Below are 72089 nucleotides of genomic sequence, written 5' to 3'. Positions count from 1 at the left end.
CAGATGACAAGAGTCAGAATATCCTCAAAAGGGAACACGACCTATTTGGGCATTAATAATGTTTGTCTTCCGATTTCTCTCCATGCCGTCACGGCCCAAACCATCATAAGAAATAGGGCAATAAGTTTTATTAACCAGGGAAATAATAGTACGCATTACATACATTTGGCGAATTATCACACGAATTGTCGACTTTATAAAAACGATAATACATTTAATTGACAACTTAGGCCCTACTATATCTCCAGAGATGAACTTTAAACAGCAAGTCACATACCAGGGAAAGAAAGTTATGATTATTTGAATGAATTCATTAATGAGGCCAATTAAAAACCGTTGTAAAAGTACACACTCGCATAAAGAGGTTTCAAGTTCGATATATGATCATTGTATTGGCTCATAGATAAAGTATCATAAATTTTGCGTGATCGTTCGATGGAATTATTTTATTCAGCGCGATTTGTGCGTCACATCAATCACCACTTCATGAAATGGAGGGCATGTATAAAACGAAACTCGCTGGTCATGCAATCGATAGCCTTGGTCAGCTCACTATTATTGCGTAATATTCTAAAGCCCTCGCCGCTTGGCCGCCGACGCCGCCGCGCGCATCATGCTTTGTTTTGTCTTCAATGGGGTCAAGAGCAATGCCTCATTAGCATACACCCTAGCAACGGAGGCGGAGTCTCGATCGGGCAAGAACAATAGATGCGAAACGCAACGCAAAGGCGAGCGTTCGAAAAAAAATGTAACCGAAAAAAATTGTCTCAGAAAAACTGTGATTTGGGACACTTGTACTCATTCTTACACGCTGAAATTTTCTGTACAAACAGATAAAACATCAAGGAATCAAAATCCGTAATAAAAAAATTCGACCAGAGCAGTGCTTCCCCTTCATTTTCGGCTCATTACGGGAAAACTCCCCGTGCGACTTATGACTCATTTCGTCGGAGCGCCACACAAATAGGCTTCAGACACCACGTACTGTAACTAAGTGCACTTTTAGTCTAACATGTCTTGCAGTATTGAATTGAGCCAAAAACGTGATATTTTCATGACTCCATATATTTATGAAATTGTTATATTTAGCAAATGGGTACACCTGCCTCTTTTTTATAGATAAATAAAATTTGACCCTGAATAGACTTCAGATTGGCCGTGAAGATGAGTGGCGATCCAGCAATCTTTGTTGCTTCAAGAACACTGAGCCTCGAGTTATTCTCAAATTCGAATTACTTTTTTTTTCATAATGCAAAGTAATATACATAGCGCTTACTACATGAGTACATGATATTCCAAGGAATTTTGAATCACATATAAGCTTCAAAAAAGCATGGATACAATTTTAGTAATATCAACTTTGTATTTCGATAAATAAGAATGTTAGCAAATTTCATGTTTAACTCTATATGGCAAAGATAAATGCACAAGAGAAGTATAGCTCGTAAATGTTGTCAAGTACTCTCGGAGATTTGGGCATCTCAAGGTCCGCCAAGGACTCCATTGTATGAAAATTTTGATATCATGACGTCAGGCGAAACAGACAGAAAGAAAGGACCATGACAAGAACGAAACAAGGACGAAACAAGCAGGAGAATAAACTAAAGAGTTGCATAACAAAGATTTCTTGACGAGAAAACCGTATTAAAAAAAAAAGATGTAGGACTACACACAATTGTTAGGTGGCTTTATAGGGCTAAAAAAAAAAAAGTATATATGCAGTGTAGTTCCTTGAACAATAATGCCCAACATCTGTTTTGGGTTGCCCCGGGCCACCAACACTGTCATATATGAATGTATAATAGTAAGATAATGATTATAAGGAAAAGCAAAATTGACTAACATATATGACGCATGATATTAATCAAGTATCATAAAACTACTGATTTTTTTTTTCAATATAAGGGGATAGGTTTAACAAAAAAAAAACATGAAACGTCAAGTAATGAAATAAAATACCGTGTGGAGCAGGTTTTGAAATTAAAAAAAAGTAAATATACTGAACTTTTACTCAAATTTACACGTTTTGTCATATGTTCAGACTTATTTCTATAAAGTCTTTTAAAATAGTCCAGTTCGGTTTCACTTCATTTCATACTTGTCATATCAGGTACACTGAAAGTAAGCACAAATTCTTGTACTTTGTCAATAAAAGATACCAAAGAACATACATACACGTGTATAACGGGTGGAAATCGAATTAAGTTTTACAGTAGTACAAAGAGGTATAAGACCGGACCTACATAAAACCTCATTTGGCTGTAAGCCCCGAGCAATCAGTATCTGTGAATAAGAATTGGAGAGGGAACAAATATATTAGTTCGAACGGGATGAAATACAAATACAAATAGGATTTACGTACATAACTAATTTAAATGCGAACCATATTCAGAATAAAACGTTGTTTCTGTTTATCATGTACTTCGGCATGTACGAGAGTGTTATTGCATTGATTGGAACTGCTATACTAGTACATTGTACTGTATGATTAAGCATAAATACAACAAAAAAGTGGAATGTACAATCATTGAGCTATCAGACGGCCGAGGGCGAGATCTCAGTAAAGGAATAAAAGAAATACCTGCGGAATCCAAATTGCACATGATGAATTCTCCGAGAGCGTGACGACAAGGACCATATTGCGCTGATCAGCCTGTTGACAATTCCGTGAAATCATGAGTAGGAAAATGATATACGACAATATATCATTACATGAGACGTTGCAAATCTATTCAGTTGTTAGGTTCACACGCTGTTCCTATAAACTGTAAGTACAGGTCGAAAACTTAACTCTCGATGAAAGGCTTGTAGTTTAGTGCTGTGTACACGCACTATTATAGCAACTTATAGTTTTAAAAAGGGTAGTATAGCCAGATATATAGCATTGGTGGGGATAAGGATTGAGCTTTCAACTTTTTGCAAGATACTGAGATCCTACACCACCTATATGGAATGATACAGGGCATACCATTGTAAGAGGAATTCAAAGTTTATTTGCAGAAAATCGGTTTTGAAATGGCTGAGATGTCCAAAAACAAAGTAAAACATAGACATCCTAATAAAAGTTGGGTCCCACCTTTTATTGGTTTCACTTGTTTTGGATATCTCATCAATTTAAAAACAAATTTTCATCAAATAAACGTCGAATTTCTCTCGGAATTTTATTTCATATTTCATTAGAGGTTTCTCGTTATCTCACACACACAAAAAAAAATAGAAACCTGAAGCCAGGTCTCAACCAGAGAATATACCATCCCTTTAAAGAACGGAACTGGTTTTCGACCTAAACTTCAAGTTTGGCAATTACTGTGTGTAATGTCTATTATACAGGGTGGCCCAAAAAGAACGGAACGCCCTTTTGTGTTTTCTTTTTTTTTGTAATACTGTATATGGTCGGACCCCTGTGAAAAACAGCTCTTAGCTGACCAGGGCTATCCGTCCCATAAATGGAGAATAAATGAATGAATGAATGAATCTTTAATTTCAGCAATATCGTTACAAATATGTCATCATGTTGCATACTATTAGAAAGGCAATTCTTTTTCCAATGGAATGACACCAAGCTCTTTAATTTCAGTTAATGCGTTACGATTTTAGGCCCATTTTTGTCAACTCTTGCAATTTTCAAAATGTGATCATTTTGCACTTTCAGAGATACAGAAACCAGTGAGAATTCGGCTTACCGTAGAGCCAGTAGCGTTCGCAATGTGCGGAATGTGGAGCGGACAGTGTTATTGTCGTCAGGTCGCCTCATTCACAATGGTAACGGACAATGACAGCCACATTCCACACATTGTGAACGTTACTGCTTCTACGGCAAGCCGAATTCTCGCTGATTTCGGTGTCTCTGAGAGTGCAAAATGATCACATTTTGAAAATTGCAAGGGTTAACAAAAGTGGTCCTAAAACCATATGCATTAACCAAAATTAAAGAACTTGGTGTCATTCTTTTGGAAAAAGAATGGCCTTTCAAATAGTATACAAAATAATGACATATTAGGAACAATATTGCTGGAATTAAAAATCTTAGGTGTTCCGTTCTTTTTGGGCCACCCTGTATACAAGCTATACATTTAGTAAAAACTCTTTAATTTGCATTTAAAGGAATGTAAGGACGAACAGCTTGTTATTTTAGGGGAGAGATCATTACAGTATTATCTAGGCCCCATTCATAAAAAGTTGATGTCATGGCAACTATTGCTGGAATGGCAATTGTCGTGGTAACGACAAGAATCCAGCTTCCTGATTGGCTGTTGCTTAGGGAAGTTGCCATTTTAGCAAGATTGCTGTCATACCACCTTTTATAAGATGGGGCCCTAATAGCTATATGTATTATTGATTGTTGTTGCTTTTCGCGAAATATTGTACGTTTACGGTGAAATGCGTCACTTTGGCGCGTAGGAGTGAATTAAACTATTTTTGTCTGAACTTAAACTCCCAAAAACTGGAACACAATTTTGCCGACACTATATAGCTAAACATTTTTTTATTTATTTTTTTTTTTTTGGGGGGGGGTGTCTTGTTTTGAAGAATCTATGTTACTAGTATGAGTCACTATTATCTGGCATGGTTGATATTTTCATGGCACGTTGTTTTGTGGTTGTTGTTGTTTTTTAGATCGTTGATATACAAAATACACAACATATAGGGCTTAACAAGGACCGTGTGGGACGCCACGGGATTGGAGTAGGAGTGTAGTATGAAATATGAATCTAAAACCAATCTGTTTTCTGGCATTTTTAAAGAAATAATTGACGTGAAAAAAGGGTGGAAAGTACATTCTAAATCTAGGAATAGAGCTCGCGATAATTAGCTGTCGTCGATATTTTTTACAATCGATATTTGGTATCAAACAACCATGTACATCCAATAGTCACTGTAGTTTGGCAAGGTAGAAAACAAGATTGTGTGTCATTGTATTGGCTTTGCTCTAAGAATGCACGCATCTGCTTGTGGACCACTCTTTTAAGGAACTTCTTTCGTAATGAGCTGTCCACTGGTCAGGCCTGTTCATTCCTAGAGCAATTCAATTATACTGAGTGATATACAATCTGTTTTTTGACCAGTTGACCTCACCAATCACCAGATATACTAACAGTAGCCCCGCTATTTGTAGTGATACAGCTGATGTACTAGACATTCATTTTATTGAAATATTTTTCGACGAATGCATTTTTCTCATTAAAATTCATAATGTTGTTATTCTATGCAACTGCATAAACACTTGTCTTCATTCTTTTTTTTTCATTCAGCAGAAAAAAAGAAGTCCAGTTTTCAATCTCTTCTTTCTTTTGAAGTGAACTTCTTGCTGCTACGCACGATAACACTATGCAATTTTGAAATGACAATGTTTTTTTGAACAGACAATGCATCCAATGTATATTCGATACTTTCTCGATAGATTCCTTTCGGCAGTATATTTTAGATGGAATGTCATTTTGACACCATTTCTATGCCTGATTGGTAATCATGTTTTGGTCAAAGCAAGATTTATTTCCGTTGATTGATGATGCGTAAACCGGTGAACAATGATTGTAATGACACTGTGATTATTTTCAATAATTTCATGGAATTTCACCTTGTAGATAGCATTTCAGGCGTGCAAAGATATAGGCATGCTTGCACATCCAAATTGAAAGAAAGACGAAAAGAAAAGGAGAAACAGAGAAAAAAGAACTTGTAGGGCGAGGAAATCACTAACGAACAGTAAAGACCACCCCTCCCCGTGTTGATGACGAGGTGAACCAAGAATTGTAACTCTGTTCATAAAAAGGGTTAATCACTGGTATTGAAATAGGTTAATAGAGCCTGATAATGCACATTGTTATTAATGACTCAATATTTTTGAAGTGTCAATCACAACCTCCATGATAGCATTAAGTAGATGTCGAATTCAGTTAACACACTAACCCACAAAAACCGCTTTAGATTGATTTTGTTTTTGTGCCCACATAACATCGATACAGCAGGGCGGATCCATGGAATTCCGTGAAAGGGAGGCGCCTTTTAAAAAAAATTAAAGAGGGATGCAAAAAGTGTTCGCCCTTTTTTTCTTTTGTTTTAATAGAATAAAAAGGGGCGCGCGCCAGGTGCGCCCCCTCCCCCCCCCCCCCCCCCACCACCCCCTTCACCCTGATTCGCCACTGTACGGAGACATCTTTAACTGACGCACTCCGGTTCACATTTACCGAATGGTAAAGATAATAGGATCACGGAATAACAATATATACAATTGTATCTTTACTTAATCATATCTTTCAGGTATCTACCATTGACAGCTTAGACATGGCTACCACTGAAAATGTGATAACGAAAGCTGAAGCTTTCTCCTTCCTTCGTAACGTCCTGGATATTGCTTACCCCGAGAGCAAAATGGCAACTGATTCGACAGCTCTTCTCAGTGACATAGTGTCATCTTGGCAGAGCTACATCCCATTCCAGAACCTTGGGATGATAGCTTGTCCTCAGGAAGAACGCCATCTCCCTACCCTTCATGAGATCAAGAAGAATGTATTCACCAAAATGGGGGGATGTTGTTACCATAACAACATCGGTTGCTACCTGATTCTTTGTGCTGTCGGCTTTGATGTATTCTTGGTTGCCAGTGATGTCGGAATGAGAAATAATCACCCTATTTCTATTGTCTATAATCTCTCGTATTCTGGAAGCCGCCACGTTGTAGATGTGGGAACCGGCGGATATCCAACTTTCCTTCCAATCCCTCTAGATTTCAAGAAGGAGTCATCCGAGTACCACCAGTCCTATCTGAGATACAAATTTATCCTGGAAGGGGACACCATCACTCGCATGCACAATGCCGACTCCAACCCGTCAGCTGGGGCGTGGTTTGAGGACACGACAGTAGATAGCTGGTATCCATACACCATCATTCACCATGATACACCAGTTGAAATATCTCACTTCGACGAAACGATGAAGAAACTCTTCACGCATGTTTTGCCGTCGGTACCACTCCTGTCCAGTCCTATGGCCACATATTTTCCGAATGGCCGCTTTGTTTCTATAAAGAACACCACTCTCCTGGTCGAGAATGATCAAGGAAAGGTGGAAAAGCTCTACCTGAAATCACGTGCCGACATTCTTGCAGCATATGCACGTTTCTTCCCACAGTTGCCTCCAGAGTTGATTCTAACAGCCCTGGCAGATGGTAATGTGAAGTTGAATTTTGATAAGTAGGAGTATTCACGAATTCCAAGAGGAGGGAGTTGATAATTTCTTTTTATTTTTTATTTTTTAAAGATGGGATTTTATTGATTTTCAGTGTTACTCAGAACAACGGGCGAGCCATGAGGCGAATTCTTTCTTTGCGGGTTTATATCATGTTCGATAAACCCGATATCCCTTTCTCTCGTAAGATAGTGTACTTTGGGGAAAAAGTTTACTGTCTTGGTTACTAATAAACCTCTGGGATTTCACCCTGTTAGAATCAAGTCGTCTATACAGTAGGCCTACATCTTTGCAGGCACAAACATTATGAGGTTTCCTTTTAAATTATACAGTGTCAAGTCATTGTCATGTGGATATTTATTATTTAAATCCCTCACGCCAATAGATATATATCTTGGGGGATTCTATTGTTTCCATCAATGATTAATTTTGTGATAGTCTCACTTTTTGCACTGAACAATAATTTTGAATGTTTTATCGCAAAGGTTTTATCTATGTTGACTGTAGGTCTTATAATTTGTTTGTTGATAATGAATAATCACTTGATTATATGATCTTTTAGTCATCACATTATCATTGTTAACACTTCTTCTGAAATGATTGCAGAAATGTATTTGCAAATAAACAAAGTCTTTCCCTTAAACAGGTTAAGATTCAAAATGTTTGTCTATATCTGTCGACCTCTGGTATAACCTTATACTACAATGCGAGATCAAGTGTACTAATGAGGTAGCCTACTATATGTTTACACTTACATGACTGGCATTCTAAGTTCTATTCGTCTATATGTTTGGTCGCCAGTATTCTTTGGTCTATCGCATAGTGGTTAATGTATCACCTTGACTGAACCAAGCACACTGTACTCATTGAGATTTTGAGCTAGAATCTCATTTAATAATCAGTCTGTGTTTGTTATCTTAACGACGTATAGCGCATGGGGCAGCTCCATGTATCACATTTTCGTTATATCTCTGCAAAATAATAGGCCTAATATAGCGATTTACGATGAGAATTCAAAAATCATATGCCCTAAACTGTGCTCGCAACCTCACGTTAGCTGTAGATATTAGTAAACATTAATTTAACGGACTTATCAAGATCATGGACTCTATCAAGGCTTTTGCGGTGTTTGGACAGATTTGAATTTTTTGCCTTAATGTCAAAGTGATTTAAAGGAACTATATAATACATAACAGTGGCGGATCCAGAGGGGGGCGCTTCGGGTGCACGCCCATTCTTTATTTTTTGTTAAAACAAAAGAAATAAAAAGAGAAAATGAGGGGGGCGTGCGCCTACCTTTAATTTTGTAAAGGCGCCTCCCCTTTACGGCATTTCTGGATCCGTCCCTGCATTATTCCCTGCATATTGGCGTGCTGTCTTTTGAAGAGCAATCATGCACACAGACAATGGTTAGTGATTTCCATCTATTCATGCAGAATCGAGCAGAAGCTTTTCAAGCAATTCTTTATTTCAAGAGGTATCATGTCGCTATGAGCAAATGATTGGCTACAAGGCCGCCGCAATACAGTCTCACGTTTTCCAGCAACAAACCAAATTTGATCACACATTCCATATTTATTCATGATGGAGAGCGAAAAATAGGAGACAAAAAAATGCATGATTAACGCGTTTCTGACATGACAATACAATGGAGCTGAATCCATACTATAGTTTATATAATGTAGTTTGCTTTCCTGCTTTTTTTCCATAGGCCCTATCATTACACACAGTGTTGCTTCATGCAGTGAAAATGTTGCAAATGCTTTAAAAAATACCCTTTTAATGATCTATTATTACCTCTTGCACTATATACTGGAATTGAAGAGAGCTCAGAAAATTGATAAATCGGATGTAAAATTTTAGGTTCTGTGCATGGATTTATCTATATTCTGATTTTACACGGCTTTGACGACTTTCATACAATTTTCAATACGTTGTACTTTATAGAAAACAAGAGACTAGACGTACTCTATACAAGGTTACATCAATTTGTACTTTTATTTTTGTTCATTAATATTGGTTTTCCCGTCCAATTTCATCAGATTTGCATTCGATTTAACGATGCAATCATTCAAGTCTGATTGAATTTGAATGATCACCGAGATCAACAAAAAAGTAACTAGTTCATTCAATCCAATTTCATCAGCATGCAATTTTCTCAAATAAACGTGCAAAAAGGGCGTCCAAATTTAATATGCCCGAGCAGCGCATTCAAATTCCCATCATCGCCGTGAAGAACGTTGAGGATTCAAATTCACGATGAGGCAAACGTTTATAACATATTATGGGCAGTGTTTATCGTTGTTTCTTTAAATTGATATATTCTTTATAATTACTCATCTATTTGAACAATATGCAAACTTAGTGTAAGGTGAAATGAGACGTTTTCCTTATCTACCTCGTGGTATATAACTCCACATTAAAACACATACATGTACATTTCTCCATACACGACTTTAACCATGTTAACGCTGCTAGAGAAGAGTATACTAGTAGTACATGAATATCTCGGATAGATCCTATATACTGACAGAATTGGTGGGCAAAAGCATTGACAACCAGCAAGACAATGTCACTGGCAAAACCCTTGGGTTAAACTGGACCAGTCTACAGCTGAGTTGCTTGCGCAACTTATAACTTGATGTATATGTACAGGGAGAAGGTATAGGAATAGAATTTTTTAAAAATGTAAATATGAACGTAGACAAAATTCTGATTAATGCAGCCATTCCCTTATGTCAAGTTACAACGATAAACTGTAAAAGGATAAATTGAAGGTGGAAGAAAGATCGACAAGCAAGAATACACACGATACAAATTCAGACTGAACTGAATATATCAAACTTTAAAATGAAAATGAAAGTATACACAACCAAATACTTCACAGTGAAAAAAGACACGTAAAACGCATGGGAACTTTTTTAAGTTGATTGAATTTGAATGTTCAAATTGTGAAGTTGTTTTCCTATATATGAAATTGAAATTGATATTTGGGACGAAATTGAACGTCTATTCAGCTGGCGTGAAATTGAATGTCAACCTTGAGTTGTTAAATTGAATGAATTTCTCTCTAAATTGAAAGAAATAGAGTTTGAAAAGAATGACATGAAATGTCAAAATGTTCAAAATAATTGAAATGAACTGTGAGAATAGAGCATGACCAAAATCGCTTGAATTTGAACGCCATTTTAGTCTAGTCGGAGAAAGGGGTTCCCATGCACCCCAAACATATATTTTTTTAATCTACTTCATCTAGACCAGTTTTGCACGTAGATTTCAAAAATGCAATGTTAACAGGTCAAAGCGTGTCCCATAGTGGTCAAAAATCCGTTTCCATGGTAACGCATGGTGAAAATGTCAGTATCTCATAAAAATACATGTAACCTTTGATAAAAGTGTTCAATTATCATGGCTTTGGTATCAAATTAAAGAAAATTAAATTATCTATATGATGATACCAATTATGTAGGGGGTTATACCAATCTTCATATTAATTTTGAGGCCAGAATACAATTTTTTCAAATTTTTTAGCAAAAATGCAATTTTACCATAAAACTTATCTATCTCTAAATCATACCAAAACATATTCAATGTGTTTGAATATTCTTCAAAATTATACTAAATATGTATGCAATACAATGTGAAAATTTCATAGATATTGCTCAAATAATAAGAAAGTTACGGCCATCCAAAGTTGACATTCAAGCATGTCAAGAATGTGCAGGTGGAGTGTGATGTACGCCCTCTATTGTTGAATAATCTCATTTAAACATTTCAGTCATCATAATTTGGTTCCAAAAGCATGAGAATGAAGTTGGATGTGATAAAGTGGGTCATCTAGACCAGTTTTGTGGGTAGAATTTAAAAAAAAAATGCATTGACAGGTCAAAGAGTGTCCCATGGTGGTAAAAAAATCTGTTACCAAGGCAACGCATGATGGAAATGTCAGAATCTCTTTAAAATGTAATATTTGATACAATTGTTCACTTATCATGATTTAAATGTCAAATTTAAATGAAGAGTATTAAATTCTTTGAATGATATACCAATCATCACACAGAATTTATACTAATCTTCATATCAATTTTGAGGTCAGGGTAGTAGTTTTTGCAGCGCGCTGATGAGGGGGGGGGGGGGCGAGTAGAAAAAAAAATCATTGGTTCACATAGGAGTACAGTGCAGTACTAGTATACTATTATTCGGGTATACGGTGCACTTTTTCGATCGAGGGCATGCGAATAGCTTGAATCGAACAATAGGATTTCGTAATACCGGGGCCCTGTTTAAAATTGATTAAATTGATTAAATACCAGATGATATTCGTAAAGTTACCTCTTTTAATGTATTCAAACGTAAACTTAAGGAGAATTTTATACAAAATTATAATTCCTAAGTTTTTGACATGCTTGGCTGGCAATACATGTATTCTATCTAATGATCGTAACTCACTTTATTCGTATTGTCTTTGTAATGTAAATGTAGTGTATTGTATATCATGCTGTATTGCTTTATGTCTTGTCTTGCAACGGTATATCTGTTCATCTCATTTTTTTTTTATAAATATGAAAAATTTACCACCAATGCATTTTTTAAAATGGATTTTCTGGGTCGGCCAGATTTTAAGGAAACTTAATTCCTCGTTGGCTGCTTCCCTTCAGCTTTATGTATTCCAAAGTTATGTTTTTTTCTCTGTGTCTGTCATGATTGCTCATCAATGTCTTTCTCTGTTGTTTTTATGCTGAATAAACTCAATTCAATTCAATTCAATTCAATTCAATTCAATATACTAGTAGTTGATTTCATCTGTAAGTCTATAGGCCAGGGAATTGAGGCTAAATTTTGGGGTTAACTGGCAACTATCGTATAACAAACAAATTTTGTATTTGAAAGTATGTCTTAACAAACTTACAAGTAAAATTTACCCAGAAGTTCTGCTTCGGAACATGCCGAAATGACATCATCAACATGGCCACCCCACAAACCAGATAAATGAATGGGAATTTTAGGATATCTCAAGTGTTCATTATACATGTACAACTGACATTAAAGAGTGTGTACAGTTCTGGTCGAGGTGAAGATTTAGCTTTTAACGTTTGGCGAGATATTCAGAAACCATTCTATAAGATGTCAAAGAGCATGCAGTTCTAAGGGGTATCAAAAGTTTATTAGATGAAAATCGGTTTTGAAATGGCTGAGATATCCAAAGGCAAGGTGAAACAAAGAGATCCTAATAAAGTTGTGGCATGTGGCCTTTTATCAATAGCACTTTTTTTCGGATATCTCAGCCATTTGAAAACCAATTTTCATCAAATAAACGTTGAATCCTTCTTAAAATTCCGTGCTCTTTTATATTTCATAAGAGGCTTTTCATTACCTCACTTAGGAATGTTCAAAACATGAATCCCTACCTCAACCAGTACTGTACAGTCCCTTTAATCATTAGATAAGTTTCTAGTGTATGTATTTCTTATTTCCTGCCTTTCTTCAAACAAAATTGGGCATATTTGTGACCTCTTTTTCAAAAAATCTGAGCCCAAATTAGGTCATTTGTATGGACACTTTATGCTAAAAACAATGTTTTTCTCAAACAAAAAAATGCAACACCTTCTCAACGTTAAACACCATTCTAAATTTACATAAGTATGCAAATTCATAGCTATTTAATTGACTGGAGTTGAGACCTATGCCTGTTAGAGACCATAGCTACCATGGTTACACTCAAACTTGCCTGTAGCCATTATAACACAGCTGTCTAGAAATAACAATTTTCATTATGAGTGAGTGTATTATATTATATATTCCATCCCAGTAGCTGGATTTTTTGTTTGTTTTTTGTTTTGCATTTGGCACAAGCTGACATTTCGTTCAAGTCAATTAGGTACAGAACATAGATTAAGTCAATTTCTCATAAAATGAGACCCTCTACCTCCGCCACCAATCCCAATAAAAATGGTTAGTTCATGCCTTTTCCTTTCTTGCAGTCCTGTAGGGTGTTTCAACAAACTTTTCATTGGTTTCAGTTTCACTTCACTGGTTTCAGTCTCGCTATCTCACTTTTCTGATTGGTATGTTTCAGTCATGAGGACTTGCTAAGTGAAACTGAAAACACGAAGTGGCACTGATCTCACTGAAATCAATGTTGGTGAAACGGGTCCTGCATGAACTTCTGTACGATATCAGAGGAAGCTCATTATACTTGATGGACTACTACAACAAATACTGTACTTCTGAAAGAAATGACACACTGTTAACAGACACCGGATACACATTTTGTCGTAGATCATATTAGTCCAGTCAAAATAGGGTTTCACCCAACACTAACTGCAACAGTAGGAATTCCACTGCAGTGCTATACTTGTTATGGGCTCCTAAACACCATACTAAAAGCCCCAATAAATCCAGTGGGGCAAAGTGGCTAAATTTCCATAATATGCAAATTAGCTCCCATTATGATAAAAATACAGTGTTTCCATGAAAACTAGGTTTCTAGTTTTCAGATTGGAACACCGAAAGTGTTGAAACTTCTGTTTACAATGTCACTAGTGCGATGCAAACATTTCACCATGTACATAGTCTGGGCCTCATTTGCATTATATGCAAAGGCTTCCGAGCCAACGGAATATTCTGATGCATCAAAGTGCCCGCTATGAGCATATCAAGAGTGTTCAAATATAATATTTCAGTTTTCTCTTCACCAAAAACAAACTTTAAAGCATTAGTAAACTAGCATGAATTATTATTATAAGATTAGAGTTTGTTATCAGACAGATAATGATAGCTTATCCATTAATATTATGTAGAATCAAAGTATGAAAATTTTGTAATGAATGAACTCTATTTGGAGGGTGATTTGTTCGAATCTTGATGATTAAGCTCTTGCATCCTTGAGGGTTTTGAGATATTGAAGATGGCACAGTCAAAGGAAACCCTGTGGGTAGTGCCCAAAGTTACCCCAGTCGAGCATATTATCCCACGACCATTAATTTACAAAACATGCATCAACCAACACGATTTCCGTTGTTCTAAGCGTACAAGATTTTATTCTAAAGTCGTTTCGCCGTCTAGCAAAGACTTTGTTATTTCCATGAAATACAATTGGCATTGACAGCGGAGACATTTTTCTACAATGTGTACATCTTTAAAAAGTGTTGCACAGTCAAAGTGGCTCGCATGCAGGGAGGTACCCGAATTTATCCCTATACCCTCACGGTCCGGTACAAAACATTATACACACGTGAATACAGCTGTTTGAAGTGAAAAAAAAAAACCAAAAACCTCTGTACGTAACGTCCTATTCATTTCATTTCCATTAAAATTCAGTGGAAGTTCTAGAAGAATTGTTGTTCTACAACGTCTTGGTATAAGGTGAAAATGGTTCACATACGAAGACAACCACGTGGAGGGTGCCCAAAATTACCCCACCCAAAGACAGTCTAAGACATGCAATAATCATGTACCAGCGCAAATACATGAATATGTTCTATGGATGGTCCTCTAGTCCAGAAACTTGTATTTAATGAAATTCAATGGAGTCAACAGACGATGTATTGCTCTGTAATTTTTACTTTTACACTGACATATATATAGTTAAAGTGGTTATCATTCGAAGGGAGCCTACTGTACGGGAAGTGCACACATTAATTGCCTCTATACATGACCTTTGTAACGCAAACCCACAACGCAATTATAGTATATACAGTCATTCCAAAAGTGCATGTCTCAAGAAAAAAGGTCGTTCCTTGAGTTTTAGGACTATCACTTGAGTTTTGTGATTACGTATAATCATCGTATGGTGCTATAATCATTGTACATTCCTCTCATTCGACATAATTTTACGCACCTCATTTTCTGTTACAAAGAAAGTGATGTCTATCTGTTCTTGTCGAAAAATGAAATAGAAATTGAATTGAATTCTATTGAATTGGATTCCTGCCATATGAAGACACTTTTTTTTTTCTATAAAAACTGCCGGGGTAGAGATAAAATAACAACATTGATCCATAATATCTATGCAGTCCAAAGGGTTCACTTGCAGAGACCACCTTGTGGGAGGTGCTCAAACTAATCCTAAAGGCAATGAAAAACATGCAGTATACACTGTACACCCGCGAAAAATGTTCCATGGTTACATGCCTCTGAAAAGCTCTTCCGCCTGTGTAGCACATACGCTTTCGTAAAATGCAATTAAGGTGATATAGGAGACGTTGCTTTACAATATCTATTTTGTCAAGCCCTTGGGAAGTGCCCAGATCACCCCAGCCCTGACCGTCGTGGTCCCAAAACAGATTAACAAAACATACATTATATGCCACAGTAAACTCACGTGTACATGCATGTAAAGTCATTGCCGAGTGGTAAATAAAGACACTTTACTTTTCATGATTTTAAAATGGTATAGAGACACTGCTTTACAATCACCATAGTCAAAGGGGTGCACATTCAAAGGCAACCAAGTGGGATTTGTTCAAAACCATCCAACCCCCAGGGCAATATAGGAAGCATGCACCAGTATATAGCACAAATATGTTTCAATTTACCATGCCTTCACATTGTCGTTACGGTTGTACAGCGATTGCCCTTTTGTTTGTATGAAATGCAATATAATTATAAAAAGTAAAAATGCTCTACATTAACTATATTGTTAAAAGGGTCAACATTCAAAAGCAATCCCCTGGAAAGTGTCCAAAATAAACACCGCCGCTAAGCCCCGTAATTACATCACACGGATACTATGAACGCAAATACCGACGTTCTTTCGTGCATGGTTTTAGAAGTAGTTCCAGCAATACAGCTACACACTTTTATATCACTAAATGTCGTGGAAATGATAGAAGCATTGCTTCAAAATATCTATTTAGTGAGAGGATGTACAGTAAATGCCAATCCTGTTGGATGTGCCCCAATCCCCCCCCCCCCCCTCGATCCGCCACCTTCAGTGCAGAGGCATGAAAATATACCTCATGAAATATTGCAAATTTAGGTAAAATTTGGGTGCTTCTGTTTACTTTTAGTTTTCACCATCAATTAATCACATAGAACTAGACTCTAACATTACAGATCTAGTGTAATGAATACAAAATTATGTGCAGTTTACAGACCTAAGGTCTACACCAAAACTAGTATTATGTTACAGACAGTATCATTCCATCAAACTAATCTTGTAATCTGTTACTTTCACACTCAGCAAAGTAACTATACAAATAACAATCTATTCATAGGTGTTCCCTTTAATATTAGTAAATTCAACTCAATTCAACACAGCACATCAACAAGTTCTGATTTCATGTCATACCTAAATCCTAACACATTTTTAAACATGTGAGACTGAAGTTCACTGAACATAAACTTGTAGTGGAAAAGCTTTAATAGATGAAGTTTTTTTGGTACTTTGCTTTCAGGCAAAAATAGATGTATGTTGCAGAATGGTTTTAAAAACAATAATATGACACAAAATGCAATCAGATACAAGGGTCAGAGGTTTGGTTTATGGCAGATTTCTTTGACTGATCCCGGTCTGATCAGGCCCCATGTCACAATGGAAATTGACAAAAGTTGCCAAAAATTGACAAAATTGACAAAGATTGCGCAACATTATGCAAAGTTGACATGCAAGTTTAGGCAACTTTGCATTTGCTTGCGCAACTTTGCGCCATTTCCGGCAATTTTGCGCCCATTTCTGGCAATTTTCCGCAACTTCCGGCAATTTTGCGCAACCTTGCACCATTTCCGGCAATTTTGCGCAACCTTGCGCCATTTCCGGCAATTTTGCGCAACCTTGCGCCATTTCCGGCAATTTTGCGCAACCTTGCGCCATTTCCGGCAATTTTGCGCCCATTTCTGGCAATTTTCCGCAACTTCCGGCAATTTTGTGCCCATTTCTGACAATTTTCCGCAACTTCCGGCAATTTTGCGCAACTTTGCGCCATGTCCAGCAATTTTACGCAACTTCGTGCCATTTTCCGGCATTTCTGTGCAATTTTGCGCCATTTCGGGCAATTTTGCGCAACTTTGCACCATTTCAGGCAATTTTGTACAACTTTGCGCCATTTTAGGCAATTTTGCCCAACTTTGCGCCATTTCCAGCAATTTTGTGCAACTTAGCACATTTTCAGGAAACTTTGGAAAAGTTTGCACAATTTAAGGGAACTTTGCACAATATCAAACATTTTTTAGCAATTTTTAGCACCTGCACACAATACAATGCCACTTTGAGCAGGTTTTCAAAATATATTGACTTTTGGTGCCTGCTCTCTTTCATTCGTCTCAAAATCTTATCTTGTATATGATTTCAAATATCAGGACTTTATAATAATACTATTGCATCTTTCCTGTGGTCATGCACTTCTGCCAAACAATCACATAGTTGAACATCATCTTTGAAACTCTGTATTCATACATGTACTTCAGTCACAGAGTATGAGGACACCAAGAATGGTGCAATGTCAGATGTGCATGTATATAAAAGATTTCTTTATTAATTTTTTAATCCTCTAGCCCTCTATAATATTTTGTTCATATCTAAAGGGATCATGGAGAAAATATTAACATTCATGTGGTTCCAAAATCTCCATATATGCAATACGGTAAAGTGGGGGATGATGCTGTGGAACGGATCACCCACCTTTTAAATTCTTTGGGAGATAATTACATGGAACTCTAGCATTAACTAATTAAATATACTATCGCAAATCAAACGATGACATGCAATGCCTGGAGTATTTTATGTGGTACTAGTGAACAAAATAAAAAGACCTGCTTGCAAAAATATTTTGTAATGGAAGAAACAATTTATTATACTTAAAAATGTGATACATGTGATATGACTGCTGGATTTTGTTTACCACCCTTCCTCTAACTGTATTGAACAGTTCGTCGGCATTGTCTCTTAATGACATAAACCAGTTTTGGCAAAATTGATCATGAAGTATAGTAGGGGGGGGGTCAGGAAAAAGCATTTATTATAGTGAGATATAACTTCCATAATTACACACATTAAGAAGATTTTTGTGGCACTGAAAATGGAGAATTAAATATTGCTGACTTAGAAGGAACTTTTGTCCTGTGGCCATTTTCACCATTAACACTTGTGTAATAAAACACTCGCCATGAGTCCCTTAAACTATGTGCTTCCTTTAACTTAATCATGGTTAAGAGATTCCCTTAACCCTATGTCCACTGGGGGGGTCAAATTGACCCCCCCCCCCCCCGTACAAAAATTTTCTGCTGCCGCGCGACCGCCGCTGATCGCGTGATAATTTTTGGTGACTTTTTTTTTCTTTTGAAATAAATTTTGCGAAAATCCGACCACCGGTCGCGAGGTCACGTGACATTTCGTAAGTGCATGTCTGCCCAAAATTTGGCAAAAACCTGCTTTTCCCATACGTTTGTGTGCAAAGCAGCATATTTCATAAATTGCTCTAAAACACAGCTTTTTCAATCTTCTAGGCCATTTAAAAGATGTTATGTGACTTCACATCAACTAATTTTAGATTAGAAAACAAAAAAAAATCTTAAAAACAAGGAAATACATAAGAAATAAAAACAATAGAATACATAAGAAATTCGGAAAACAATACAATACAAAGAAAATGTTTTGAAATTTGAAAATATTACCATATAATCTTGTTGACAATGCTTCTGGGATACTTTCTGCAAAGAATTAGAATCCAATTATAATTTTTGAAGGAAATATTGATATATTTGTGAATTTTATGAAATTTGATGCACCTCATTTGCATAAATTATAATAATTAAAAAAATTAAGAACTTTTGCGAAAAAAATAATGCAGCGACGTTCTTTTCACGTGTCTTCAGGCTTACTTGAATACTTCCAAACTGAAGTTAAATTACATTCAATTAAAACAGAAAACTAAACATTTCAGGTAATAAAGGAAACATTAAACACAATGATAATGTATACATGTACGTAGACTCCATTTGCTTATGAAGAGAGACATTTGTTTAGCCCTTTTGATTGGGGTGCAATAGGTATACATATACAAATCATCAGAAATCTGCAGTTTTGACAGAAACAAAATGCTTCCTACATGTAGTCAGCTCTACTGTCCCAAACTGGATACATCCTTGAGATCTTTGAAGCATCAGCAACAGATATGGAATACATTATTGCATTTGATTGTAATGTTACTTTAGTTTGAAAGTATTCATTTATAATGGAGTCTTGTACACACATTACCAACAAAATATCAGTATGTGGGGGTAACAGTAACTTTGTAAATTGCATTAAAAAGAGTTTTTAAAGGTGAAGAAATAAAATATCATCCTAGATATTTACATGTTATGTTAATACTATACTGACAATTAACATACATAAAAATCAAGTAAAAATATTATTCGTCTGGGGGGCAAAAGCAAGGTTAAAGGAAAGGTCAAAGGTCATAGCACTTTAACTTTCTCCAATAATATGTTTGATACCATTTTTGAATTCCTCTTTGAATTTCATTTTGAATGGTACCAGTTTCACAAAAATTGGTCAACCAGTTCAGACGCATTGTGCCGTTGAAATGGAAGGTCACAACCATTTTTGCCAAAACGAATCAAATAGGGCGGGCCATAGCTCGGAATGGCTTTTTTTTTTGTTTCATGGGAAGGTAATGTTAAACTTTATGTGTACCAAATTTGAGCAAATTCTGAGACGGAAGGGTGCAAAATTGCACTTTCATTGGGTGAATTGGCATGGAATGACCCTAGAGCTCCATTATAGATAATTGTATCATACCTTTCTTTGATTTACAGTCCATCACTGGACACCAGAACATAACTGGATTTATTGTCAGTACTTCATAGGTCTTATCGCCATAAACTTTGCCAGTCATGCTCCTGAATCGGTCAAACTCATAAAGGAGAAACGAAGCATCTGTGCTGCAGAGGAGCTTGTTACAATTTTCTGACCATTTTCCATCAGACTTAAGTTCTCTTACTAGTTCTTGGTGGATTTTAGAAGCTGTCACAAGAAAATAAAAATTAGATAAAGGAGTAAGTGAACAGGCTTTGAGCCAGTTTTGTCATTTCGATATCTTTAAAAAATAAACAAAACAAACAAACAAACAAAAAGAAACTAAGGAATATAGGGATTCTTAAATATAAGAAATATACTTTTACACAATACACACACCACTGCTTGTGATACATGTACAGCAGGGACATTGTTTATAAACAGTTTTCCAAATGTAAATCCAGGGGACAATAATTTGATTTGGGCTGGTGTAACTGGGAATTCTGACTCACTTTCATTTGCAAATGCAATAGACCCTATGCATAGAATTTCTGCCCCTACAAGATGCCAGAAAACAATGGTTATATTGAAATGTTGCCTGGTCAACCGATTCCCGGTATCAATGGGTTGTCAACTCTGATGCAAACCAGCGAAATGGTGTACATGACAAGCCATGTCCTCCACGATGGCGGCAATTTCAATTGTAATGCTGTTCCGCATGGTGGAATGCATATAGGGTCTGTAGCGGATACTCCCATAAAAAAAGTCCAATAAAAATTCTGTTAAAAATGAATGGGTCGGCTCATATGGCCTAATATAAATAACAATAGTGGTATATCTATGTGCAATGGCTACCTGATACTGATTTTGGTTGACATGCACAAGCACACTTTACATAGTAGTAAAAACACATGAAATACTGTGGTTACCAGTAGTTTTCTCAAGCCATCACTTCATATGCAAAGGAAGACCCTATGAACAAATCTACTAGACCTTCGTTATCTCATTAAGGCATCAGCATATTTGTGACCATCCACCACAAATCGCTTGTAAAGTCGGCACCGACTTGAGACTAGTTTCTGTTTGTTTTCAGTAGAAGAATTGATTAGGTGTTCTGTACCATAGTGCAATCCCTGGGCATTGTTGATTACGAAGAACGATAAAAGGCAATGGGTGGTAACTGGGTCGGTCATGTATAACATACTTCATTCAATCAATGCAAACAAACGCCCATGGATCACATTATCGTAGAGAACACCTGTTCAATTCTTCCACTGGAAACGAACAGAACCCAGAAACCAGACTCACCTTGGTACCAACTTAACGAGTGATTCGTTGTGGACGGTCACATTTTTGCCATGATCCTCAATAAGGGGCTTTCCCCCTGGAACCCCTGCCAAGTAGCTTTGCCTCCTGGAATGCATAACATTGGACAGAAATTTCATTGCATCTCAGTCCCAACCCCCCCCCCCCCCCACCAATCAAAATCATCATGTCCTAAGCCTATGTACTTCTCATCATGACTAACACTTTTCACAGTTTATATGAAGCGTGTAATTCTAACAATGTTTTATAAAGGTGAAATATTTGTCTCACAAACATTATCACTAAACTTTATCAACCATTCTTAAACACTTTAGTCAGTTCTTGAAATTTCATTGGTTCCTGGCCGTGTTACATACACATGGCTGCAGCATGTGCACGTCTACGCAATGCGCACACGCGCTGCTCGAACCAATTGGAGCCGCATAGTAATAACGGGACTGATCGATTCTAAAGCCCAGGTAATATTTTGTGTAAAAAATGTAAAAATTGCCTAGTCTAAAAGTTAGTCTATTTTTAAAATTAAAACCAATCTTGAATTGAAGTGTTTAAGAATGAGAATAAAGGTATTGTTTTTAGCTGCTGACTTGCATCTATATATCATATAACAAGCGATCGGATTCCATTATTTTTAGCATAGAACAGAGACTCCAACTCTCCCGTTTTCGACGGGAGATCTCCCGCCGAAAGCCCATTTTTGCACAATCTCCCGTTCTCCCGTTTGAGATTTGATTTCTCCCGCCCTGGCTCTGTGTCTCCCGGTGGAAAGGATTTCTCACTTATTTCTATCGTATGTTGAAAAAACAAGCCTTTGATAGCACCAGAGAACATCTAGAATCCTAGGAACTTCGCGCTTCTCACACATCAACTTGGAGTCTCCCGTTTGCTAGGGGTTTCAGGCGGGAGAATCTCCAGATCAGAAGGCGCTTGGGTTGGAGTCTCTGATAGAACCGTTCGGCTACGCCTCACAGTTCTTGATATCGCCTGTGTTATATGAGACGACAGATGCACGTCAGCAACTAAAAACAATACCTTCATTCTCTAATTGACAATAAGCAGCAACAGTTTTTCAGAAGTAACATTATTAGGCCTACTATTTGGATGTCATTACTCATTAGCAACACCTCTTTTGGCACCTACTATTTAGAGCAAACATGATGCAAACTTAACCCGTTTGAAATCTAAACTAATAAAATCAGAGACTCTCTCTTTGTCTGTTCACGAATAGGCTCCTAAACGATGTACTTTCATACTGAACTGACCCCGTACAATGATAGAACAGGTATCTAAGATGTGCAATGGGTAGGTTAGAGTAGGGGGTCAATCGTTTACTATGCAAATAACAAAAAAAAAAATGAATAATAAACAGCTTGGTTGCTATGGCTTGTGCCGAAAGGGTGGGTTGGGTGGTGGCGCGTCGCGTTAATGGGAACACCACCCTTCGTCCAAAGCCCCCCCGGTTTTGCCGAAAGGGTGCGTTGGGAGCGTTGGGTCGCGTCGCGTTGACTGGAACCCCACCCTTCGTCCAAAGCCCCCCCCCCCCCCCCCCCCCCGGTTTTGCCGAAAGGGTGCGTTGGTACTTTTTCTTACGTAATATCAAAAGAATTGAATTTATATTTAACCTTCAAACAACCATTTCAAAGAGGCTATCGTCCGGATCGGTTTACACTCTATTACAACTTGGTCTACAGCCAGTTGGTCTAATAGACTGTTTAATATCAGTTGGTCTAATATATACCAGTTGGTCTAGTCATCATTTCGTCCAATTACTGTTTGGTCTAATTGCTATTTGTTGTTTAATATCAGTTGGTTAGATATGAATTCAAAACTCGTCTTTTAACCCTATAAAGCCCAAGGGGGGGGGGGCACATTGTGCCCCCTACCCGATTTTCATTCGCCACTCCTTCGCCCTTAATTCAGTTTTAACCAAATTTGGTGACTTTTCTAAAAATCTTATTCCAAACATTTTGACATATGATTAAGCTATATTTGATATTGCTGGTTGCCATGGCAACAATAAAACTGACAACCATGTCAGTCAGATTTTGCATATTTTTCTGTTCCAATTCCAATTACCCATATTATAATGTATAAAATGGGCGTTTCTTGGCTGAAATTTGCTGAAGGAGCAAAATGTGAAGTAATTATGGCCCTGAAATGTTCTTCCTATTATTTCCTTTGTTTTTCTGTGACAATGCCATAAAACAGTAGATATAATAGAGGTACTTGAAAATAACAGTATTTTCCAAAGATTGCCATTCTATTTTGTGTCATTTTGATTCCTCCACCCAAGTTATACCTCTAATATCATTTGTTTATCACATTATCAATCTGCAAACTTAAAATTCCGATATTATTGGTATATGAAATATGATAACTATATGCATGTACCTATTCCTAACAATACATCACAGGTCTCATAATGTATTTCTTTATTTTGTTATGAATAGCGCCCCCATGTAGTGACCTTGAGAAATTTCGACCATAAAAAATAATGAGCTTTGACTTGCAAATCATTTGTGGCAAATATGAAAAATATTGGTCTATGATAACACATAGTGGGGATAAAGAAATTATACAGAAAAATCATGTTTTTAGCATATTTCCTATGTATTTCTTTATATTTTGGTGAATAGCGCCCTCTATGTGTCACCATGAAAAAAAAAAATCAAGTATGCGGTCATGTAGACTATGAGTTGCTCTACCCATGTGCCGAATGTGACGATGAAACATCAAACAATAACATCAAGATAGCTTGGGCTTTATAGGGTTACATGAGAAAAAGAGAAAAAGTACCAACGCACCCTTTCGGCAAAACCGGGGGGGGGGGGGGGTTGACGCGCCACCACCCAACCCACCCTTTCGGCACAAGCCGGTTGCTATGCGGTCCTACACATGGATTACGCGTTGCAACATCAGGGTCATGTTATACGCGCGATGACGGTGATGCTCGCGTCAGACGCGAATGCACGGTAACTGCGGCGACGCGTTCACTGTGCACAGTGGCCATGGCCACTGCGAAGCACGGGTACCCGCTAGTTATAATAAAATTGTACATCATGACTTGTTATGTGGAGCAACACTACGGATAATATTTCTTGTTAGGAACGCAAACTAGAGCAACTGTTCTCCAAGCAGAAGTGTCTGAGCATTGAACCAGATAGCCACGAGTGTATATGTTTATGCAGCTGTCATTTGTATGACGCACCTCTTGACCCCCGGGAAAAGTGCGTCATGGTCGCGTCAAGTACCACCAATTTGATGATGCGTGGTACCGTCACGGGAGCAAAATGTCCGTCACATACTGACCCATTATGTGCGTCATAGTCGGTCATTTTGAGAAGACGATTTTACAGTTTAAAGACGAGTTCCCACTGTTATCTGGTTTTTAACAGAGTGTTTACAAAGACTACCTTGTGTTTTGTTTCACACTGTGAACTGATGATTCACAATGTCTCCAAGATGTTAAAACGATCGAATTTAAATGTGGATCGAAAATTCCACACTGTTTCACACTGTTTTTGACATTGTGGAATACTGTGTTTGTTCTAGCAGGTATCTTACGTTGATAAAGAGGAGGTGTTCTCAGCATCCCCTGTAGAGTTTATGAAAAAAAAAACAAGCAAGCAGAACATTGCCCAACCGAGCAAATGCTAAAACGAAAAAGAAACGAACGAAACCACCATTATTTTGCTTGCTAGTTTATGCTGGTTTCCTCTTTTTTTTCTTGTTATTATTGTTATTATTATCATTATTATCATTAGTATCATTATTATAATTTTCATTACTGTTATTATCATTATTATCTTCTTCTATTTTAATGCTGGAACATGCATTGGCAGATGAGGGCGCGTGAGATAATCAGCAGTTCCATTTCTACTTTAGATCCCCTGACCCTTTCATAAATGGCATATTTTTTTGGGAATTGCTTTGGTTTGTTGTGCAATAAGCAAGATATGATGCGGTATATGAGGACGGTGTCTAAAAGCTTGTGGTAGATACGACGAAATAACTGCCCAATCTAGATACGTGACCTCGTGTTACATTATGAAAGATAAATTAGTATATCTTTACTATTTTCCTTGTTTGGCTTATTCTCCCCACCTGTAGATGTGAAGTCTGCCCTTATAAACATTATATATCAAAATATAATCGGTGCACAATGTGCCTCGAGTGCTCAGAATGTGGAATGAATGAACAAGTCAGGGCTATCTGCAACGCGACATCAGATACTGTTTGTGAAAGCATCCTTCCAGAACCGGAAACGACGTCACGTGGACCAACTACAGCATCTCCAACTGCCTCATCTTTGTCCTACGATGCCAATCCAACATCTCATGAAGGCGTTGCCATGACAACTTGCGAGAACTGTAAGACTACAGGGAGCAGCAACAAGATGACAGTTCCATCTGAGCAAGAAATGAATTCCGAAATCCCAGGGTCTGAAAATGTGCGGTCTTCTAAAAAAGGTTGGTATTTGCATCAAAGTGCTTCCGTGTACGCATGGTCTTTTCGTTATCGATATGTTTGAAATTCGAATAAATTGACTAATGAATTTACAGTATGTTATCAAAAGTCAAGCTGGTCGTCTGTAGAAAATGACAACGAAAATACAAGAATATCAGAATATGTGGTAACGAAAGAGAAGGAGGAAGGTGTATTCGTGAGTCTGCGTACATAGCATAATAATCATGCGTAATGTGCGAAGATGGATGATGATTTTTATCAAGAGAAACCATCAGTTTTAAATAGTTTGTAACCACAAGAGACAGTACAACAAACTGTTATTTTGGTACTTGTACGAAGGGGCATGAGAACTCTATCGCGTTATGGATATACATTGTGTACTGCAGTAATGGTATAGTATTCATAGCGATCCTGATTTAACATTATTAATACAAGTAAGGAGGAAACAAAAATCAAATACCAGGATAACAATATCATGCCACATAAAGTGGTGAAAGCAACAACGACATTGCTGAAAACAAAATGATATAGGCCTACCGTAGTTGACGTCTTATTCGACTAAATCGAAGGCGTTTTAATTAACTCTTATTTGCCTTTACCTCTTTTAAAAACATCCTACAGAGACCAATGGATATCCACCCCTTACATATTGGATGATTGCACTGTGGCTGATATTTTTGGTCTTCACTGTGGTCCTCCTCGTCGTGATCTTTAAAATGAGAAAGAAATTGAAAGGTACTGTATACTTCGCTATTCTGAGTCTGTACGAATCCCGCCATATTTTTTTTTATCATTATTTTTTTTTACATGTCGCCACTTAGATTCATACGGATTACTTTATCTTATATATCTTAAAGGGGATGGCTAGTAACTGATCAGTGGGAATCAGTGGGAATGCTAGGGGATGATTGTTCGAATTCTTGTTAGTGGGGTGGCTTAGTGACAAATATACTGATAATCGTGACACACCGGACAAAAGTGTAATTTTTTCCTCATACATTTGTATATATATGAGGATCAAAATTAGGGGGTGCTCCAAGAAATCCGCTAACAGAAAAAATGAGAAAATGCCCTTAATTTGTACATAACAATAATGTCTGAATTCAAAGACTATACACAGGGCATTCGCCAGGTTTCTGTACAATGCAATGCAATGTACATGGTTGCTAGTCTTAAAATTCAGACCCATAATACGACATATTATGTGCATGTTTACAGTTATACACCATTTTTACTGGTTTTCCTGTGGTAACAGGTGGTTAGTCTGTGTTGAAGACCTGAGGGAGGTGTGTTGGAATAGTCCAGTTTTCTTAAGCACCTTTTCATTAAATAATTTGATATAATTTCTAGTAAAGGATTTTTTTAGTACTGTCTACCTCCTGTAGAGAAATGGCAAAGAGTGACATGTGACTCTGGCTCAGATACTTTAAATCTTGGGCAATGACTTAGCCAGGTGTAGGACTATGTCACAGCTCATTTTTTCTCCCAGAACTACTAGTTTACCAGTAGAAGAGCTGCATAGTCCATTGAGAACTTAAGGTTTTGGGTATTGCCCTACATATTTCCTAACAAATTTAACCCGTTTCCTCCAAGATTGTGTGAATTCCATAGGTTTAGCGCAGGGATTACCTGGTTCCCGTAAGCAACTTTTATAGTCTGCACTTCCCCTCTTTATATGGTTCTTATTTCTTATGGGGGTTATGCAAATGTTTAAAAAGGTTAAAAGTTTGTTTTCATAGATGAAGTTGAATTTAGACAATTTGAATATTTTTGAAAATATATTGATATTTGTAATTTCACTCATAAAGACTTAAAGCGGTTTGAATATTTTTGGTCTGATAGCTATGTATAGACATGTTATTAAAAAGTAAAAGCAATGTTTGATTGGTTCACATTATCCAAAGAGGGTGGGATGTAGTTGGCTGGTGAACAAAGTCTATGGGGAGTTTAAAACGTTGATAGAAATAAAACAAAATCGGCATAGAGCAGAATCTAAATCACAATATGATATGACAAAATTCCCGACCCCAAAGGCGGTTGATTCTATATATGATGCTTTATGTGAAAATACATTCCGCCCAAAATACATGTGATTGATAGGAGGGATAAGTATAGGACATTAAAAACAATATAGTTCAACTATTAACCCCATTAGTCCAGCAGCATAATGAAATGATTGTTAAGTTTTATCGCCTTGTCAATTGAAGATGATGTTACATAATGACAATTATCAAAGTCAGCTAGATCTACTAGTATATCAAGAAACCAAAAAGAAGGGGTGGGATGGGGTGGGGAGAGAAGAATGAAGTAAGTTATTAGTATAATCTGTAGTTTCGGTTTTCAGTATATTCATTTTAATTTCCTTAATTTCCGTTAGGTCATCATGGATTGGAGCATTTGTGTACTAGTAATCTGCCAGGAACAAACACAAGAAAAACTCAAAGGTCCTATATATACACTTTTGGGAGAGTGACTTGAAAAAAATGTTCAGGATATCACATTTTATGCATAATATGTGTAGGTCTGGGGGCATTTCATGAAGCATTTTGTCCGACAAGTTGTCGGACAAATTTGCTCTCTGCCAATCAGATGCAAGGATTTCTGTAGTTTGTAACAGTTTGTCAGAAAAATATCTGACCAAACTGCTTCATGAAATGCCCCCCCCCCCTGTTGTATCACAAGACATCCTACCATATACAGTTTTTGCAATCAAAGCAAACATATAAAGAGATATCAGTATTTTTCTCATTAAAGCATAAATGCAGACGGTTTAGTCTGGAAACATGTTATCATAGAAATATTGTTCACATTTTGTGTTATTAACAATACTTAACATTGATTATACAGATTCAATTTTACAGAGGTTCTTTCTATCCGTAACTCACACTTAAGAATAATTTTCAAGCACTAATTTTGGGTTTTTGCCTTTAACTTCACAAAAAGGAGGACTCAATGCATAAAAGGTGTATGCTTTATTTTTGGAAAATGTTGAGGAGATCAGGAAAATTATATATATTGATGTAGATTTTGGACCTGTAGGAGCAGTTGAAGCATTTTTAAGAAACAATGCCTTGTGGCATCGTTCTTATCATCAAAAATTAATAATGACAAACTCAAATGAAAATTGGAGGGGGGAAGAAAAGACGAACATATTAACATGAGACAGCTTGGTAAAGATTAAACGCTAAAATAGACAATGCAGCCTCTTTTCTCAGTTCATACTTATCCAGAGTGTGTGCTTTCTTTCCAGTACCGGTATTATCATTTAGATAGGTTAGGGGAATCCCTTTGAATTGTGTGATACATTATTTTAAAGCTTACAGTCTGCTCTTTCAGAATCTGTCCTTAAAGGACAAGTCCACCTTCATGCACACATGGATTCAGTGAATACAACAATATTAGTAGGACACATCACAGAAAGCTTGGAAAAAATCGTACAATCCGTTCAAAAGTTATGATTTTTTAAGGTATCTGCACAGTCGCGGCTGGATGAAAAGACTACCACAGTGTATGATGTCACATGCACACATTCTAAGGAAAATAAAATGAGAATTTCACAAAACCATACTTTTTGAATAAAGTTCACATAGTTTCTTTGACTTGCTACGGACGTATGTCAAGGGTAATATTATTCCCCCTGCCTTCTGAAAGAGAAGTCGAGTATCCTTTTGTAAGCGAAAATAATTGATGTTGAATTTTCTTTATTCATTCTTTATATCGTTGTACACATGTGACATTACAAGGTATAGTAGTCTTCTCATCCAGCCTCGACTGCATGAGCAGAAAGTTCAAAAATTCATAACTTTAGAACGGATTGTCCAATTTTCCTCAAACTCTCACTGATGTGTTCTACTATTGTTGCTGCATTCACTCAACCCACATGCTATAAAGGTGACAAATCTTTGTCTGGCGACTTTTTTGTTGATCAATTATACCAACCCTGATGGAAATCTCTTCAAATTCATAAGTTCTGAAGTCTCCTTTAAGTTTAACCAAAATCTATATATGTAGTTGCCATGGCAACATACCACTTAACACTAATGAAAAGTATTTCAATCCTCTATACATCCCGTCGATCAGTTGTACCTATTCAAATGGAATCTCTTCCAAACTGGAAAATAGCCTCCTGTAACTTACTTCAATTAAAAGCCCTAGTTTTGGGTTGCCATGGCAATGCACAAATCAACAATTATATTTGACCCCTGGTTTATACTCTTGGTACCTTCTATACAACGTTCATATCAAATTTTGTGAAAATTGAATCTTCCTACCTGGAGAAATAAACAAAAACATGATTTTTAGAAAAAGTTAATTGACCTTTGACCTTTGACCTTTGGAAAATTCACTCCAAATTCAATCAAAATATTTTACTTGTTTTCAATATTCTTCCTGCCAAGTTTCATCCAGATTGGATATTCCTGACCTGAGAAATAGCCAAAAAACCTATTTCACAAATAAAGGTCATTGACCTTTGACCTCTGACCTCCTTCCCAGCATCAATTTTCTTGGAGCACCCTATTTTTTGAGAAGGTACATCATGAAGTACCTTTGGTGAAAAAATCATGCTTTTGTCCGCCGTGTCACGATAATTTCACTAAGCCACCCCACTATGTGGGATTCATTTAAGAGTACATTATACTTGTATATCTATTGTTGTGTGAAAATTGTTTGCTTCAGAACGGTCTCATAGTCAAGTAATGTGCACGCTAATGCCCCGTCACCTGGAAACATTAAACTGCATTTATTTTTCTGTAGAATACTGTGATTAGTTGTGTCTTACAGAGTCCCCCTTTCATTTCTTAAAAACCCTGTCCATACACTGCAAAAAGTCCGGTGTTAAAAAGTGAACACCGAGCTGGTGTCAAATTTTCGGTGCTCATTTATGGTGTTAAATTAACACCTCCGGGTGTCATTTCCACATTTTAAACTGTTTTTTGAAGAGTTTCTTAGTAACTGCACTTCTTGTTGATTTTTAATTTAAACAAGACGATCAAGAATTTTACATTAAAATACTAGATTTTTGAAAAAATGTGAAAATAAATTTACACCAAAGTAACACCAGCTGGTGTGGTCTCTTATTGAAGCTGGACGGGTGTTAAACCATTGATATTAACACCAACAAATATCAAATCAACACCATGTGGTGTCATTTTTGAATTAACACCAGTACAGTGTCACAATAAAACCAGGTACAGTGTCAAATTAACACCACGAAGTGTCAGGTGAACACTTTTCAACACCATCACATTGCATTTTCAACACCTGTGGGTGTGGTCCTTTATTGAAGTTTGATCGGTGTTAGATTTAACACCCGTGGTGTTAAATCTAACACCGATGTTTTTACAGTGTAGTCTTCACTCACAACTGTAATAACCTAAGAAAGGAACTATGAAAGTTGGCATTGATCATCTATAGAATGCATTAATAAAATATGCTCAATTTCAGCTTAATCTGATAATCTCTTCATTGTTGTTGTTCCAGTATATAGTTTACGTCCTGTTTTTTTTTTTTGTTCCATTCATTGCATAGATAGCATGGCTTGGTCTAAACGCTTGAATAACCTCTTTTCTTATCCATTCACATTTTCCAGAGTGTGTGTTTTCTTTCCAATATTAGGATAGGTTAGGAGAGTCCATTTAAACTAAGTTATGCATCATCTTAAAGCTGAAGGTCTGCTCTTTCAGAATGTGCTCTTCACTAAAAATCGATTTCTGGAAACTTTTTGTCGGTTTGTGAAACAGGATCACATAAAAACACTGCTATAGCCGTCTGTGAAATGAGTTTGATTTTATTTCCAGTTCATTCTATTTTCTCTCATTTAGTGAATGTTTAAGAAAAATCAGTTCGGCAGCTTGATTTATATTCACCTTGTGATCTTTCTTTCTTTTTCATAATTGAAGGGCTCCAAGAAAACAACAACAACAACAATATCCCATTGCAAAGAGGTAATCATTATTCTGTGACAGATGTGAATTTCAAACAAGATGACAGTCTTATATATAAAAGTAACTTTCTGTTCACCAATTATTATGCAACGTCATGCTGAAAATACCATTCTGAAAATTGAATAACTCTCACAACGTGATGAAAGTTCTTATCAAGGATAAGGGCACTCTTGCCAGACGTTCATTTGCATAATCCATATAAACTACTAGTATTTATCTAATTATATCGGAGGAGACAATCGCCCTGCGTCGTTGAAGAAGTAATGGGATAATAGATTATACTAGCTGTAATACGTACTTTTTGGTGGTAAACCCTAGGGTTTGAGAGGATTTGTCATAATTTCCTTTAAGGACAAGTTCACCTTATGTGGATAGAGTGATTTCAGCAACATCAGCAGAGCAAAATCATCAGTAAAATTGGACAATCCGTTTAAAAGTTATGAATTATGGTGGTACTTATTGAGCGCTAGAACATCATTAAGATTGTCGAATTCGTCGAAAATTCATCTCGCCATGTTTAAAACTAAGCATTTTATTAAATTGGCTGAGAGTAGATAATTCTAAGAATTTTCCTTACCAGCTGTGGATGCGCAGATAACCGTATCGTGTCGGATTGAACCTGTCTATACTGTATCAGATATACTGACAAATGTAATGCCTTTAGTATACAGTGAACATAAAGTGATGGAAATTGATGTTGTGTACATAGTCACAAATTATTTTTTTAAAATTACCAATTGCCGATGACTAACTTTTACATTGAGTACTACATGCACAAAATTGACATGTGTTATGAAATTGCATACCAGTATCACTGTTGTCAATTCAGACATTTAAAAGAAAAGAAGAAATGTTTCAATCCCTCAATAGGCACATAACACTTCCTCTTTAGTATTTTGCAGAGATGAAAATATTTGTATGGTATAAATGAAATGCTCGCTCTCTTAACACGTCTACCTGTAGATTAGAAAATGTTCCCATTTTTCCCCCTACAGTTGATGGAGCACCGGACGATCAAAACCCAAATGAGCAAGATCAGTTACTGGATGGGAATGCACATCACAATCAAGATTTGCCACCCGAAGGTGCAGCACAATAGTAAAAAGGAAGTAAGTCAAATAAAATGCTTTTTTCATATTGTCTTTCATTATACATTTTAGGGTAAATTTTTTACTTGAGTGCCTGGCCAGAAATGAAATCGACCTTGTCATCCTCTCGCAATCATGCGGGAAACGCATTGATCATTCCTATAGGAGGGGGCAGAGTTACGTACCTTTAATTAAGGTACAAAATGTTGATCCACTACTGAGGGCCAGAACATCATCTAGATTCTCACGAAATCCATAATGTACTGTTGCAAACTGTAGGCATCTTTAGTATTTTTCCTTCCAGCTCTGGATACTATACTTGTACCTTTTTGAGTGGCCCCGTATTTTCACCGAAGATACCGTCTCTATTAGAGTGTGATTTGTATTCGACTGACAAAGGAAACATAAGTCCTATTTCCACTTTTCCTTTATACTGGCCATTCAAACTGGGTCCATTGGCCCACGATGCCATTAGTACAATGATCACAAATTAATGATGCAAAATAATTTTGCATGCATCCATCTGCGACTTTAAAGACTGGTAACTATTGTTCACAATTATCAAAGTGAAGATTCCTTATTGGTTGTCAATTTAGCTGTTTTAATAGTGTCGATCTGAGCTTGCACACATAAAACTTTCTTTTATCTGTTCAATTGATATGCATCCCCATAGGCGGTTAATTTCATAAATACTACAGAGTCTCTTTCCAATGAAAATTTATGCTCTGTCCCAAACAAATTGAGTGTTAGAGCTGTACTCTTTGTATCAAAAAGATGTGTTCACCATACAAGCCAATGGTAGTAAAGCGAAAGAAGTTACATTCTTTTTTTTTGTACAGTCAATGGAGCATAGCGTGACCATGACAACAACCCGAACGACGCGGACGGAAACCATGTAAAAAAGAACAGTCGATGAACAGGAATTGAAATGGAAGTGGAGAGGACAGGAAAAGCAATACACTCAATGGTGCAACACGTGAACCAAGAGTAACCGAGGACACACTTCTGTGAGAGACAAGAATGTGATTTATAGAACCTGATGGACGTTATCAAGGTTGCACGTAAACGAGTTCGATACCAACGAGTCATACAGCTCACGAGTCTACTTATCAAAAGTTACACAGCCTCCGAGCTAGACACTATTAAATTCAAGGCCCATGAGCTTTACATTAACTGTAATAGACCCACGAGCTACCACGGGACATGCATACTATTTAAATAAAATGTATAGAATATTATTTGGGGCTTAATGTATACACAGTGTTGGTCTTGTTGACTTTTTATCTTTATGTCTTACTCGATCGTAGGCCATGCTTTTTAAAAAATATTATACTATTATTTGCCCATGCAGTGTCGACCTTGTAGGCTGTGTCTCGTGGGATATATGACATGTTGGCTATATTACTCGTGGTATACGATGTATCAGGCGCGCCGGAAGCAGTTTTGGATTGGGGGGGGGGGGGGCAAACATTGGAGGGGGCTCAAGATTAGACCATGCATATGTTACACAATAGACACATACACACACACACACACACACACACGCACACGCACACACATCTATTATATATATATATATATATATATATATATATATATATATGTAAAGTGGCGTACGGTGGGTCGAAACATGATGGGGGGAACCATAAAGTAATTTTGACGGGTCTGTATGCTTGTGCGTGTGTGCGTGAGCAATAATGGGACTACAATACATTACGGAATGTGATACATTCAACAACGCAGTCATTGAGGAACATTGTAAGTTTTCCTTACATGGATTATGGAATGACGGTGTGAAACGATCGACAAATTATATACTGTCAGCAACATAAGGTGAATGGCATAACAATAAAATGCGAGCGAGCGAAGCGAACGAGCTTGTAAATTTTGATATTCTATATACAGTTCCAAAACTGGAGTTTTAATTGTAGCTATATATTTCGCTTTGGAAATAAATGGGGGCGCATCGGGCGCAACTGCTGGCAATTATTGGCAGCAACATTAGGAGAATGGTATAACGATTCAATGCGAGCGAGCGAAGCGAGCAAGCTTGAAAATTTTGACATTCTACAGTCCCAAAACTGGGGTTTGTAGCTATATCTTTCACTTTGGAAATTAATGGGGCGGCGCATCGGGCGCAACTGCTGGCAATTACTGGCAGCAACATTAGGAGAATGGCATAACGATTCAATGCGAGCGAGCAAAGCGAGCGAGCTTGAAAATTTTGACATTCTAGAGTCCAGCAACGCCGTCGTAGCTATATGTTTTTCGCTTTAGAAATTAAGGGGGAGGCGCACCGGGCTCAACTGCTGGTTGCGAGCGAGCGAAGCGAGCGAGCTTGAAAATTTTGACATTTTACAGTCCAAAAGCTGCCGTTTGTAGCCATATTTTTTCCTTTTTATTCATATATATACATATTTATTTTCTTTTCTTTGTTTATTCATTTATTTTTATTATTATTATTATTATATATATATATTTTTTTTTTTTTGGGGGGGGTGCTTTTTTTTGGGGGGGGGGGGCAAAAATGCGTTTTGCCCCCCCCCCCCCCACTTTTTGGATGGGGGGGGGGGGGGCGGCCGCCCCCCCCCCCCCCTGCCCCCCCCCCACTTCCGGCGCCTATGCGATGTATGACTCGTGGACCTTTTTTTTTTCATGTCAAGCTCGTGGGCCGTATGACTCGTGGGTGTCGAGTTCGTGTGATCCACCCAATTTGACCTTTGTTGCTAGCTAGTGGGTCTGTTACACATGATGACCGTGCTTGTGGGCTGTACGACTCGTGTACGTGTATGACTAACGGACGTTTTCAATGCTAGCCTGTGGGCCGTCTGACTCTTTGGTGTCGAGCTCGTCGGATGACCCCGTGATAAGCCAGCCATCCTGCAGTGGTTCGAGGATTACCGGTACGGGGTGCTTTTCGTTATTCCCAAGGTTCGCAATCCCTAAGGTTCGTTATTCCGATGGTTCGTTAATCCGAAAATGAAAAAGGGTTCGTTAATCCTAACATTTGTGGCGTTATTCCGAAGGTTCGTTATTCCGGAGATTCGTTAATCCGAAAATGAATTTCGGAAAAACTAACCTTTGGAATAACGAATCTTCGGATTAAAGAGCCTTTGGAATAACGAACCTTCAGAATAACGAGCTGTTACCCCGGTACGAGTGTACAAAGTACATATAAATGAGAGTGATCAACACGATGCTTGAGTGAATTACATGAATATGACTTGTAGAGTGTAGAGTGATATTGTATATATATATATATATATATATATATATGTATATATTGTATATATAATATACACACATATAGGGCCTATATAGGCCTACATATACATATTTATATTTTTTGAGGGGGAGGGGACAAATTAAAGGTGCATTTTTCTAATGCTTTGACGCGGACGACTATAGTCGAATCAGCCTAAAGAGAGTGAGGTAGTAACAGATGATATGGTGGCAGCTACATTTGTATAGGCTATTTTTGGTAATCCTATGGAGACCAAGTGTGTGAAACCATGTGTGTGATTTCAGTAAAACCTTGTCACTTTTAACAGTTTACAGAGAGAAACAGAGGGAGAGAGAGAGAGAGCAAAAAGAATAATAATAGTTTCTATCAGTATCTTGTAAATGTTTAGATTTGTTGATTTGAGTGCAAAAAAAACAACAACACACTAATGGTTGGGGTACCACTTAGCATGTATTTTAACTTCAAAGTGGTCATTTAGTCAAGTCATAATAATAGGGGGAAAAACGTACTAGGGTGTTTCAATATTTTTGGGCCAGGTATCCTGCGAATCCAAAATGACATATAACATAATCATGACGAAAGCTGCTTAAAAAAAGAAAATAATAAGAAAAATAAAGGATTTTTGTTCTTTTTTAAATCATAACTTGTAGAATATTTCTTGTTATTTTACAAGTGAGAGTGGAAAGGTTTAATTTCGCTCTATCTGATGATGGAATTATCTTTTGAAACGTTCAAAATGACGCTTAGTTCATTTAGCAATAACAATCTTTATTTATTAACACCATTTTTTATAATCAATTTTCATATCTTACATGACACAAAATAAACCACTGAAGTAATGCGAATAACTGGTTTCGCAGTTATCTGCCGAAACATTTGCAATATACCAAATATAATTATTGTCTGATTCATCGGATTGGAAATTGTTTGCGGTCTTGAACAAGGATGCTTACCGAGAACCTCTCCGTTCAAGGACTTTAGTAATGGCACCAATAGGCATATACTTTCCTGCTGGAAAGAGTGCAGTGTCTAACAGTGTGGTCACAATGTATTAACAGAGTCGACTGTGTGAAAACGCTCGAATGTAACAGTGTGAAGATGATCTAATACAGCAGTGTTTTTTTTTTTCGGGGAAATTTACATAGTAATTTTTTACTTAACACTGTGAATTCATGATTCACACAGTTAATAGGAATGATGATTCACACTTTCTTCTCGATGTTACAACGCTCGAATTTAACAGCGTGAAGAGATTTCATACTGTGTTCACAGTGTTTTCACGTCGTGGTTCACACTTTGGGACACTGTTTTTTTTTTCCGCAGAGTTTCTTACATGTTTTATGAAATTAGACACAAACGTCCTCTATTCTGAGGATGATTTCCTCTCATTATATGATAAAGTAAACCACAATTCAGCTTCAGTTAATAAGCGGCTCTCTCTCCCTCTCGCTCTTTACGTAAGTATATCCTCTTTCCCTCTGTTAATTACATATAAATCAGTAATTTCATGTAAATCAGCAATCGCTTAAAATCTGCTTACGAATTTAATATTACACTCTCAATGATGTTAACATTCTAAGTACTGAATCTTGACGTATATATATATATATATTTTAATGTAGATTATAGTGGAAGCATTTATCATAAAAGTGTGATTTCCAATGACTCTACGTGGTGTTGAATTGCATTGATGGTGTTTATTTTAATAATGATATAACACCCGCGTAGTGTCAATAGGAGACCACTGACACCAACTGATGTTACTGCGGTGTATAGGTTCACATGTTCACCCTAACAAATCAAGTACTGTATCAGGAAGCTCTTGGTCGTCTAGTTTCAGTTTGGCATCAAGAAGATGAAGAAGAGGAACTCATTACCTTGTTACGAATTTGCCCATGTAATCACTTAACAATGTGGTTTCATGTTTTATGATCATGTGTATGCGATCACACGTGCACGATCGCAAATGTTTGTAAACACCACCGGTTACGTAATCTCCTTCCGAGTCATTCGTTTTGAAACGCAGCCTTACACACTTCGCCCAGGTTGAGTTTAATGTTGTGAATATATTAAGCTTGGCGTGCCTGACGGAATTTTCTATGTATGCAATAATGCTCATGTTAAAAATCCATTGCTCGCGTCAGTCGACAATCAGACTCCGGTTAGAGAGGACCGTTATAACTTTCTCAACGTCCCGTCCATGGTCTTGGGAGAAATTGCTCTCCCTGAGACAAGTATCCTGCGGACTGAGTTAAAGTGCTAAATAGCAGGGTAATCCAGGAGATGTCAACCTGCTTCTAGCCCCTTTCCCTTCGATGACGACGGCGTCGATAAGTTTTCGTTGACTTGGCCAGGCGAACCACCAGGCGGTCTGGAGCCAACGCCCACCTGTGATTATGCTACACGGCAACTAGTGGGAGCCACGCCGAGGTCGATACAGGGCGTCGAGACTGTGTGAGTGGCAACGCGCACCTGGCGGCCAACGCCCTTTTACCCGGCGTAGTCGCGGAGCGGCAAGCTGTGCCGAGATAGCGTCGCCCGCTGGTTCGACGACGTCCCCGTGCATCGACGCGATCTCGACGTGATAGCGTCTTGCGTCGCCTCCCCGTCACGTCGCAGATGAGTTGGGCCCCGACGTTGGTTCTGTTAGGGTAGAACCCTGGCCAGGTATCACATAATCTGTCTTTGAGTTATCTTTTGTTGAAACGATCCGATCTAACATTCAATTGTTATGGTTAATTTCGCTGTAATGTTTTGAACAATTATTATCATTCCGGTTGGGGACTGATTGTTAAGTAAATTCCTAATAAAGCTCCGGAAGATTTGTTCATTTCAATTCACTGTGACCGCCTTGCATTCATTTGTGTGAACTTGACCGTAACAACCTGTTTTAAAATAAATGTTTTTCTTTGTTTTATAAAAGGTGACACCCACGTTAATTCATCAACACAAAAAAATAATGAGCATCAGATATTTAACACCAGCTCGGTGTTTCATAAGTACCTAATACCCGCATTTTTGCAGTGCCCTTTAGTTGAACAAGGACATACAGATACTCTTATCCGGAAGACAATCTAAAAAAAAAAAAAAAAATCATTCATATAAACCTACGACGATATGATGGCTCTGAAATCTTTCAGACATACCGGAACCGATATGATTCAGCTCTCTTCGTTGTCATATTCGAAATATAAAGTCTCTGTATTCTTTTAAGAAAGTCTTAAAAGCAATGTTTAAGACATCAATGATATTGTACTAACAATATGTCGATGCATTGTGCTGTACATACACTTTCTTCCTGTAAATATTACCGCACTTGATTTCTTACGTAAATATGACCGACCATAATTATGAACTACAATACAAAACTGTTTATATACCTGGATGAAAGCAGACAGACAGACAGACAAACAATCAAAACATCCAGCAAATTATATATCACGGTATATGTTAAGCAGGAATGCAAAAGATAACTAGTTAATAAACAAACAAGCAAACGTTTTCTGAAATCAGGTCATTTTGAAGTCACTCTCTCATCTTATACATACATATATTTTTCTAATGTCTCCGCCAAGCGTCGCAGGAGACGTTTTCGGGTTGCCTATATCAGTTCGTTCGTCGATCCGTCCGTCGGTCCGTATTCAATTTTATGGACTCTGCATGACTTTAAAGGTCCTCTTTACCTTTGGGAGCAGTGATTTGACAAAAAATATTCAAGATATCACAAATGATGCATCTATTTGCACGTCTGTTGTACATCACAAAACAGCCCGGGTAGCCTACCATATATATATATATATATATATATATATATATATATATATGAAGAGTTTGTTCGCAAAAACCGATAAGTCCATTTTTGAAGATTTTGAAGTACGGTCTCTGCCATAAAGTACAAAATAATACCTTTTAAATGATATATTGGTTACTACATTATAAAGGTACATTTTTGAAGTTATGGTCAGAAGAAGCAAAAATTTTCTTATTATTCTCTTTATTTTTCTTGACCTTTAATTGCAAATTTCTCCATTTGGCAAATATGGACTTATCGGTTTTTGCGAACAAACTCTTCATATATTTCTTGCAATATCAGTATTTTCTCATTAAACCGTAACTGAAGACGGTTTAGTTAGGAAACATTTTCATTATAGCCGTTCTTCACGGTTTGTGTATTAACATAATAATTGATTAAACGGATTCAATTTTTTTTTCACATTAGTTCTTTCTATCCCTATATATAGGAACTCACATTTTAGACCTAATTTGAAGCATCAATGCTGGACTTTTATTTCATCTCAAATGATAAATTATGCCTTTAAATGGCATGACACAGCTATGCAGTTTCCCACCTTTTCACTCGATCATCACTGACACTTGTCGATAGGCTTCGTAGTGTCCTGGAAAAGTTGTATGGTTCAACTCAACCAAGCTCAGACATGAATATTCGCGTTTCAGATACTTGTATGTTATCTACCAGAATTTCTGACAATTTTCACGTTACTAATCCAACAGTTCTAATAAAATCACCGCTCACATTCCCTATTATATAAATAGGCCCACAGGCCAGGCGGAATATACCAGATCACATCAAACCGGCAGTCTATCGGTCAGAACATTTAAGACAAAGCTTATAAGAACTACCTAATTTTGTCGTATACTAGGGCCTATTGATATTAGTGAATAATCTCCAAAACACACTGAAGGCCTCTCCACTTTCAAGCACTCACCATTCTGCACATGCAGTTCACCTCGCATGCAATCCCCCTCCCCCTCGTCCCCACGTTCCAAATCTAAATACTCATCCTGGATAAACATGGGCTGCTTCCGCTCTCAAGCGTAAGCTTATAGGATACAGCCTTTTTCTGCAATTGTTCCCCTTAGATTGTACCTTTGAATTATTTTTCTGTATCTCTAATGTACCGTGTATAATTATATCAAACAAAAATGTATCAGTGTTTTGTATCCATCAAGTTTATCAATTCTTTTTTCAAAAATCTTATGGTTTGCACAAAAGAAGAAGTGTATTTGTTTGTATATTACGCTTGTCATGGAATTCCAGGAGTAAATAAATGAGAAATAAATATCAAATGAATAAATCTTTATACTAAACAATTGCATGTGTTTTAAGTTATGTTGACAAGCTCATCATGCCAGATAGATCTATTGTTTTGTACTACATTAAACTGTTACTAGCTGTAATGATTGGTCATGCAGGACACTCATCAAATTACTAAAAGCAACTGTGTGCCCTGCATGTCAGTTACTTTTGAGTTGCTAGAAAGATTTAAAAAATAGCGAGCCCAACATTCGCAACTACATGATGATGAACCTTAAAAATCAAAACAGTGCAATTCCGTATGGGAAGGGCAAAAACAGCAAAATTCAAAGTAAAGTGAATGCTCATAAATTTTTCTCATAAAAGTTTCTCATACAGACGGATTGTTGTATTTACGGAAACAATAAAAAAACCTTTTTCAATAACTTTCTTCATTTTTGTTGTACGCACTTTTAAAGTTGGAAGACTATTTAATTGTAGTTATCTAAAATTTTACAATATCAAATGAAAATTCAAAATGAAACAACCTAAATATCTCTCTGCTTTGTCCATACTTCCACATTTTTCTTCTTATGCTCCAACAATCACATTTTATGAAGCATTCAGTCACTCTCATTATGATTTTGGAAAAAGTTTCAAAATCTACTGACATATTGACGTAATTCCGTTACTATGAAATTGAAAAAAAGTATTCTCCTGAACAAACTAATCACTGATTTTTTCTCCCCTTATAAATTTTTTCTCTATATATGTGACTCCCTGAAAACTCACAAAACATTTTGTGAAATATCTCCTTTAGTTCTGCTGTAATTATGGTAACGGAATTACATGGTAGAATTACATGCACATCTAATATGGAAAAGAATGACATAACTGCTTTCATGCCAATATGTAAACTGTTCATGAAATAGCTTCAGGGCATTATCCTTGAGCTTAACCGTGTTAGTGATTGGCAGTAAAGGAGTGAAAGTTGAATTTATGATGCACTGACATGACAGCATAGCTGGATGCCTCTGACAGTGAGTCCTGACATCAGGGTACCTGCCAGACAAGACTACTTTTGCTGGAAGTCTCCTCCCTTCTTTCACCTTTTCTCATGTACACTTGCTCAAAAGTCGATTAGACATCACGGTCCGGATACATGGAACACTCTTCCTGAGGAGTTGAAACAGTGTGCCCCCTCGTTTTCATTCAAAGCAAACTTAAAGAAGTATATTTTATCACAGTATACTTCAAATACGAATTAAGGACGAATAATTTATATGACATATGTTGGTCTCCCGATAGTAGCAACATCGTAAGTCATTCCCTCTTCCAGCAAACCAATTTTATCATTCCAAATCCCAGCCTATCTGCCCCTGTGCACTCTCAAGCACTCGCACGCACATTCACCACCATCACACATCAGAGTTGATTTTCCCCTGCTATCTTCGCAGCAGAATTTGTATTGTTTACCAATTTACCTACCTACCTTTTCCTCGGGCCGGCCATCTTTTCAAGCAATGCTTACAATGGCGGCCCTCTGCATATATTGTTATTGTAATCCCAGCTGCATAGACATGCATACTGTAATATCATTAATTTCCTTTTATATCGTTGTTTATGCAAGTCAAACGACTCTGTTTCAAATATACTTTGTATGTTTCCCATGTTCACGATTATTCAATCTATGTATATATTGATTTGCAGAAAATAAAGTATCTACCAAAAAAAAAAAAAAAAAAAACTACGCATGGAGACGGTGCTGATAACTTAGGTTTGCTAAAGATACTCATTCTCAAATGTTAAAAATCATACTGAATTCTGAGATATTAGTGTATATTTTCTTGCTAAAAGGTCTCTTGGTTTCATACGTACAAAATCTAAGTATACATTCTGTAGTGCTGAGGGGCTATTGAATGGATGTGATGCAGCATAAAAATTGAACACAGGTTAGAAAGAAGAGGAAGAATACAAAATTTCTTTAAAAGGAAAAGACAGCACTGCTACTATAACAGAGAGAAATGAACAGGATAATTTTTGTGAGGAAAGATCAAGAATCTATGAGAAGGATCATATACACAATGTGATAGAAGTCATCATTTGACATGGGATGCCCGCTGAATGTAGCACCTTTGATCTTTCTGTATGCTAAAGACTTTATTAAGACCATTGAACATGTCCTGTTTTCATCGTCACGTCCTTTATTTTTAATGGTAGGTGCATGACTATGACCTTTTTTCATCTGTTTCTTAGATCGTTCGTCCACAGAGATTTTCATGCCCCTTTGATACAGAGCATACCCTTTGAAATTTGTTCTTTATCCTTTCTTTTTAAAATAAAGACCAAAATACCATTTGTAATGAACATTTACCCTGTCAGTTATTGTGATACAGCTATAAATTGTAACATTTAGGCCTATACTTCCCGTCCTAAGAAGATTTTATATAAAGTCAGCGGGCTTCTGCTTCTACCTTTACTCTTCATGTTACCACTTGCCGTACAATCCAGTTGAAGAGTTTGTTTGCAAAAACCGATAAGTCCATATTTGCCAAATGGAGATATTTGCGATTAAAGGTCGAGAAAAATAAAGAGAATAATAAGAAAATGTCTGCTTCTTTTGACCATAACTTCAAAAAAGTACCTTTATATGTAGTGACCAATATATCATTAAAAAGGTATTATTTTGTATTTTATGACAGAGACCGTACTTCAAAATCTTCAAAAATGGACTTACCGGTTTTTGCGAACAAACTCTTCAGTTTCCTTTAATAGTGCCATTACAGTGTATTTCATCATTTTCTTTCAAACAGTCAAAATACCACTTACTGCAAAAGAGAAGATGCACACTTCTTGTGAGTGAATTTGAATATACATGTATGGCAACACTCAGGATGAGAAAATTGTCAAAGTCAAGAAGAAAGACAGAGACAGGAAACTTGCAGGAAATTTATAGGCTACATTATGATTACTGTCAATGATTAAATCACTGTCATATTTCTGAAGAGGTAATTTGGAAATTTTGTGTGGTCAGATGAATACTAATTTTGTTCAAAGGTTGAATGTTCTGGTTTTAACACAGTGAGCTGCAGATGGATAAAAGAGGCCCTCTAACCTTTAAAGATGAATTTACATATGTTGGAGTCACTCTAATGGTTCAAAAAGTTGTTTAAGTTATTTTACTGTATTTTATTTCATTTTAGTTCAGTTCATTTTATTTTTGTAGGCTTAAGTAGGACTTACATTGTAAAGTTATTATCAAATTATGCACTACATTTTACATTGTATGCCAGGGGGCAACTTCAGCTATTAGCAAAATGTCACAAGGATTTAGTGATTAATATAATCCACAATGTACAGTGTATAATGCTAATGATTGGGCACTGGTGCAGTAATAATCATATTTAAGAAAACTTTCTTTTCAATTTATGATTGAATTGTAATTAATTACATTTGTCATTGAACCACAACTGCATCTCATTACTTCACAAATAAAACGTTTCAAGCATCCTTTGTGTTTATACTTGATATTAAAGATTGTGTTCAATGATGGGTCAGCACACCGTGCTCTTGCGCTGAAAATTGGCACTTCATGATTTAATTCAGTGTCAATCCGGACAGTTTTTGTTATTTCCTGTGTGTGTGTGCACATTGTATTTATGTAAAATACTTGTAAGTAATTCACACATATTATCAAGAATTAGTATATTTAGGAAGAAGAACACAGAGAAAGGTGTCATGCATGATATTCACAAAAGAAATACAAGAAAACTTGAGTATTGTTGACTGGATTTATAGAATTGTATTAAATAATTGGGTAGGGCTATTCTAGCGTAATTCCGTTACCATGTGTCTCGGATGTCATTTACCTGCAGAGTGAGAAATTCTTAACTTGAAAGTAGACAAATCTTGATGGATGTGGTACTTAAAAGTTGCGAGATCTTGACTGACATTGTTGCAACTTCAAATCACAGTCGTTAGTGTGAAAATTTTATGTTTTTTGACAATAGAAACTCATTTGGCACCTATATACTTGTATATCAGCATTAGGTTAATGGCTAGAGAGTACTTATTTAGTGGTTATATTTTAGTTGAAGGCAACAATCTTTATCAAGACATTTCAGAATACATGAGTACCAAGAATTTGTATTTTTTCCAGTGTATTTCAGAAGACGTAATTCCGTTACCATTTGTGAAATTCCGTTACCACTGACTTTACGGGGGAAAAGCCTGCTGCTGACTCTGGAGAAAATGTGATTAAATATTTGAAAAACAATCCAACTAAAGAAGTTGACACAATCAATGATGAAATCAGACAACAGCCTATAGTGTATGTGTATATAGATTTCAATATACTCCCAAAGTCAGAGTTGAAGTTGTGACTCAATTTTCTGGTAATTCCGTTACCATCACACATAGTCCAGTCAAAATATGAAAAAAAGGGGGTCAACCCAAAACAAATTGCAACAGAAACCATTCCACTTGCATTTAACCTGGAAGAGCTATCAAAACAACATATTAAAAGTTCCCTAAAATTCGAGTGGTGAATCAATGCCTAATTTGCATAAATTCAAAATGGCCGACATAAAACCTATTTATGCTTATATCTTGGGACATAGAACCCATAGAAAGTCAGTTCTTGTGTCTAAACCTATGTTTTTTAGGTCAAGGAGTACAATTATGACATCAGTAATAACTTAAAAGTATTCATTTGTACATAATTTGCATAAATTTGCATATGAATGCATTCAAAATGGCCGCCATAATGGCCTTTTAATATCTCCGTACATAAAACCTGTAGAAAGTAAATTTTGGCATCTATATTTATGTTTTTCACGTCAATAAACACAATCATGATGTCAGTTGTAACTCAAAAAGCATTCCTACATACATAATTTGCATATATGCATATAATTATATGGAAAATGGCTGCCATATGGCTTGTACATGCCCGATTATTTCATCTGTTAGTGGGTCTCTTTGTGTCTCTTATCTTCACTGCCAGGAGTAATTGCTGCAGTACCTACATTTAGGAGTAAATCAATGAAAAATCTACATGAATATACATAAAATTATGGCACTTTTCCCCCTCATTCTTCCCTCCCTTTCTCCTTATCGCCACTCAGTGTAGATGGTGACTTATATTCCTACAATGTTGTATTACTTCTTAGACAATCATTTCTGAGGCCATTGTCGTCGTCAAGCGCTTGCTTATGACAATGGTCTCCTGAATTTCTGTACATCAAGAATTGCCTGATTTGTCTTTGAGCAAGAGATATACTGTAACTTATGTATGCATAAATGTATGCACAGAATAGTTTATTTTCATTTTGAATTGTATCAGGGAAAAAAGTTGAATATTTGAATTAATCATTTATTTGCTTTAATTGTCAGATTCAATTTATACTATGCTCAATTTGTTTACTCAATTGACTTTGTACTTCATTTATGTAAGAAAAGGAAATTCAGAAATAAAATCAGAATCAGATCATGTAATTATTCAAATCACTAATATGAATACACTTCCTTTTATCATGAATGTATATACAATGTTGGGCAAAGAACATTAACATTTTACAACCTTAATGATTATCTTATATACCTATAGTTGCATGAATTTGCAAGTACTGTACCACCCATAACTTCCCAAAATAAAGCCTCTGAGCATTAATCAATGTAAACAGTATCAAACAGAACCGATTGTCACTTAACCGTACTCCAAATTAGCTTCCAAGTGTGCTCAATAGGTACACAAAAATTGAAATCTTTGGATTGTTTAAAACATCTCATATTTGCATACAATGTGAGAATTTGCCTTAATGTTTAATGCACACATGCAATACTTTTGTTTTTAAGAGGGAGAGTACATCAGTAATTCATTATGAGAATGTTTATCTTTTAGTTGATAAACAAAAGTTACATGGGTTTTGTGTGGAAATTGCGGTTTTATCATATTTTGGTGCTTTGTCACTCAATGACTTTCTGAACAAGAAACCCATGAGTTCAGAGCTCCCCAGTATCTCAAGTTTACCTTCCATGCAGTCTTGCAGACTGTTACCTAGGGAGAACACACCAAAGTTGGAAGCCTTTGGAGACCTCCAGGGCCCAGGGAGACATGACATCCGTATGTTTGTATAAAAAGTTGTATAAAAATGTGATCAAAAAGGAGATCAAAACTTAAAACTGGTCCTCAATAAATTATTCCTGGCTGCGGCCTAAAGGGGACACCCCTGAATCTGCCACGAAACACTTGAAAGTATACCCTCAGCGGTGTAGACCCCCCCCCCCCCCCCTCTAAAAACATTTTTTTTTTTTTAAAATCTGAAGATGATCCTAATTTGGTTCGGATCCGAAGGGGATCATCCCTGTATCTGTTCTCCTGCTTTAAACATTTGGGGTTTTCCCACGAGTCAATGAGGTCAGCATTGAAAAGAAAAAGGTCTTTGGTCTTCTTTGCTTTAAAAACTAAATATGTCAAACTTAAGAGCCTTGTTTGCGTTGTCACTAGGGACCAGTTGTAAGTTTTGATCTTTTTGGAAACGCAAGATCAAATTTTCTACGGACGTGGCAGGTGTTTTTGCCAGTGTCATGGAATAAAAACATATGGATGTCATGTCTCCCTAGGCCCTGCAGATCTCTAAAGGCTTACAACTTTGATGTGTTCTGCCCAGTAATAGGCTGCAAGACTGCATGGAAGGTAAACTTGAGTTACTCAGGTGAGCTCTGAACCCATGGGTCTCTTGTTCAGAAAGTCATTGAGTGACCAAGGCAACAAAATATGACCAAAACATCGGTCACTACATTATATACGAAACTCATGTAACTTTTGTAAGTAGACTCATACATAAACATGCTCATAATGAATTGATGTACCCTCCTCCTTGCAAAAAAAAAGAGAAAGTATTTTATAGTTACAAAATATGCATTATACAATTCAAAGATTTCAATTTTTCTGTACCTAGATATTGGGCACACTTGGAAGCTAAATTGAAGTTAAAGTTAAATGAAAATCGGTTCTGTTCAATGCTGTTTACATTGATTATTGTCCAGAGGCCTTATTTGAGGAAATCATGGGTGGTATGTAGAGTAGGATTAAAACTACTTGTAAATTCATGGAAATTCATGCAACTACATAGGTGTAAGGATGTTCATTAAAATGGTGAAATGTAAATTTTCTTTGTGCAGGCTTCATGTATATGTATATCCTAAAAATAGAAATGTATGCATATTAGTGATTTGAATAATTCATATGTATATTTATGCAGATTTTCATTGACTTACTATTGAATGTAGGTACTGCAGCAATTTCCTGGCAGTGAAGATTAGAGACACAAAGGGAACCACTTACGGATGAAATACCTAGATAGGGGCATGTACAAGCCATTTCGCAGCCATTTTGCATATAATTATATGCATATATGCAAATTATGTATGTAGGAATGCTTTTTGAGTTACAACTGACATCATGATTGTGTTTATTGACTTGTTTATTGACATGAAAAACATATATATATATATATAGATGCCAAAATTTACTTTGTACAGGTTTTATGTACGGAGATATTAAAAGGCCATTATGGCGGCCATTTTGAATGCATTTATATGCAAATTTATGCAAATTATGTACAGATAAAAACTCAAGTTATTACTGATGTCATAATTTTACTCCTTGACATAACACATAGGTTTAGACACAAGAACTGACTTTCTACGGGTTCTAATAGTATGTCCCAAGATAAAGCATAAATAGGTTTTATGGCGGCCATTTTGACTTTATGCAAATTAGGCACTGATCCACTACTCGAATTTTAGGGAACTTTTAATATGTTGTTTTGATAGCTCTTCCAGGTTAAATGCAAGTGGAATGGTTTCTGTTGCAATTAGTTTTGGGTCATTCCATATTTTGACTGGACTAACATAGACCTCCTTTGCAACCAACCAAGTGAGAACATTTAACAAATTTGTATTTGGGGTGATGATGTAATCAATCCAGTGTACTAGGGGGAAAGAATATGAGCCAAAATTCTCTGATTTGTAATTCCATTACCGCGGAATTGCCCAACAACAACGGACTACAGCAAAGCCATAGGGCTCACACCCGTAAATAAAATGGAATGTCCCAGATCCCTTCACAAATTCGTACCAAAGATACCAAAATAAATGAAGAATAAAAATAATCAAAAATCAATGATGTAGTTTGGCCCCCCCCCAAAAAAAAAAAACCAAACAAACCAAACTGAATAGCTGTAGATATTGAGTATGAATTCCTCTACAAATTGCATTTTGGTTGGAAGATGAAAGCTTTTCTGATGGAATTTGAGGGTACTATATAATATTTTTTCATTGGGTACGTGTACGGAAAATAAGCGATTTTTTTGAGTGACAAGAACTCGTAATCTGGCTTTGCGGACCCCTGGACAGAATTTGAGCTGAAGAATCCTCCCTGACTATGGATGAAAGGGTATATCTCACTTATCCAGGTGAGTGAAGCTGAAAGACCTCATTTCTCCCCGCTATTTTACAGAATTTTTTGAAATTTGATTTTTAACACACATCCCTCTATATGGGGAAATATCTATGGGTGTGAGCCATATCAGTAGAGCTGTATAATTATGTAAATGCATACAGCTCTACGGTGTGAGCCCTATTTATAGTCGTCAATCGGAAACATAAATGCACTCGCATCCGATCCTCGCGATTATGTACGAGAGGAACTGAAGAGTAAATGAAAGAAAAGAAAATTAAGGCGAAAGTAGCTAACAAACACGCAGTAACGACCATAACCTAAGATTTTTTTTTTTCTAAATGGTGTATAAATTAAACAACGCCAAGTATCAAGTGCTACACAACTCTGCAATAGATCTAGACCTTTCTTGCTGGTCAAGTTTTTAGTGGTTAGAGTTGATTGGGGCGAATGCAAAATGCAACGCGCGCAATGTGAAGTATGCATGCACGTGCGCTGCTGCGATACTAGTACAGGTAATGTACATGTACAATACTAGTACCGTACGCGTACGCGTACCGTACACGTACGAATCGCCGTGTTTTCTCTTTTCGGTCGATCGACGACAATGATGATCCGATGAAAAATGATAAGTTAGTGTTTGACTGACTATGATCGGAGGTAGCAACATCCATCCATTCATCCATTTCATGAACATTGGACTATGGTGATGCTTCATCGGATGAACAGACAGAAACTTTCGTTGTTAGGCTAAAATCATTGTGTCTGCTATCTTGCGTTAAATCGCGTTGGTTTCGCGTTTATCACTGTTTATAGCGTGCACAGCTACTAGTCTAACGTTACATGTGTACGTGTTTCTCAATGAACAACACGCCTACAGTGTAGTGCAGGATACAGATACTGCACTGTATGCACTGGGACTGGGTACCAGTGACCCTGCGCAGCTGCGAAATCGACATGGTGAGTGTACTGCTATGCTGAGTCGTTCTCTTTTCTCATGCATCACTCTGGCTGACCAACGATCTCAGTCATCACAGTATACATATGAGTGGTGAATGGTGGGGTATATATTCTGCAGTTTCACTGGTAAACCGCTGAGGATAATCATTTGTGGGGGCATTTTTCAATTTTAGTTTTGGGGCCACTCACGAAGAGGATGGATGAAAATGTTACTGTAAGTAACAAAATTTCCCTTCGACAAATTTCAAATTTTGAAAATAAAATATCGATTAACAGGTTATATAGAAAGACCAGCCTTAACTAACAAGTTAACTGTTAGGTACTGTATTTCAAACTTTTCTGTATTTCTATTGTTTTCCAAATTTAATTTTACTTATTTTTGTACATTGATGCGTATCTTCAGAACATCATAACTCGTAGAGCTAAATGAAAACAAAACAAAAAAATCAGGTACATTTGTATGTTTCTCAACATAATTTCACGTACTTGCTGAGTGTGAGTCGACATGTCGTATAATATGTCATCATCCCAACCCAATGTCTGTGTAGTCCTTATTGATTTTTCTACGATACCGTGTGCAAAAACGCATGACGTAGAATCATCCTTGTGGTGTACTGTAGAACGTTAACTTTTGTCAAGCTCTCAGAGGTGCAGGGAGAGTAAGGGATTGCCTGTGGCGTCTGTCCATCTGTCATCCATTCGTCTGTGGTCCGTCCGTGGTCCGTCGGTCGTCAGTGTCAGTCGATCTGTTGTCTGTCCGTAACGCTACAAAAACTTGGTTATAAAACTCTCTTCTGAGGCTGAGCTTGACTTCAGTTTCAATCAAACTTGGAGGGAAGAGTGGTTATGCAAAGTTACACATTTTACCAAGCATGAAGGTGCGTTCATCCTCGACCATTTGAGGGCAGCACTTTATCGGAAGAAGAAGAAGATGAAGGTCACCTCGAGGTCAAAGATTACATGCAGGGGTCAATGAACGTACAATGTAAGTGTCCAATTAACGGGCGGATCCAGGAATTCTGTAAGGGGGGGGGGGGGCTGCGGCATGACATATATTTCTGGTGCCACTTCCGGGGTTTCATTTCATTTTCTTCTCTTTATTTCTTTTGTTTTTCTAGACGAAAGATAAAGGGGTGGGGGCGTCACCGTGCACCAGTTGCGCCCCCCTCTGGATCCGCCACTGATTAATGTTTAGTTTTTACGGTTGGTTTCAATTTTGTGGCTCAACATTTCATGTATTTGTCCATTTGTGACCATGCATTCAGCTTACAGTACCGGTAGATGTACCTTGGGAATTTGAAGGTCAGCAAAAGGTCAAAGGTCACAGACAGGGGTCAACAAACTTTAGTGCCCAATGTTAAGTTTTTACAGCACGTTTTGATTACCCGGTATGGCTCAAAACTTTTGATCCATGAGTCTGTTTGTGACCAAACATGGATGGTAGATGTCCCTTGGAGAGGTAAAGTTCATCACGAGGTCAAAGGTCACAGACAGGGGTTAACAAACTTTTAGGGTCCAATGTTCAGTTTTTATGGCGCGTTTCGATTATGGATTTACTGCTTATAACTTTTGCTCCCTTTGTCCGATCGTGACCAAACTTGGATGGTAGATGTCCCTTGGGGAGTTAATGTACATCATGAGGTCCAATGTCACATCAGACAGGGGTCAACAAACTACAGTATTAAGGTCCAATGTTAAGTTTTTATGCCTATGGGGCGTTTCAATTATTCATAACTTTTGATCCCTTTGTCCGATCGTGACCAAACTTGGATGGTAGATGTCCCTTGGGGAGTTAAATTTCATCCAGAGGTCAAATGTCACATCAGACCGGGGTCAACAAACTATTAAGGCCCAATGTTATGTTTTACGGCGCGTATTGATTATGGTTCATAACTTTTGAGCCATACGTCTGTTTGTGCCAAAACAATTGGCTGGTAAATGTTCCTTTGGGGAGTTGAAGGTCACCACAAGGTCAAAGCTCAGAGGCAGGGTCAACTTCCAGGAGCTAGAAAAACATTAATTTCTTCTATGGGAAAGGGCAAGACATTATGACACTTGCTTTGTTGGCTGTAAAATTTCACTTAAATATAATACTCTTTTTTTTTTTTTTTTTGCTTTAGTTTGTTTGATAAAACTAGATGTGTTTGTGTGGAATAACATTTGTTTTCACTTCAGATAAATACTTTATTCTTAATGACAAAACAGATATACATACACTATGTAGCGTGTAATGACAAAACATATATGTACCGGTAGCGTGTACACATGTGTACAGGACCACTGAAGACTATAGAGTGGCCTTCAGCAGTTTACGAGCAATCGATTACATGTCTCATTGAGGATTAGCTAATTTTGCTGTAACATGCATTCACCATATCGGACACCTGCCCGAGTGCATTTGAACAAGTCATTAACAGGGTACTAAAAGTGAAGTACACTTTGTATATAGAGCCAGAGGCTTAGCAATACTGCATGTCTGCATTCTACAAACTGTACAACCTGTACCTGGATAAAATAAGAATCTTTGAAAGGCCCTGCTTGAAATTTTAGTTATAGTTAAAAGGAGAATGTGTGATTGACTTATATGTGCCTGCAGAGGTACAAGTGTATTGGTACTGGCCAGTCAATGTACACGGTGTACAATTGCAGCAAAGTTTGGCGGATCCAGAAGGGTTGCAACCGGCGCACGCCCCCCCCCCCCCCATCGTAAAAAGCATAAGAAATAAAAAGAAAAAAAAAAATGAAATGAAACCCAGAAGTGGCACCAGAAATATTACATCTTATAGTTAATTGTGCCCCTCCCCTTTACAGAATTCATGGATCCACCCCTGCAATATTGTAAATACTTTCTAAAAAGAGTCAAGTCATGTCAAAACCATAATTTGCAAATATTCCTTAACCCGTTGAGGATGGATTGATTTTGCTACAACACGCATTTCCCATAGACACCTGCCCGAGTATACTCGGGACTCATCCTTAACGGGTTAAAAGAGCTCTCAGCTGCTTGTAGGTACAATATTGATTCTACCCTCTTATCTTATGCTGTGTGCAATTGTAATGCCGGAAACTATTAATGTTACACACTGGCACTGGTCCGACGGTCCCTGACCAGTAATAATCACTGTTGGACAAGTAACTTTTCGGTATTGGGACCACTTAAAGATGGATAAACTGGGTACCTACATGTATTGGTCCGACAGACAGGTTGGACCTGCAGAAAAGATAGCTTATAGACATGTGCAGCCCTGTATACAAGTCAGTGCATGAGGGATGTTATTCTCTATTCACCGACTACTACATTGTAAGTTTCCAGACATCTTTGCCAGCTGGTGAAGAAAGCACTCCTGTGGGTATGCCCATCAGCAACCAAAGTACACTAAACATTAATTAGGAAAACAAAAAAATGTTTTTCTTTTAGCATATGAATATGCTACACAGCTGGTTGAGTGCCACCTCAAATTGTACCACTCATGGATTGTACCACTTGGATAGGCAAAGTATAGTATTTTGCAGCATGTCCGGTGCTTAAAGTCAAACAACTCACATGATCACAGGCTTGGTTTATTGCTTCCTTTCAACTGCAGATTCCTTGCCATCATACAACAGATCAACATGGCAGTCTTGTGGATTAAGATGGAGGTAGAAGATGAAAACAAGATTGAAGCAGAACATCCATCACAGTCCAAGGAGGTCCTTGGGGAATACATCACTGAAGCAGGTGAAGGGATTTCTGTCAAACTGGAGTGATTCTGTCAACTTTGACTGACTTTGCCACACTTGTTATGATTAAAGTTTAAAGTCCCGTTTCAGCTCTCAAGCATAAGCTTATTGGATACAGCCTATTTCTGCAGTTGCTTTCCTTGGATTGCTCCATTAAATTTTTTTCTTTATTATTTAAGTACGGTGCCATGTAATTTTGAATCAATAATTGTCAATGATTTGTTCATCAAGTTTATTAATTCTTCTTTAAAAATCTTCTGATATATACAAAAGAAAAAATATATTGTATATTATTATGCTTGTTAATGGCAGAAATAAATAAAGATCAAATATCAAATATCAAAACAATACATTGGTATTATGGCACTGGTACTTGCAGATAACTTTTCAAAGTTGCAGTACCTATCCAATATGGGAGGCATTTCTTCACAAGGACAGTTCTGTTTTTTACTCACTCCCCAGAAATAAATTACAATACCAGAATGGGTTAATGATGTACATCTTCATGAATTGTGTCAGTAAAGTCTAATTTCATGCAATTTTGTATTAACACCCAATTGCAGAAGAAGGAGAGACCTACCTGTGTTCTCCTTCCTCCATTCCAAAGCCAGAGATGGAAAAAGAAGTCTCGGTCAGGACTTGCAAGCTACCTATGTGTGAAGATTGTGGTAAAGCATTCTCCAGCAGTGAAGATTTCAGACAGCACCTGACAAGACATGAATGCAGCCATGCCCAAAAATGCCCCACCATCACAAGAATTGTGTCTGGAGACGAAATAGTTATCATGCAAAGAGATCAGCTACCGAGTCATGAAGCTGACGATGAGACCATCTCCACTGGACCAGTAGAGTATCCCACCGCGGTTAATATAAAGGTTGAACCTCCATCTCTAGGAGACCTGCAGACACAAGCAATCAACCTTGACAACTACTACAGCAACTGCATTGGTAATGGTGAGAGCAAAGGGATGCCATATAGTGTTACATACATTGCTGTAGAGTGGACTCCCAATATAACAAAGTCCTCGGGACTGGCAATTCTTTTCGTTATATTGAAATTTGGTAATCACTGAACAGACAAACAATTCAAAACATAGGAAGGATGATGTTGTGACCTGAATTTTTATTTCATTTTAATGAGAGTGCACTGCACACTGCACTCCTAATATAACGAACACGGGTAAAACAAACTCTGTTTTAATACAGTGAAGTTAACATTCACGCTGCATTCACGCAGTACCCACCCTATGTTTTTATTTTTTATTTGTTTGGTTTAAACAAAATTTGGATGTAACGAAAAAAAAAAAAGAACTGTCGGTCCTAAGGACTTTGTTAAAGTGGGAGTCCACTTTACAGGGTGCATTTTGATCATTCAATGCTAGCAGGAATCATGTCAAGTGAACAAAATTAGATGTTATGGAAAGAGCTGTTTGTATCCACATGTGACAGGTAGATTGATTGATAGATATTCTGATATAAAGCAAATCTCTACATATTGTAATTGTGAAGTTTTTTATTATGCCTCCGCCACGAAGTGGTGCCGGAGGCATTATGTTTTCGGGTTGTCCGTCCGTCCGTCCGTCCGTCCGTCCGTCCGTCCTTCCGTCCGTCCGTAATGAATTTTGTGGACAGGGTAACTACCAAAACCTTTTGAGGTATCCTAATGAAACTTGGCATGTATGTGTATTAGGGGGTGAAGTTGTGCCTATCAACTTTTGGGTGCACATGCTCAAGGTCAAAGGTCAAAAGGTCAAGGTCAAATGCTCAAAATTTTACAATTTCCCCCATATCTATGCAATGCCTGAAGATATTTTCTTGAAACTTAGTGTATACATGTACTACCCAATTAAGATTCTCTGGTGAAAGTTTGGGGTCATGAGGTCAAAAGGTCAAAGGTCAAAAGGTCAAGTAAAATGTTAAAATTTCACTTTTTTCTCTGTATCTTGGAAATTGTTCAAGGTATCTTCATGGAACATAGTGTATATGCATCTACTGACTGGCAGTGGTTATCTAGGGAATTTAGGGTTCATGGGGTCAAAGGTCAGGGGTCAAAGGTCAAGGGCAATACTTCAAAATCTTACTATTTTCCTTATATTTATGCAATGCCAGCAGGATTTTTTTTTTTTTTTTAGACTTGATGTATGCATGTCTAACCCAATAGAGTTTCTCTGGGATTTTTTTTTGCCAAGAAGGTCAAAGGTCAAAAGGTCAAAGATCAAGTGAAAGTGCTGAACTTACTTTTTTCTCCATATCTCGGAAGTGGCTCAAGTTATCTTGAAACTTAGTACATGCTGAATTTATGTATGTTCTGCCTGACAGTGCTTCTCTTATAAATCAAAGGCCAGATGAAAATGATAACAATTTACTGTTCAATACAGAAATTGCGCTTTTTCTCCATACCTTGAAAATTACTCAGTGCATAAACTTATGAAATGGTCAAAGTCAAGTTAAAGTTCTTAAATCCCCAAATACATGCTCTCCTATTCATCCAATTAAACATGGGTCAAGGAAGGTAAACATTCAATACATTTGTGACAAACATGTCATTTTAACATTTTGCCAATTTTGTGAAAATGTAATCACACATTGTCCACATGTACTATAGACCTATTAGGAGAATCATGCATTATGGCGGAGGCATACCAGTCGCCATAGCGACATTTCTAGTTAGAAATAGATTTGGAAAATGGAAAGTAACAAATTCTACTTTTTTTTTAATGATAGCAAATCTTAAATGCTCTATATTTTTATCACCTGTTGGACTTTTTCATAGTGTAAGCTTCCAAATTTTCAGAAATTCAGAGGAAACCCAAGATATTCCAATCTTTATCCAGAATACATTTGTTCAGGCTTATCTTGGTTCTTGAAATTGAACCTTTTTTGTGGATTTGAGATGGATGGTCAACTTACTGCTTGACATTGAATTCGAATTTTGATGCCCAGAAAGAGCAAAGAAAATCATTTTTTTTGTGTTTTACCGTTGAATATTTTGTTTGATATTTGTGACATTATCTTATGACTCCTTTCAAATAGATGATGCTCTGGACACAGGAGACCAAGACGTAGCCAATGCTGAGAAAAGCGTGACATCAGAGGCATTCACTCAGACGGCGTCTGTACCTGGGAAACTTAGACCACTGGCCAAGGTCGTAAGTATGTGTGACAGAACGAACACTTCAGTGGAATGCAACTCTTGGTCTCACGGGAATGTGCCTTCGACCTTCGATGAAGAGTGTCGTATTTGTGGAGGCCGTTTTGTCAATCTCGCAAGACACATGCGACTGCACGAGGGAAGAAAGACAAACAAGTGTGAGCAGCGTTTTGAATACTTCCCTACAAAGTGGGACACGAAGAAGCATGTGAGGGTAGTTCACAGAGGAGAAGTACGTTGTGGCAAACCCATTTACAAGTGTGAAATGTGCCCAAAAACCTTTGAAAAGAAGTGGGATCTCAACGTTCACAGAAAACTGCACTCACAGAAAAACTTCGCTAAGAGTAATGTGAAGCGCAACCGCTGTTCCAGTTGCTATCCACGTGACTTGGATTGTGAAGCACACAGGAAGGTCCAAATTATCAAGCCTGGTTATAAACATGCTCTGAAAAAGAGTAACGTACATAACGATGAACCAATTCAGTTTTCAAAACACTGTGTCTGCAACATCTGCCGGAAGTCATGTGGAACACGTTACAGAAACAACAAACACATGCTTGTCCATGCTAGAGATGGTCGGGCCAAATCCTACAACTCAAGAGTTTTTAAAGGTAAAAAAAAAAAAAGTTGTACTGTGAAGTGTTTCTCATTTTGACCTATTCTATTAAATTTATACAGGCATGAGCAGTAAACTCCGTGCTTCCATTGTACATTACACTGTACAGTACTTGGCCATAACTTTCCCTTGTACATACAGTTGTACATAATGTAAGTGTGTCTAGGAGCATACTTCCATTTTCCATTCTTTTTTTAGTAAAAGCACTCTGCCCAAGGCACTGCTGGACATACTCTTCAATAAATTTTATCCTGAAGCTCTTGATAATGTAGTTACTAGCACAATACAGATTGTATACATGCAGTCCTATCCACTGAGATGACAACTCTTCAATCCTGCTGTTGACAAATTTCCCAGAAGCTGCACTGTCCATGTACAGTTGTACCTTTTTATGCCTCTGCCACGAAGTGGTGCCGGAGGCATTATGTTTTCGGGTTGTCCGTCCGTCTGTACGTCCATACGTCTGTCCGTCTGTCAGTACGTCTGTCCGTCTGTCAGTACGTCTGTCCGCATTCGTTAACGCATTAACTTGAGTAATATCGACTGGAATTTTACCAAACGTGGTCCAAGTATAAAGTATGATGGGGCAATTACTTGATTAGATTTTTGGTGAAATCGGCCAAAGATCAAAGGTCAAAGGTCAAGGTCAAATCGTGAAATTGTATCTGTTTACGCGATAACTCAAGACTGGATCAAGCGCATTTCACCAAACTTTGTCTGAGGATGATGTATGGTGGGACAATTACTTGATTAATTTTTGAATGAAATCGGACAGAGGTCAACGGTCAAGGCCAAATCCTGAAATTTATCTGTTTTTTACATGATTTTTAATAACTCAAAACTGGATGAAGCAGCTTTCACCAAACTTGGTCCAAGGATGATGTATGATGGGGCAATTAGCTGAGTAGATTTAGATGACATTGGTAGGAGGTCAAAAGTCAAAAGGTCAAGGTCAAATGCTAAAAATGTTCCCCCCATATCCGTGCAATGCCCAAAGGTATTTTCTTGAAACTTACTGTGGACATGAACTACTGCATAAAGATTCTCCAGAGAGAGTTTCATGTCATAAGGTCAAAGGTCAAAAGGTCAAAGGTTAGGTGAAAATGTTACAATTTCACTTTTCTCGCAAATGGTTCAATGTATCTTCATGGAACTTGGTACATACGCATGCACTGACTGGCAGATATTTTCAAGGGAATTTAGGGGTCATGGGTCAATAGTCAGGGGGTCAAAGGTCAAAGTCAACTCTTCAAAATTTTACTCCTTCCTTTATTTCCTAGTGTATGCAATGCTTGCCGTATTTTTTAAACTTTATATACATGTATTACCTAATGGAGATTCTTGTGGAAATTTCCTGCTAGAAGGCCAAAGGTCAAATGTTAAAGGTCAAGGCCAGGTTCGAATGCAAAAAAAAAAATCTATTTTATACTGTAAGTACACTCTTTCTTCATACCTTGGAAATTACTCAATGCATAAACTTTTAAAAAGGTCAGTCAGAAGTTAAGTAAAAATCTTCAATTCCCCAAATACATCTGCACTCTTTAATCGACAATTATAGCAAACCTATGTAGTTCAAGGAAAGTGAACATTCAAAATATTACAGATTTTGATAAATTCAAATCTGTGTTAAAAACTCACCTTTTTGACAAATTTTGTTGCTTACATGTTTGTATAGAGAAATATGTGATAGATTTTGTTTCATTAATTTTGTACACGCATAGAGACTATCTTATGGTATTATGCGTTTCTAAGAACTGACTATTATTATTTCTGACAAACCTGCAATTTCAATGTTTTGCCAGTTATGTGAAACTGTCATCACACATTGTGGAGACATTGCACTATACACCTACTATTGGGAGAATCATGCATTATGGCGGAGGCATCAGTCGCCATAGCGACATTTCTACAGCTGTAGTTATTAAGATCAAATACAGCTCACTGTCTTTGACCTAAAGAATATACAGTGTATACCAGCCTTATATGTACTGAAACTAAATCATGGCAATGAGCACAGAATTTCTCTAACTGCACTGTAAAGGAAGATATGAAAGCAAGCGAGTTGATGCATCTGTATGTATTATACAATATCTCTTTCTTTTTGTTTTTGAATACATTATAATCAATTTAATATTGAAAACCTTGCGATGTAAAGGTACAAGTTTTGCTGTCCAAATTACTTGGGTGTGTAGCCTGAATTGTCTTATTAGCTCATCTTTGATTTTGCAAAAGTAGTTTTATATGTTTGGACAGAATCATGTATAATGTAAATATAAGCTCTTATGAACTGTATACTCTATAAGATGCATTCTTAAAAAGAAAATAAACATTGAATTGTTTTACAATCATCAGACTCTCTTGCATGATACAAAAGATAAATCTTCTTCAAGTGTACACTTACTGCCTGTTCTGTATTGTTACCATCAGGACCAACACTCAGCAAAGCCTACCTGGCACAACAAGCCCCATCCCACAAAGAATGTCCACAACACCAGATGTACAGTGGAGATGCCTCTCTTAAGCAGTTCCAGCCACAACCCCCTCCAGACCATCAGCAGCAGAAGGGGGTAAATGTTGTCTTGTTGATAGCAAGAAAAGTAATTATCTGTAAGATATTGTTGATGTTTTTGCTTCCATGAACATGTTACAGCATAACATAAAGATGCCAATCATTTTGTTTTTAAACTCACTCGAACAGCACTCAGAAAGAGACTGCTGTAAAAGTGGAAATTTTCACAGTTTAACACGCAAACATTTGTCTTACTGTCTGAGTGCCACAACTTCACTGGAGACATGTTTTGGGGTTGTCCATTCGTTTGTCCTGTTTCTGATCTTGTGATAACTTAAGGTCAGCTGCAAGGATCAATTTTAAATTGGAACCATGTGTGCAAACTATTAATGTACCAATGATCTGATTAGATTTGGGGTCAAGAAGTCAAAGATCAAAGGTTACAGAGGTAATAATATGTGACCTGAGCACTACAACAAAAGGATCCGAAAGTCGGGGGAGGACAATTTTCTGAAAATGGCATGACATTATTTCCTTACTCTTCTACTTTAATTTCATATATAACACAACTCAAAAAAGTACTCGATTGCGGAGATATTGATGATTTCATCAGTGCCTGTCAAGTGATTGAGGAAATTAGAGTTTTGAGAAAAATGCCTTCAAAGTTGTCCTTCCGAGCCTATCGTGGTCAAGGGGAAGCGAGACAGTTTTCACTGCTTGACAATAAGCCAGTTCACAGTTCCAATCTGAGCATGTGCAGATAAAGGCCATTGCAGGCCTTCTCTTGAAATGGATTTGCAACTGAGTTATTCAAAACCTGTATAGGGCTTCCATCATGACAACTGTGTTAATAAACAAACCAGGTGCAGATTGGTATTTACATGTGAATGTGCGTTCTTTTCAGCAACATTAACAAAAGCCATTCATGCAGCACTGACATGTAAATTACCCCTTCCCACATGGTTGTCTTCAGCTGCTCTTCTTGAAGACTATTCCATGATTTGCAAAGTCTGTGGTTGAAGAGGTCATTGCAGACGTGTGCTACAGTAACTGTGAACTGGCTTACTAGAGAAGGCACGCTCCTAGCGACCTCCGCCATGTTCATTCAAGCTTAGTGCCAGTGGTCTACGCACGACCAATCGGTAATCAGGATGCCACGCACTGACCAATGAGATCACTCCCTCGTTGCTACATGTAGGGGCGGAGTCTCGCCACGGCGCTAAATCCAAATCTTCGGGCACGTTTCTCTTACATTGAAAGTAGAAAAATCATGGGCCAGAAAAGTGCCGATTCCTTGCCTTTCCTTTGATCATTTAGCTTCGAAATTTCGGCAGATGATGGACAAGAGATTAGACTACAAAATTATGCCAAAAACAGAAATCTGATTGTTTTGACCAATTTTGATGATGTAACTTCAAACTCGATTTTCCCGGCTCGGCCGTCAGTGACTTTAGGATCCTTTTATTGTAGCGGGTCACATATTTACATAGAAATAGCCAGTTCTCATAGTAGATAACTTGTGAATGGTTTGACATGTTAACTACTATTTTGGTAATGTCTGCATGCTAGGGTGATAATCACCCGAGCAGATTGGGGGTCATGAAGTCAAAGGTCAAAGGTCACAGAGTGTACATCATCATTAACAATAGGACATTATCATGATGATTTGTGAATGGTTTGGCATGTTATCTTCAAACTTGGCATGTGTACAACTTGTATGCAAGGGTGGCAATGATCTGAGGCCTTTCAAACATGGTGATCTGAATCCCCATTGTGCTTTTTTTTTTTTTGGTGCCTTGCGGAGACTGTGGATTACTATGATGTATTTTTGGTTGTACCATAGCTAAATTGAACAATCTATGCTGTTGCATGTATGTACTACAATTGGACAGGAAAGCGATATTGAGAACTAAGAATGGACTAGGAACATTGAATTATGTTTCTTGGTACAAAAGATCAAGCTTATGATGAGAATTGAGGAAATTGTGGTGGATTGCAATTAGTAGAACAGAGAGAGAGAGAAAGAGCAAAGTGATGAAGCAAATAAGCAGAGGTACGAGTTGAGCCATGTGTCAAAAAAAGAGAATGGAGAGTAAAAAACAAAGCCGAACTGAAATTCTGCAGTTTGCTTTCAATAGGCATATTACATGTATTTGGACAAAATGAGATGATAATCACAGTCAAATCATCTTTAACATCTTTGTCAAAACATCTAAGAGGACAGCATACTCTTTGGAAGTTTGCCTAATAGTATTGGCATGGGTTGCATACATTTTGTATTTGTGATGATACAGTGGAAACTCAATACGGTGTATAGCATTACAAACCATATCGAATTCTTTTTTGCTGAGAATATCTTACTTTATGTAAAGTTTCCTTATTAGCAAAAAAAAATCTGATATTGAGTTGTTATTACATTTAAAACAGATTTACTAACAGGAAGGCAATCATAAATTTATATCTTTTCAGTAAAATTTAATAAGCAAATATCAATGTTATCTTCAGACAAGCATACTGGTGTCATCAGTATATAAAACTAGGTGTAATCTGTGAAATTGCAAATACCACTTAGACGTAGAAGTGGGCCAAGTATTGAACCATGAGGCTCTGTACAGCCCAGACTACCCAATGAATATGTTAACTAATAAAATGAAATAATGATGTTAAGAATCAAAAGCCTTACTCAAATTTAAAACACCCATACGCAAAAGCCTTACTCAAACTTAAAACACGCATACCAATAACTGATTGGTAAGAATTACGAATTATTCAAATAGGAAAAAATGAAACCTTTCCATTATATTTCATTGCCATCTAGCTGTGTAAAAAAGTCCGTTTACATTTTATTTGCGTAGACGCAATTGCCAGACCTTTTACTGTGCGTCAGTGAAGGGTTATGTCTATTGTGATAATGCTATAAAGGCAGTGAGCATATTGTACCAACTTTACAAAATTGATTTTTTTTTTTGTCTCTTATGTGTTGTGTTTCTTTTTGCAGAAATGTGCAGCACACTTTCAAGGTCCAGCAACAGACAGTCGAGTCAGGATCAAACCAAGTTGGGATAATGCAGGTGACAGAGGGAAAGAGAGCGGGGAAAGAAAGAGAAGGGCAGGAGGAGAGGATGACAATAGAGGACAGAGAGGAGATCTGGAAGAGGAAGAGGAGGAAACAAGAGACCAAGAAGAGGAGAGAGTGGAGAGAGAAGAGAACATGTGTGTGAGAGAAGAGGTTATAGAGATCGAGGAAGGTGAATATAGTGATGAGAGAGAGAGGGAAGAACAAGAAGAGAGAGACGAAGGGGAAGAGCAAGGGGAGAGAGGAGAGGGAGAGATGTTGGAGAGTGATGATGAGCTATTGAGTGTACTATCAGATCCTACTCTTGGAAGTAGATCTCACTCTGAGCGTGCATCTTGCCATGGGTGCTGTGGCCGCATTGAAACATCTATAAATCGATTGACCACAGCAGTGGAGGGGATGACTTCCCTTCTTGAAAAGTTAGTTAACAGAAATTTGAAAAACGACAAACCTAGAAATTGGGAAAACCACAAACCTAGAAATTTGGACGACGACAAACCTGTGTCAGAGCCAGAACAAACTTCGGAATGTGATAGCGAAAGCGAAGAGAGTGAAAATGACGGCACTTCCAAGTCTCCAAGGAAGAGTGGTTCAGGAATCCGTATGAGCAATGGGGAGTTGCTTGGCTGGCGAGCAGGGATCCCATTGAGCGAAGGGGTATTGCTCAGCTTGCAAGCCAATGCGACTTCAAGAAAAAATTTTGCCAAGAAGCTTATGAGTGAGCTTGTGTCAGATGACATTCTCAGTGAAAGTAATTGCAATGGCAGGGGAAGCAAGATCTCCAAAAGACCAATGGTAAAAAGAATAGACCAACAAATTCTGTCCTACGTTATGCAAACTACTTTAGAACGTTACAATGTTCCTTCCCGTGAAAAGACAATGTGCATGCAAGAATGCAGGAATGCAATTAACCTTTACTGTAGATCACTTTTTTATAAGAAAAACAAGTAATTTTGTTTCCTTCTTTCTTTCTCTTTGTACATATGTACAGTAGATTCACGGAAAAAGATTACAATCTGAAAAACCTTGCAATTTGAACATTAAAAGTATTTTCGGAAAATTGTCATGCTGGAGGATAACCCCAAAACTTTTAATGAATGAAAGAAAAAAAGAATTATGCAAGCAAAAGTAGCTTATAGTAAGTTGTCATCCTATTTAGCTTACACTTTAACCTAGAAAAAATAACAAAACGTTAGGATTTCTCCAGTGTATGATCCAATGGTGTTAATGAACATTTTCAACTTGGTTGCCCAAAGAACACATTTTAGAAATTTTCATAATTTGCATAAAGCATTAGCAGGTTGTACAGCGCAAAGACAACCTTATAAGCAATGTTCAAATTGAAATACATGTATTTGTATTTGCTACTTGTGTATAGCTGTTCAGTTGAAATAATTTCAAGGGTTTTTTTTTTAATGGTTGGAAATCCTGCTTTTGTACAATTTACTAGGAATCATGTTCAGATCAACTTGCTTATGCAAGACCTGGCCTTGTGTTTTGTTGAAATGCTAATTGAAACTAACATTCTAAATCACTTATGTGTTGTTTGCGCATGGACGCTAAATAGTTCTGAATACAATATGGTTGGGTAAACAGTTCAGAATAATGATGACTGCACATTAAGAACAAGTGTATACTTATTATTACCGGTATTCGTAATAGATTTTAGACTTTAATCATTGACTGATAAAAAAATTGACATTCATTTATTTTCAGAACAAAGCCCTGCAAAATACTCTTAAACTTTAATCAATACACCCCTATATACGAAACCCCCAAATTATGGATATGCAACGGTATTCATTGTTTCACACATTGGTGTACATGTACCCAGTTTCATTTCGTTTTATCACAGGATGAATTCAAGAGATAGGCAACGCTTTTGAACGTTATCAGCACGTATACACAATTTTAGTTCGCAGCTAATTTTACATTATTTGTGAAAATTGTCTTGGCAAATGGGTGAGATATCCTGTATCCACTGTGCAAATTGCTTACGGTTGCTGTTTGAGCAACCAAGCTGAAAAAAAGAAGAACAAATGTTCATAAAGCACGCCACAACCTAAATCAATAGGGGAAAAAATGACGGAAAGAACTTTGTAATATGGATAGTTTTTGATTAATGGATTTCGTGTTGTGTGGTACATTGTAATGAGCTGTTTCAGTCTGTCATGAGTCAAAGTTTGTGAAACTTAGATTAGAAAATTCCATCCTGAAAACGTATGCGTGTTCAAAACTTTATATAAATCTCCATGTGTCGTATGAAACATTTCTGACATCAGGTTTTGAGAAATCAAAACTAATTGAAGAAACATACTGTTTACTGTAATTTTAAACTCCGGTTTTCACACATTTTGCATTTATGGTTTTTCCTCCTTCCTTGGTCACGTTGGTAGACTTCTTCACTCATCAGTTATTTTTAACCTGTCCACTGCCGTGTGATTTGATACAACTTTTATAATTATGTGAAATATAAATTGCTTTTGATGAAGTTACGAAAATTCTCAGTCAGAAAGTTAATGACTTTGATTCACAGATGTCCAATACAGGGCAATTTGATGTCCCGTACGACACCATGCCATTTGTTTATTCAAGACTAAGAAATATCTTTTGCTACTCTGCCACGAAGTGTTGCCTGAGGCATAATATTTTCACGTGGTCTATCCGGCCTTGTTCATCTGTCCGTACCGAATTCTGTGGACAGCATTACTTACAAACCCTCTGAGGTATTCTAATGAAATATATTGTATCTATGCACGAGTGGACACAGTTGTGCCTGTCGATTTTTGGGTGTGTTATACTCAAGGTCAAAGGTCACACATCAAGGTCAAATTCTCACACTGCCACTATTCGCCCATTTCTATGGAATGCCTGGAGATTATTTCGTAGTATACATAATTATTACCAAATAAAGATTCTCGGGCGAAAATTGTGTCCATGGCGTCAAGAGCCAACTTTATGACTATAGCATTTTGTGTTTGACAACGTCAATTTATTTGTAAAGATATTGCAAGAGAGTGCTAGAAGGTCACAAACCGACTTTGTCTTGGCCCTCCGTGGCAGTGAATGGCAGTGTAATTATCTTTAATTTAAAGCTGAGAGGAGACCATGACAACCAGAAAACGTAGTGACACCCATCATGATAAACATGGAAGTATTCCATGATACTTTGTCACTTCATTTTTCAGGCCTTCAAAGTTTAGATTTTTTTTTTTTTTTTTTTTTGGGGGGGGGGGGGCTCAAAGAACAACGTTAAAAGAATATAATTTATGACAATAACAAAATAGTTTTTATAGCTGTGTATACTAGCATATTACTATTTGCGGAAATGTAAGTACCTTAGCAAATGTATGTATTTCTCGAATTTGATAATGTGTGAAAAACATCTGAATTATGAAATGGAATGTTTATTTACAATTGATAACTATTCATTTTAATAAACTTCTTTCAAGTTCATTTCGACCGAGTTGATATTTTGAGGTCGGGAATTAAATCTTGTATAATTTTGTAAATATGTTACCAGACTGTGGCGTAAGTGTGATAAACAGCCTTGGTTTATCGTTCTGCTTTGATCTGTAACAAGTAACCTGATATGTCATTGCTATTTGAATGTTCTAATAAGGATAAGGAAAAAAGTTATAAATTAACAAAGTGACTTCATGTATACTTTAGAAATTGAACTCTTATTTCAAGATTGTTAAAAAAAAGGATGATCATGAAATCTATCTAGTAGCAAGCAGCTATTAGAAAATGATATGCACTGTTTAAAAGATATCTTAGAAGGAAAGATTCATTTGTTACCATTCAATTCATAAACATTTTGAAGACGACCACTCTCAGAAGTAATAGCGTACTGAAAGTAGAATTAAGTAGAATTTAGTGTGTTGATACTTCTTGAAGCGTAAAACCATGTCTGTCATGTTCTTTTAAATGTTAATGCATGTACATGTACTAAAATAGGATGATAGAAATTCATAGACCTTGAATATACGTGTAAATAATAATACATACATGTACTTGTTAACTCCACCGTTAAAATTCATTCAAATCCGTTCCGACCTTTATTGTTAAGCTACGTTTGGTTTGGAAAAAAGTGTCAATTAGCTACAGTGCCATTACTTGCACATTCTCAAAGTTTGATTTCTCAATTTAATTGTAAATAAATTAGGGTACATGTGTATGCGTAAGTATCCCCTTAGCTGATACTGGGTGCCTCAGAGTGATGTTTAAAAGGTAAAGGAGCCTGCCTTAAAATAAAGGATGTGGGATTGGATGATTTCATAATGCATTCTTTGTAGTTCTTGTGTCATTTCGCAACCATACGTCAGAAAGTATATCATTTCTCAAAATATCGTAATTTCGAGACACACTCACACAACATGTAGAGAGGAGGTGGTGGACTGAGAGAAACGGAGAGGGAGGGAGGGAGACAGAGATTGAAAGAGAGATAGGTGAAACTTATATTCATATTTATACAGCTGTATTTAAACTTTTAAAGCATTTTATAGTAATTCATGTTAGACAGGAAAACAGTCACGCACAGTATGTCAACCCATTCAATTTACCTCATTTGTGTTTGTAACGTTTGCGATCATGATTTTTATGCCTCCGCCACGAAGTGTCGCCGGAGGCATTATGTTTTCGGGTTGTCCGTCCCACCGTCCGTCCGTCCTTCCGTCCGTCCGTCCGTCCTTGCGTCCGTCCGTCCGTAATCAATTTTGTGGACAGCGTATCTAAAAAACTGAGAGCGGTATCCTAATGAAACTTGGCATGTTTATGTATGAGTGGGCGAAGTTGTGCTTATCAACTTTTGGGTGCACACGCTCGAGGTCAAAGGTCAAAAGGTCAAGGTCAAATGCTCAGAATTATATTATTTCCCCTATATCTCTGCAATGCCTGGAGGTATTTTCTTGAAACTTGGTGTATACATGAACTACCAAATGAAGATTCCCCCATAGAGAGTTTTGGGTCATGAGGTCAAAGGTCAAGGGTCAAAGGTCAAGTGAAAATGTTAAGATTTCACTTTTTTCTCCGTATCTCACAGATATTTCAAGGTATCTTCATGGAACTTAGTATATATGCATGTACTGACTGGCAGTGATCAATTTAGGGGTCATGGGTCAAAGGTCGAGGTCCACTCATCAAAATGCCATTATTTCCCTCTTATCTATGCAATGCCAGCAGGATTTTTTTTCTTGAAACTTAGTGTATGCATTTATTACCCAATACAGATTCTCTGGGAAGTTTCTTGTCAAAAGTCACAGGCCAAAAGGTCAAAGGTCAAGTGAAAGTGTTAAATTTCACTTCTTCTTTAAACTTATAAAAGGGTCAGAAGTTGGGTACAAATCCCCAAATACCTGCACTCTTATATTAGACAGTATAGCCATTCATCCAAATAAACCTAGTTCAAGGAAAGCGAACATTCAGTGCATGTGTGACAAACCTGTCATTTTAATATTTTGCCAGTTATGTGAAACTGTCATCAAACTACATCGAACTAACGAAAAGTTAATGCATAAGGAAGAATTTGTGACATAAGAGAATACACGAGATGCTGTACAGTGCACTCCCGTTGTAACGAAATGCTCGGGACCGGCAGTTTTTTTTTTTTTTTTTTTTCGTTATGACGAAATTTTGTTATAACCGAAAAAACACAATACATAACGAAAACAAGGAAGCCACATATGATATTCTGGTTGTTGAATACTCGTCATACGCTGGAAAGCTATGTGAACAATAAAACAAATTCAGTTATTCAATTTCAGATTATTGTATTAAAATAACGCAAGTTCAACTCGGAAACTGTGCGTGACACACCAAGCGAACACACAGTGATGTGACGCGTTCGCCCATGCAGAGACGCAATATGCTTGCTCCGCTACGTATTTCCGAAAACGATCCTCAGTTCGTTATAACGGAGCACATTTCCTTTGTCAATGGCGCTGGGAAAAGACTTCGTTGTAGCGAAAATCTCGCTATAACCGTGTTCGTTATAAGCGAATTTTGTACCATAGACTGTAATGGAGATAATTTGGGACCAGAAGTTTTACTTCGTTACAACGAAATTTCGTTATAACCGTGTTCGTTGTAACGGGAGTGCACTGTATTGTAATTACATGTATTATTTTGCATGTAAAGATTTGAACTATCAAAATAACTTCTACAGGGATGCCAAGTTCAAAAAATTTTTATGAGTGAGATTTTCATGAGTCGGCATCTCGGCGAGCGAATGTGCGCGCGAGCAAGGGTTTTCCCCCCTGTGGCCTTCCACGGTAGGGAGCTTTTTCATCTTTTAGCTCTTAGTGGTAATATCAGGTGCATTCTCAAGTGACTATTTTTTACTTATTTTGAAAGACAAAGGGAAAATATACCTTCAATTGCAATTATCACTTTAATCTTGTGAGCTATGTTCATTATTAAAGGCCTAAGTTGAAGACTTCCCAAGATGCGTGAGAAAAATGGGTGCCATGCGTGAGATCGTGAGACGGCCCCTAAATGCTTGAGTCTCACGCAGAATGCGTGAGACTTGGTAGCTCTGCTTCTATTAAAATGCAAAAAATGTTCAAATTTATGATGCACATTCATTTGACATAATCAGGGCAAAAAGACAAAAAGGATTATAGGATCTTGTCCTCTCATTCTCGCACATTTTCGACACTACAGGCAAATAAAGCCCATGAGTTCGACATTAGATGAGAACAGCCCACGCGTTGGACAGATACAACACGGGGTTTAATATGTCGGTATCTTGGGCCTTATTAGTTGTTAGTGTCGAACTATACATGTACTGTAATTGGCTCCATGACTCTTGAGCTAACTCATGGGCTGTATGACTTGTGAGCTGTATGATTCGTGGCTGTATGACTTGTGGATGTCGGTCTCGTGACGTGCACTCATCGAAACGACTTGATGGAAGATCTTTTCTCCTGGACCTGGTACTCATCAGGTTGACTTAACGTGATTGTTCAGTAACCAACGTTTGTCTTTTGTCTTTTAAACTCATTTTTAGCTCACCTCAGCCGAAGGCTGAAGTGAGCTATTGCGATCGCTCTTCGTCCAGCGTCTGGTGCCCGTCGTCCGTCGTGCATAAACCCCATGATGGATGGGGGGGGGGGGGGGGGGGGGGGGGAAATCACTTATTAAGGATTTTAAAAAAAAATCTCTAGAGGTGATAGAGCCAAGTTAATAGGCCTACTATGAGCTATACCAGTCTAGTTTAAAGTTTGTTTATAGCGGAATCAGGTGTGCCCCCCCCCCCCTTAGTGCCAGGGGATGGGGGGGGGGGGGGGATGTGGAGGTCCGAATGGCGGCCTAACGTATGTTAAAATATGACAAAATTATTGTATGTTTAAGTTGGGCATTATTTTCCACATGTCCACCTTCCAGTTTCCACATTTCCACGTTCCAGAACGTGTCCGCTCACTGTCCTAAACATGTCCGGACGTTTCCGCACCTTCGGGAGAGAGAAAAATTTCCGCGTCCAAATTTTGATCGAGACCAAAATTTGGACGCGGAAATGAACTTCCTGACACCTTCGGCGACTTGTCCTGACGATGTCGTGAGGATGTCCCGCTTGTCCGGAACCCTTCCGCTCCTTCCGCACACCTTCCGGAAAGAATCCCGCGGTGTGGGGAAGCTTCGCGAACGAAAGCGGAAGACACCAGGAATGTTTTAGGACAGCGCGGAGCCGATGCGGATCGTATACACTCAGCAAAAAAAGAAAGTAAACACTTTTTCGAGGTCATATTTTCATTGAAGATTTTTATGAAAATCAATGTATTATATACCATACTAAAGGTAATTTTATTGGCCATTAAGCTAGTGGGTTTATTAAAAGAAAACTTTACGCATGAGTGAGCACATTCGTTTTTGTCCTCCAAGGCACAAAATTAAAAGTGGCAAAATTTGACATGTTCTCTTTAATTTGCAAATGCCCGTAACGATAACATTGACAACAAAAGACCAGTTTAAGTCAATGAGAGACATGAATGAAATAGGAAAAATAAGTTTTTGTCCTCTTTATTTCTTTATAAATAACCTCTAAGAAAAACAAAGTGGGAAACTAAAGGGGAAAAATAAGAATTTTCTGTCAAGTCAAACTTCAATGACAAAGGGAATAATAAGCATAAAGATGATTCAATGAGCAGAATTTCCGTATTTCTTTCTTTTAATCTAGTGACTTAAAATTCATTTGACAATTTCAAGAACCAAACATGTACAATTTCCTAATTTGAAAAAACCTCAAATTTCTACCATTTTGGTCATTTATTACTTCTTCTCTTATTTTATTTGAATTTAGATATGACATAATATGCTTTATTTTCCTCCAGTATTTTCAGCCTTCATTGGTCTTTTGGGCTTTAAAGATATAGAGATCAAGGGTTTATTTTTGCTGAATTTGCTTAAGTTAATTCATGTTTCTTTTTGTGCGAAATTTGTTGTTTGTTCTTTAATATTGTTCTATGGAGGAGCACATACGCATTAATGACAACTTGTTCAGTTTTGCAATTTTTACTTTTGTGCTCTGGAAGAGAAAAACAACGGTGTTCACTCATGTATAAAGTTTCC

The 72089-nt window shown here is 37.3% G+C and overlaps 2 protein-coding genes across 6 annotated transcripts; both read left to right on the top strand.

Annotated features, from left to right (window-relative positions):
• Positions 1-6285: 6285 nt before the first annotated feature.
• On the top strand, positions 6286-7197 carry LOC139740484 (uncharacterized). Its single transcript, XM_071651082.1, has one exon. The coding sequence runs from the start codon at positions 6286-6288 to the stop codon at positions 7195-7197; it is 912 nt and encodes a 303-aa protein (XP_071507183.1).
• A 42907-nt stretch (positions 7198-50104) lies between these two features.
• Positions 50105-66647, top strand: LOC139740821 (uncharacterized). 5 transcript variants are annotated; one of them, XM_071651420.1, is made up of 6 exons: positions 50105-50450; positions 54035-54168; positions 54737-55123; positions 57203-57931; positions 60364-60503; positions 63444-66647. In XM_071651420.1, the coding sequence occupies exons 2-6, from the start codon at positions 54063-54065 to the stop codon at positions 64470-64472; spliced, it is 2391 nt and encodes a 796-aa protein (XP_071507521.1). In that variant the 5' UTR covers positions 50105-50450; positions 54035-54062; the 3' UTR covers positions 64473-66647. The 5 variants fall into 5 exon arrangements, with proteins under 5 accessions (XP_071507521.1, XP_071507529.1, XP_071507497.1 ...); XM_071651428.1 differs by having other exon boundaries at positions 54734-55117; XM_071651396.1 differs by having other exon boundaries at positions 54734-55123.
• The last annotated feature ends 5442 nt before the right edge of the window (positions 66648-72089 follow it).

The sequence above is a fragment of the Diadema antillarum genome, unplaced genomic scaffold (assembly GCF_040938485.1).
Source record: "Diadema antillarum isolate AM-2024a unplaced genomic scaffold, OU_Dant_1.0 scf00000030, whole genome shotgun sequence".
NCBI classification, from domain to species: Eukaryota; Metazoa; Echinodermata; class Echinoidea; order Diadematoida; family Diadematidae; genus Diadema; species Diadema antillarum.
This window is presented reverse-complemented; position numbering and strand designations above follow the sequence as displayed.

Bases quoted from the DNA above. Each gene is read 5' to 3' on its own strand.
- LOC139740484 (XM_071651082.1), top strand. From the start codon at position 6,286: ATGGCTACCACTGAAAATGTGATAACGAAAGCTGAAGCTTTCTCCTTC.
- LOC139740821 (XM_071651396.1), top strand. From the start codon at position 54,063: ATGGCAGTCTTGTGGATTAAGATGGAGGTAGAAGATGAAAACAAGATT. The intron at 55,124-57,202 runs GTGAGAGCAAAG...CCTTTCAAATAG, and splicing joins CAGCAACTGCATTGGTAATG to ATGATGCTCTGGACACAGGA. The intron at 57,932-60,363 runs GTAAAAAAAAAA...TGTTACCATCAG, and splicing joins CAACTCAAGAGTTTTTAAAG to GACCAACACTCAGCAAAGCC.